The 72,089-nt window shown below is 33.1% G+C and overlaps 3 protein-coding genes and 2 long non-coding RNA genes across 6 annotated transcripts; 2 read left to right on the top strand and 3 right to left on the bottom strand.

The window, feature by feature from the left end:
- Nucleotides 1-16,121: 16,121 nt before the first annotated feature.
- LOC132715364 (large ribosomal subunit protein uL22m-like) lies at nucleotides 16,122-36,208 on the bottom strand. The gene is made up of 7 exons (XM_060698354.1): nucleotides 36,123-36,208; nucleotides 24,834-24,873; nucleotides 22,952-23,138; nucleotides 20,251-20,316; nucleotides 19,930-20,007; nucleotides 17,469-17,538; nucleotides 16,122-16,389 (listed from the first exon to the last, which is right to left on the bottom strand). Exons 1-7 carry the CDS (start codon nucleotides 36,133-36,135, stop codon nucleotides 16,169-16,171), a joined length of 675 nt encoding a protein of 224 aa, XP_060554337.1. The 5' UTR covers nucleotides 36,136-36,208; the 3' UTR covers nucleotides 16,122-16,168.
- On the top strand, nucleotides 36,159-47,276 carry LOC132715363 (N(4)-(Beta-N-acetylglucosaminyl)-L-asparaginase-like). The gene is made up of 9 exons (XM_060698353.1): nucleotides 36,159-36,317; nucleotides 37,708-37,864; nucleotides 38,547-38,659; nucleotides 40,128-40,240; nucleotides 41,267-41,396; nucleotides 41,831-41,906; nucleotides 42,400-42,507; nucleotides 43,852-43,985; nucleotides 44,697-47,276. Exons 1-9 carry the CDS (start codon nucleotides 36,161-36,163, stop codon nucleotides 44,786-44,788), a joined length of 1,080 nt encoding a protein of 359 aa, XP_060554336.1. The 5' UTR covers nucleotides 36,159-36,160; the 3' UTR covers nucleotides 44,789-47,276.
- Nucleotides 47,277-50,830: 3,554 nt separating this feature from the next.
- LOC132715361 (uncharacterized) lies at nucleotides 50,831-59,020 on the bottom strand. Its single transcript, XM_060698352.1, has 2 exons — nucleotides 58,532-59,020; nucleotides 50,831-53,219 (listed from the first exon to the last, which is right to left on the bottom strand). Exon 2 carries the CDS (start codon nucleotides 53,210-53,212, stop codon nucleotides 51,476-51,478), a length of 1,737 nt encoding a protein of 578 aa, XP_060554335.1. The 5' UTR covers nucleotides 53,213-53,219; nucleotides 58,532-59,020; the 3' UTR covers nucleotides 50,831-51,475.
- Nucleotides 59,021-61,538: 2,518 nt separating this feature from the next.
- On the top strand, nucleotides 61,539-62,669 carry LOC132715360 (uncharacterized). The gene is made up of 2 exons (XR_009623676.1): nucleotides 61,539-61,569; nucleotides 61,896-62,669. It is a non-coding gene; the product is annotated as an uncharacterized LOC132715360 (long non-coding RNA).
- Nucleotides 62,670-63,528: 859 nt separating this feature from the next.
- LOC132715359 (uncharacterized) lies at nucleotides 63,529-65,201 on the bottom strand. 2 transcript variants are annotated; one of them, XR_009623675.1, is made up of 3 exons: nucleotides 64,952-65,105; nucleotides 64,486-64,575; nucleotides 63,529-64,077 (listed from the first exon to the last, which is right to left on the bottom strand). It is a non-coding gene; the product is annotated as an uncharacterized LOC132715359 (long non-coding RNA). The 2 variants fall into 2 exon arrangements; XR_009623674.1 differs by having other exon boundaries at nucleotides 64,486-65,201.
- Nucleotides 65,202-72,089: the final 6,888 nt, after the last annotated feature.

The raw sequence follows: 72,089 nt of genomic DNA, 5'->3' as shown, positions 1-72,089 counted from the left end.
GCGCTCAAAAAAGAGTCGGTAACAGTTACCTCGCCTTAAAACATTGCAAATGACGTAAGGGTTCAAATGGAGATTACTTAATATGCGCTAAAAAGAGTCGGTTACAGTGACCTCCCCTGAATACCATGCAAATGGCGTAAGGGTTCAAAGGGAAAGTGACTGTAAGTTGCGCTAAAGAAAAGTCGATTAGAGTGACCTCCCCGAAAAAACATTACAAATCGCCTAAGGGTTCAAAAGGGAGGTGACTGTTGCGCTTAAAAAGAGACTGTAAGAGTGACCTCCCCTGAAAACATTTCAAATGGCATAATGGTTTAAAAGGGAGGTGACTGTTGCGCTAAAAAAGAGTCAGTTACAGTGACATCCCCTTAAAACATTGCAAATGACGTAAGGGTTAAAAGAGAGATAACTGTTGCGCTAAAAAGAGTCGGTTACACTGACCTCCCCTGAATATATTGCAAATGGCGTAAGGGTTCACAGGGATGTGACTGTTGCACTCAAAAGAGTTGATTAGAGTTACCACCCCTGATTACATTGCGAATGGCGTAAGAGCTCAAAGGGAGGTAGCTGTTAAAATAAATATCGTTTAGAATGACCTCCCCCTGAATACATTGCAAATAACGTATGGGTTTGAAGGGAGGTCACTGCTGCACTAAAAAAAGGGTTGATTCGAGTTACCTCTCCTGATAACATTGCAAATGGTGTAAGGGCTCAAAGGGAGGTTTTGAGTTTATAGTTTTTTCTACTATTCATTTTATTTATATCACAGAATTATATTAATTTTGCAAAACATGAACGTTTCAAAAACGTTTTATATGCATTAGATTTTGGAGACATATTTCACACGTTGTTTTCAAATATTATTTTGCCGAAGTATTGTCCCAGGACAATAACTTGAGGCTATGTTTACATAAAAAAAACAATATGAAAAAAAGGTAAAGCAGACTGAAGCCTAATAAATGAAACATAAACTAAAACGTCATATTTTAATGTGCATTGATAGCGCAGTAGACAGAGCGTCATTGCTTGTCAGTGTTGTTTCGTGCATTTATATGCTCGTATCATAGTAAGGTATCATTACATTTCAGTGTTTTAAGATTCAGTATATTTTGTCTTATTTGACCAGTTTTGTTTCAAATAGTTACAAATGCATAAGATTCACAGGTTGATATGCAGTTGTGTTAAATTTGGGGAAAACGTCAAAATCAGGAAAAAGCATTATCAGAAATGTAAGAAAAATATGTGTATGAAATGAAGTGTGTTATAAATTGATCCAAATATTCAAATTATTAATATTTCTTAATCGTGGTGTGTTTAAAATTGTTTGATTTTTAAATTGTTAAATAAAATTTGAAAAGAAATGTAGTTAGTTTCTTTATAAAGAGTGGAACAAAAACGAAATAAAAAAAGAAACATAAAAAAGAAGTAGAATTTATGAGAACCAAATACATGTACTCGTATATTCAAATGATCATACAAAAGACAGAAAAAGTGAAAAAGGGAGAAAAACAACAGCAACAATATCATAGCAACATGGCAGAGCGAAGGGTTCAAACATAAAGTGAAAATAATTAAAAAATTACTGTGACGTTGACTTACCAACTTGAGCTTCTATACGATGGTACACACTTTTTTAGAATTAAACTTTACATATTTGTTGACACTTTTAATCTCAAATAATATGCAGACTTACCCTTTATTTAACTTTCCCAAGTACCGTTTTGACCAAATTATCATTACAGGACAATATGGACAATACACATTCAATTTCTATATTCGAATTATTCTACTTGAAAAAAGAAAAGGTTATGTGATTGGCTGCAAGAAAACAAAATAGATTACTTGAGCAGCACGTCAATATGACACTGGTAAGACTACATACATGTATTTGCAAGTCTTATCTTAATCGCTACAAAAGTATAATAAAGAAGGCCGTCACCGTGTGACGTCATTTAACGATCTTTTCCAAAATTCCCTATCAAAAGAGATACCGAAAGCTACAGTCGCACTTACATTCCGGCAGAGCCCCGGCAGAGCCCCGATAGACGCTCGGGGTGATCCGGGAACGACCGGGAACAGCCGGGGTACATCCGTAACTCTTCCGTCAACGTCCGGGATGATCCGGGAACATCCGACATTCGACCCCGGATGGAATAAAATATTTAATAATACCGGGGTGGTCCGGGATGATCCGGGAAGGTATAGCTTTGCCGGATCCATCCTTAGCTCTGCCGGGAACGACCGAGGTTACACCGGGGAAGCACCGTAGCTCTGCCGATGATCCAGGGTATGATATAGCCGGTAGAGCTACGGAATGGGGCCCCGGTGAAAACTGGCAGAGCCCCGGTGAATGCCGGCAGAGCCCCGGAGGATGACGATGGAGCTACGGTTGATCCCGGTAGAGCACGGTTCATTTCAAAAGAATCACGACAATTTGCGATGATTGCACTTGTTTGTATTATAACCCTTCCAAATTCCTTCTATCCAGTCGTGCATAAGTATTTTTCAGAAAATCATCATGAATTACTATTCTGGAACAATAGATATTATATTTAATAAAAATTATGTATCAATGTAATCATTTTCACTCGTTTTCAATCCTCCGGGGTTCTACCGGGGCTCTGCCTGGATCGTCCTGGGCTCTGCCGGGGCTCTGTCTGGAAGGACCGTGGCTCTGCCTGGGTTAACCGGGGCTCTTCCGGCGTCATCCGGGAACGACCGGGGAAGCACCGGCATAAACCGTAGCTTCACCTGGGCTCTGCCTTGATAATCCGGAGCGCATCCTGGGTGGTTAGTTAGGAATTTCCGTAGTGCTGCGGGGGTTAGTGTGACTGCAACAATAATTTCACCCCGGATCATCCCGGTAACTTACGGTAACTTACCGGGATGGTCCTGGACTCTTCGTGAGTAAGTGAGACCGCAGCTGTAATTTCAGCTACATCTACCCTTCGTACCGTAATCTAACGCAACACATATATAATGCATACGTAGAGACTTTTTCTTTCTTCTTTTAAATTCGGTTGTTGTTTTTTCTTCAGAAAATAGCTGTAGAGACCCTGGTGATAAGACTTAATACAGTGATACAAGACTTTATATCAATATAGATAACTAGTAACGCTTAAAATTTGGAAGTACATATTACAAATCAATAGAATCAATCGGTATTTATCTGTATCTGTTATGACCTTGTACATGTATAAGGGGATCATCAGATCTATAGCCTTGTTGCTGTAATCAAAACTCTGAAACGAAATTGAAACAGATCTGAATACGTGGTTACAAAATATTACAAACAGAATAATATTGTGTAATCTGTAAAATATTTAATAACAATATAAATTCAGTAAAACAAAGAAAATTCATTAAATTATGCAACTTTAAAAAGTTATATTTCAAGAAACGATGCTTGTGTGTCATGTGAGGAATAACGTAAAAAATCTAAATATTCAGCAAGAATGTGTATTAAAATATTTTATTACAAAAACATGTGTGGTTAGAAGGGATGGGGTTCTTGATGCTTAACACTATATATTTATATTTATAATACTGCACGTTTGTAACGTCATTTTTCATTGGATAATCGTGACGTTTATATAGTTTTATATACACAGCTGTTGTCGATTCATGAAGAAATCTTACTTTTTTCTATAAAAATGATGCTTGCTGTATTATAAATTCGTTATAAAGATTGTTGACAGGTTATATGGCCGTATATAAACGGCTGTTTGCAATATAACCCCCGTCTAACGGCTCGGGTTATATTTACAAATAGCCGTTTATATAGGGCCATATAACCTGCCAACGATCTTTATAACTAATAATATATACCCCCACTAACTCACGAAAATACGTGCACCGTTAAAAGGAAATATTTAAGGTATCACTCCATATTTAACTTAAGGTACAGGAACCATACATAAACGCACATTCTAGCTATATCCGATACGAAAATAATTTCATTTATACATATGATATTTGATAAGGCTTTTCATTGTGTAAGCGCCATTGCCTATTGACGTAAGGAGCTAGTTTGGCAAAGTTCCAATTTTATTTTAGCATGATTTATTATTTATGTTTTAATTTTTTAATGACTAACAAAGATTAGTGCTCGCCAAGTTTTTTAAGCCAATCACCGACGAGGATTTTTCAAATTTTCAGGTTTCAAATCTTAATAGAACAGATTTTATATAAACTGGACGTTTTATATTATAAAACGCAAGTGGGCGGAGCACTAAGCCGGTTAAAGTGCATTTTGGATGTTCTTCGTAAATAAGAAAGCTATATATACAGTCGCTTCGCAAGCTCCGCTCCTTTTTAGCTTATTTACGAAGAACACCCAATATGCACTCTAACCTATACATGGACGGTTAAGAATTTGGCAGTAGCCAAAGACAGCGAAGGAAAAATCTTGATTAAAATATAAGCTCATTAAGCCTGGAATAAAATGTTTAAATCTGAATGAAAAAAGAAGGAAATACAATAAAAAGGTTATGAATAATAATAAATAGCTTGGTCGCATAAATACAAAAAAGAAAAACATTTAAGTAATTGAAGTTTATTCCAATCAAAATTTTTTAATTGAAAGTTTATAAATGACAATGTTTTGTTGATACGAAATACCCGTATCAACAAAACGTTGTCATTTATAAACTTTCAATTAAAAAATAAACTTCAATTACTTAAACGAAATACCCGTATCAACAGATTTGCAACAGCTTTGAAAATAACGAAAGAAACCTAAAATCCGAAAAATAATCAAAAGAAAGCTTTGTTATCTAACATATTTTGACAAACATTTATTATAAACAAACAATTCAATCGTTAGCGGTTAAATATATACTTCATAAATGTAAAATATATGAACATTATATACTATGTATATAACTGATAATACCAGATAAGTTCGTTTTCTTGTGTGATTTTCGCTAATTTCATGCACATGAGTAAACGGGAAAGTGGACATACTTGGTGGTTTCGTTTATGTTGACAAAAAATTTATAACTCTTTAAAACAGCGTAAAATTATCTGCAGGATGCATGGCAATATAGAACTTATAATGTGTAGGAGAAGGCATGGTTAAACAGAACTTAAGTATCTGAAATTTAACTTGATAGTAAAAGAACTAATGAAAGTAGATAGTTCGATTTCAGACTCCTTTAGATCAATTAAAATTAGACGCGTTTACCACGTCAGATAAAATCCTTTATGTCATTTTATTAATGACCAATCAGATTCCGAGATTTTAAAATGACCAATGAAATTTTTACATAAATTCAGTTCTTCCCTGTAAATTTAACAGAAAGTCAAACTAAAAACAGACCGGCCTTCGGCCGAAAAAATGAAGGAATGATGTGAAAATACAAAATCATATCGAATCGCACCAAGTTCTTGTTTCAGACCTACATCAAATGGTACAAAAATATTGGAAAAATATTCACAGTCCCGGTGTGTCAAAACACCACAGTGGAGTCCCTTTAACAGAGCATTTTGTGAGCGGGACTATGTATAAGAAACCTTATATCTGTAACTGTTCCCTCCCTTGGGCGTATCTGTGTTGTCCATGAATTCTTATTTCTTACTTTTCATAGCTGTTGGTTCGAATCCTGACAGCAATTGAAGAGGCTATCCAACTAGCTTAGAGCAGGTGGGTGGTACTTACTCATGCCTAATATTTGAAGGCACCGAGTGACGCTTAAAGGTCGCTATATGAGAGTGACAAGGTATATGTGGGTACAGATAATGTTTGTTGGTTGTTTTTTACATGAGGTTAATAAGCTTAGGGTTGACATACAATATTCGAGATAAATGCAAAAACGATTTTATAAAAAAAAATAAATAAAAGGATATCTCAATAAAACATTTGAGTCGTGTCACGACAAAACCAACATAGTGGATTTGCGACCAGCATGGATCCAGACCAGTCTGCGCATCCGCGCAGTCTGATCAGGATCCATGCTGTTCGCTATCAGTTTCTCCACTTGTAAAAGAGTTGGTAAGCGAACAGCATGGATCCTGATCAGACTGCGCGGATGCGCAGGCTGTTTTGGATCCATGCTGGTCGCAAACCCACTATGTTGGTTTTGTCGTGACCATGGTGACGCGGCTCATTTCCTGTTCTAAAAAGATTACTCGCGCAAACTTGTAGGGTCATATACATTATACATGTAGTAATTCAAATAATATAATGTTTAACAGATACTTAGACTAAGACCGGCAGATTGCTATGAAAAATCGCCACGAAGGTAGAGAACCTCCTACACTTCCGTAGTTTGCCATGACGTTGGACATTATATGTGGCAACAAAGAACAAACTTTTTAATGGCTTTTGTTTATGTTTGAAAAAAATGTACCTAATATAATAAAAGAACAATTTTCTTAATATAAGTAAACCGTTACTTTAACATAAGTTTCTAGTGTTCTTCATTCGGTTGAAACATGTTTAATCGCCGCAAGTTTGAATCAACTTCCTCTCATAACTTACTCAAATAAGTTATACAGTAGCAACGGTTTTTATGTTGATTTTAGTTACTTTGTAAATCCCCAATTCCCACTTTAAACGCCATTTAGCATCACTAATTTATCTGGAGGTGATATGGACAACGTGTGATATTTCCGTGCATTATATCCCAAGAAGAGCAACCGGCTCTCCTATACATACATAATTATGTATATACATTACGCATAGCTTCCTGGCACGAAAAAAAGTAAAAATCGAGCAAGGTTCGAGCCTACAGCGGGAGGAATTAGAATTAAACATACTTATTCCTTCCGCTGTGGGCTCGAACCTTCAAAGTCAGTAACCGTAACCATTTTGCAACGGGTATCCGAAATGGTATAATGATTATTATCAACGAAATAAAAAAAAAACTTGGAGGAAAAAAAGTAGAGTACATAATACCTTTTAAAAAATATCTTTATCTAAAACTCTGTCCGAACTAAGGACTCGAATCCCTCGTCAAGTGATTACTAGCACTTTATATTCCTCTATGTAGCCGCCTGAAATAACATAGCTTTGATCTAAGTGTACTTAAGATTTTGATTGGGTACACATAAAACGTTGAGGGGGTAAACTAACACCTGTTGAAACATTTCACTGATCTTTTTTTAGAGAACTTATTTTTTAAACATTTGACTTTTTTAAATACACAAATGCATGTTAAAATAGTCAAATGTTTAACATCTTGAATATATGGGGAAAAATGTATATGATACGACACAAACTGTCGGGAGTATACATCATACAACAAGCTGCTATCTAGCACGACACAAACTGTCGGGAGTATACATCATACAACAAGCTGCTATCTAGCACGACACAAACTGTCGGGAGTATACATCATACAACAATCTGCTATCTAGCATGACACAAACTGTCGGGAATATACATCATATAACAAGCTGCTATCTATCACGACACAAACTGTCGGGATATATACCATATTACAAGAACTGCTATCTAGCACGACACAAACTGTCGGGAATATACATCATATACACAAGCTGCTATCTATCACGACACAAACTGTCGGAGATTTACCATATAACAAGATGCTATCTAGCACGACACAAACTGTCGGGAATATACATCATACAACAAGCTGCTATCTAGCACGACACAAACTGTCGGGAATATACATCATATAACAAGATGCTATCTAGCACGACACAAAACTGTCGGGAATATACATCATACAACAAGCTGCTATCTAGCACGACACAAACTGTCGGGAATATACATCATATAACAAGATGCTATCTAGCACGACACAAACTGTCGGGAATATACATCATACAACAATCTGCTATCTAGCATGACACAAACTGTCGGGAATATACATCATATAACAAGCTGCTATCTATCACGACACAAACTGTCGGGAATATACCATATAACAAGATGCTATCTAGCACGACACAAACTGTCGGGAATATACATCTTACAACAATCTGCTATCTAGCATGACACAAACTGTCGGGAATATACATCATACAACAATCTGCTATCTAGCACGACACAAAGTGTCGGGAGTATACATCATATAACAATATGCTATCTAGCACGACACAAACTTTCGGGAATATACCATATAACAATCTGCTATCTAGCACGACACAAACTGTCGGGAATATACATCATACAACAATCTGCTATCTAGCACGACACAAAGTTTCGGGAGTATACATCATATAACAATCCGCTATCTAGCATGACACAAATTGTCGGGAATATACATCATACAACAATCTGCTATCTAGCATGACACAAACTGTCGGGAGTATACATCATATAACAATCTGCTATCTAGCATGACACAAACTGTCGGGAATATACATCATACAACAACTGCTATCTAGCACGACACAAAGTGTCGGGAGTAAACATCATATAACAATCTGCTATCTAGCACGACACAAAGTGTCGGGAGTATACATCATATAACAAACTGCTATCTAGCATGACGACACAAACTGTCGGGAATATACATCATATAGCAACAAACTATCGGGAATATACATATACAACAATATGCTATCTAGCACGACACAAGTGTCGGGAGTATACATCATATAACAATCTGCTATCTAGCATGACACAAACTGTCGGGAATATACATCATATAACAATCTGCTATCTAGCACGACACAAACTGTCGGGAATATACATCATACAACAAGCTGCTATCTAGCACGACACAAAGTGTCGGGAGTATACATCATATAACAATCTGCTATCTAGCACGACACAAAGTATCGGGAGTATACATCATATAACAATCTGCTATCTAGCACGACACAAAGTTTCGGGAGTATACATCATACAACAATCTGCTATCTAGCACGACACAAACTATCGGGAATATACATCATACAACAATCTGCTATCTAGCACGACACAAAGTATCGGGAGTATACATCATATAACAATCTGCTATCTAGCATGACACAAACTGTCGGGAATATACATCTTACAACAAGCTGCTATCTAGGACGACACAAACTGTCGGGAGTATACATCATACAACAAGCTGCTATCTAGCACGACACAAACTGTCGGGAATATACCATATAACAAGATGCTATCTAGCACGACACAAACTGTCGGGAGTATACATCATACAACAATCTGCTATCTAGCACGACACAAACTGTCGGGAGTATACATCATACAACAAGATGCTATCTAGCACGACACAAACTGTCGGAATATACCATATAACAATCTGCTATCTAGCACGACACAAACTGTCGGGAGTATACATCATACAACAAGCTGCTATCTAGCACGACACAAACTGTCGGGAGTATACATCATACAACAAGCTGCTATCTAGCACGACACAAACTGTCGGGAGTATACATCATACAACAATCTGCTATCTAGCACGACACAAAGTGTCGGGAGTATACATCATACAACAATCTGCTATCTAGAACGACACAAATTGTCGGGAGTATACATCATATAACAATCTGCTATCTAGCACGACACAAACTGTCGGGAATATACATCATACAACAAGCTGCTATCTAGCACGACACAAACTGTCGGGAGTATACATCATACAACAAGCTGCTATCTAGCACGACACAAACTGATGATAATAAACATCATATGTACAACAGCATGTTCAGCATGAAGTATGCATCATACATAGAACGACACAAACTGTTGATAATATACATCATATGTACAACAGCATGTTCAGCATGAAGTATGCATCATACGTAGCACGACACAAACTGTCGGAAATATGCATCATACTTAGAGTTGCTATCTAGCACGACATAAACTGTCGAAAATATACATCATACAACTGGTTGTTATCGAACACACTAAGAGATTGTCCATTTTATGTGTGGCACAAATCAGAATGACGTTATTGATCATTACGTATCATATTTCAGTCCCTTTAATGTAATATTCTATTGACATTTGATAATATATATTTATGTTCTTTGCAAATGCATACAATCTTTAAATACGTGTTAAATCTTTTGTGACGAGGTTTTATTGAAATCTGAAATAATACTGTATTGTCAAGATTAAAACCACGGCTTAAACTAATGCAGTATAAGAGATGGCGACCGCATAGACTTTCAATGTAGTTTCGAGTTAACCCGTATTAACCCCGAGATTTATCAATATATCGTCTGCTTTATGTAGAGATTATCGGCCGTTAAATTTCCAAAAGGAATTGGAAAACCTTCAAATTGGAATAAAAAACACTTGATAAGCATTTACCATATGTTTTAACTCAAGATTTGGACAACAGTGATATGTTGGATTGTTAAGCAATTAACAAAACATAACCTCTGTGCATGATAAAAAAATACAATCGGAAATTTGAAATAAAAGCAAATTTTAAAAAAAGAATAAATCAAGGAATTTAACCAACGGAATGTTTCCTAACAAGTGCAAATAAATGTGCATTTATTGATTGCAGTGGCAGTAAAGGATAAATAAGTGAATTACAAACAATTGAAACTGAAGTGAAAGTAATTTATTATTCTGTTTTAGCGACAATTCAAACAACGTATTGGCACGTATTGAACGCAATAATTAAATGAAACCTTCGATTTATGTCTACAGGAAAAAAGTTGTCGGCTCATAAATTATTCAAGGCATTTTCTTTAGGCAAAGAGGGTATGCTAATGAAAATTTCGTAAGAGAATATTTCGGTTTTTCATATCATTGACAGATATATTGTTGTAAAGTGATTCGGGAAAAAGATATCTAGTTATGTATTTCACACAAACAAGTAAGTGATATCAGAAAAAATATACAAGTAAAAAGATATATTCACAAATGTTGTGATATATTCGTAAAACATAACTTAGATAGATTACATACTAAAAGTATAATTAATCATAAAACAGTTACATATTTGGATTATTTAAACTTATTACAAAACGAAAAGATGCCTTCACTTTCGTCACCGTGGTTTCATCAAACCGGAAGTGCACATGACATTCACGCGCATTCTGGAATAAAATCTCCAACCCAAAGTTCTATGAGCGAAACGGAAATGGAAGAACTTAATAAGCGTCTATTGAGACCGACCACGTCATCAAACGCCAAGAAGAGTCAGTCTTGGAAACTGGACAATACCTTTCTGGACCTAGGCCGGCACTCGTGGGCAAAAATGGAATTGTTTGAAGACTGCAAGAAGTGTATGTGGACCCCAGATGGAAGCATAAAACATTCCTGCAAGACAAGGCCAACTGAAAAGAAGATGGAGGGAACCAGAAATCCCTATCTTTGATACAAACTGTGCATAGTTTGGACGCCATTTTAATGACTTATTTGTTGTTGTTGTTTTGTGACATATCAATGGGTGCTCAAGCCTTAACACTTAGTCATTGTGCAGTATTTTGCAGAATTATACTAAGATTTATATTTGTATAACAAATCTAAAATGTATTTACTTACAATTTCTCTTTTTTTCTTCCCTTTTTAACCAATATTAAAAAATAAGTGATATTTTTACAGAGATATGAAACTTTATAGTATAGTCATTGTAGATATCCGTGGTTGTTACAGTCACATCTATGAATAAAGATCATACAAAGGAGATACTTTACATAGTCTTTACGTAAAATTGATCTTAATTAGGAGGTTATTCTGTTCTATTAAAGTTTTATCGAAGAGTGATCTTTATTTATATGGTGATCTATATCCGGAGATGGCCTTTAAAACAAGTTTGACAGTAATTAGAATTCAGACGTAGCTGTTTTACAGAAAATGTTATAATCATGTATGCTCTGTTTTTTTTTCTTTCTTATCTCGCATTTAATTAAATGTACATTTGTACTTTATTCATGTGTATTGAATTTGTTAGGGCCTAACAGATTGTTAATGCTTTTATAAGGGTGATAAATACGTATATACGTAACAAATAAATTCTTTATCATAAAGTCTGAATATTTAGCATATTAAGCAATAAAAGTTAAACCCGAAAATAAAAAATATATGTTCTTTGTATTCAAAATGAGTAAAATGATTATTAAAGCTTTTTTGACAATTGTGCAAAATCAATAACGAGAAAAAAATACGAAATTTATCGATTTAATTTGAAATTATATAAATTGCCGCATTATTTACTTTATATTGTGAATTTATCAAAATTAAAAGCCATTCATTTTATCGTTGTTGAACTTTTCAATTAAACCATACTTTTTCAACTACAATTTGAGACGATTACATGTACTGAAGTAACTTTAAATGCAAACAATTACGGCATTTTGTATGCTATTTAGACACGGCAAAAAAAAAACAAACGTGAATGAATTAGAGATATTCAAAGCAACTGCTACTTAAAGTTCGTAATAAATGAGGGAACTTCAGTCCTAAAACACTTCAATGAGAGACGGTTATATTTAAGATATCAAGCTTTTTTATGTGATATGTGGCATAGTAAAAATGAATTTAAGCTAGGCGAGTATCAAGAATAGCGGCCCGGTAAGCTCAGACAGCGTTGGGCTGTGAATTGGGCGATTCGGGTTCGAGTCCCGGACAGTGCAGGTAACTTTCGTTGTGACTGATCATAAAAACCTTTCTACGGTCATTCGCACTATTCCTCTGCTCTTGTATGTACAGAAGTTATCAAATCCTTGCGAAAGTGAAGACAACTAATATTGATAAACTGCTTGACAGCTTCCCAAGAAACGATGTGGTGGCTGAACTGTGCTCTGGTAAATTCTGGTAAATTCAGTGTGGCTTACTGCCGTGATCTGGAGTGAAAACTACCAACACCATCACCGATTATCAAAAATAATAATTGTCAGCACATTTTTTTATGCCTGGCGTTAAGGAATTGAAAAATACCTTAAGATAGTTTGAAGTAAAGCATAAATTTGATCCGTGACGCCCCCACCTTGAAAACTAGTAAAATGTCAAACCCCCTCTGGAAAATGCATAACCCCTTGAAAAAAAATTGACCCCACTCCCCTCTGGTAAAAAATCCTATATTTACACCAGAGAATAATTTCTAAATTTTCATTAAATAAATAAATTAAAACTAAATAGATAAATAAATAAATAAATACAATTTAATAAATAAATAAATAAACATATATCTGGAGAAGTGTTGCTTTAAACTTAAAATATTTTAAGTTACAATTTTTTTCAATGATTAATCAGTGGGATTACCGTGAACCTTTTTGTATATCAGAAATATTTTGTTACATGTTCTTTACGTTGGTTAAACTCGATATCTTATGAATGGTAAATTAAGTGTTCTTAACTAACACACAAAAAAAAAGAATTGTACAGTATTTGAATACTGATTGATTTCACACTTAGGTAACACGATAGCGCGGCCATATCTGATAAACCCATGGTTTGGCCTTACTGTTGGATAGGAATGTTTTTTCCACTGTGTGCCCAATTTTTTTGCAAACAGTTCAAATACTTCATACAAGGTCTTTGTCCCGATATAATCAGACTATGTGCATTTGTCACGAAGCAGCGCTGTTTCTATCAATTGCGCTGATCACTTCTTTATTTTTTTTAAATATTAATCTGAAGCTGGAAGAAATTATCCTACTTCTCCTCTATAATAATAATAATGATGATGATAATAATGATGATAATTATAATGATGATGATGATGATGATGATGATGATGATGATGATGATGATGATAATAATAATAATACACATGTAATAATAATAATAATCATGATGATGATGGTGATGATGATGATGATGATGATGATGATGATAAATTTACTTTCAGAAAGGAAGCACTTGGTGATACAGATTCGCGTAAGGTAAAAAAAAACAGATATAATTTTAAATGTGGCTGACAAAAGAAATTCCTCTCGACAGTTGTGTCTAATGGTTTTTTGTCTCTTATCACTGATTCGGAAATCATGTGCAATTAGTATGAAAGACCGATGGGGACATGTCAACTTCATAAATCCCTGATTTCATCATATCAACTTCGTGAATTCACGATTTCAACTTCACAAGTTCACGATTTAATCTTCACAAATTCACGATTACAACTTCACAATTTCAACTTCACAAATTCAACTTCGCGAATTCCTTTTTGAATTTCACGAATTCACGATTTCAATTTCACTAATTCATGATTTCAACTTCATGAATTCAACTTCATGAATCCCTTCATGTTTTGAACTTCACGATTTCAACTTCACGAATTCAAGATTTCATCTTCACGAATTTAAAGTTGTGAAGTACAAAACGTGAATTCGTGAAGTTGAAATCATGAATATATGGAGTTGAAATAGTGAATTCGTGACTTCTGTATGTTGAAATCGTGAATTCGTAAAATTGAAATTGTGAATGCGTGAAGATGAAACCGAGAATTCAAGAAGTTGAAACGTCATCACCATTCTACGAAAGACCGGTAGGGCCATTTCAACTTCATGAATTCAGTATTTCATCTTCATGAATTCACAATTTAAACTTCGTGCATTCCCGTTTTCAAATTACGGAATTCACGAATTCACAATTCAGCTTCATGAATTCACGACTTCAACTTCACGATTTCAACTTCATGAATTCACGATTTCAACTTCACGAATTCACGATTTCAACTTCATGAATTCACGATTTCAACTTCACGAATTCAACTTCGTGATTTCACGATTTCAACTTCAAGAATTCACGATTTCAACTTAATGAATTCACGATTTCAATTTCATGAATTCACGATTTCAACTTCACGAATTCACGATTTCAACTTCATGAATTCACGATTTTAACTTCACGAATTCAACGTCGTGAATTCATGATTTCAACTTCACGAATTCACGACTTTAACTTCACGAATTCACGATTTCAACTTTCAGCCGGTTGGGTGGACAGTCTTTTGAGAAATACTGAATATGTGTTAAAAACGGCATGAAACGCAGACAAAAAAGATAGAATCGTATTAAAAGTGTGAATCTATAATTCGCATGTTAATGACATTATGCTCATATTTTCATGGTCAAGTTGAGCTAAGTTAACTTCATATTTAAAAAGATTCACTGTCAAAATGGTGATTGACCAACAGTTGTTATTGGAAAATGTTTAGGGTAAAATTATAAATCTGTCTAAAATTTAAAAAGACTGCCCCACTCTTTTTATAAACTAAGCGTTATAGGTAAATTCTAATGGATATTTACAGAAATTTTATTTGGATCTGTGAGTTATTCATTGTTTATGCCAACTTAATTATTAAATTAAAAGGAATTATGGCAAAATGAAAACATATTTTGACTTTCACCCGTTCACTCACTATATACCCTTGGATGGGCATAATGTCACTTTAAACATAAATCGGTATTTCAAGGGGAACAACTCGCACTGGTCTGATAATGCTATACATGGTTATCTTTCTTAGTGTCTATTAGGCACTAGCGTTATTGCACTCAATTTTGGATTCTAAATACATTAAAATACAGCTTTTCATAACCTAGAACTATAAGATTTACAAAATTCATGAAATACCATTACATCTTTTATTCATTAACAGATTTGCAAATAGTCATCGTTTCTCAGTTTTATTAACCGTGATCCAGCAGTAAAACAATGCCAGAAGAACGTTTCATATAGACAAAACTTCATGGACAAAAGAGTGTCATTGCTATGGATCCTACCAGGATACCTGTATCCTTAATACACAATGGTGGGATTTCTGGTAAGAACACACAGGAAGCAGTCATTATTTGTTTATGCTTTAAAATGTTATATGTAGGTCTAAAACAAGAGCTGTTGATAACGATTCGCACAGCAAGAGCCTCGATAATGTAGACTTTTCTTAGTTCAAAGGCAATAATTCTGTCAATATCCATGTTAAAATTATGTGCCTTTGTTTTGGGTTTTATGTCACATCGACACAGTATAGGTCATATCGCGACGTTCCAGCTTTACTGGTGGAGGAAGACCTCAGGTGCCCTTCCGACTCTGTGCATTATTTCAGACACGAACAGGCACCTGATTAGAACCACCGACGTTCCGTAAGCTATCTGGTTAGCTTCCTCACATGAAAGAATCCAAAGTCCCTGTTGAGATTCGAACCCACAGCGGTGAGGGGCACACGCCACAGTGAGTACAATAAATCTCTCTATTCAGCATTCATACGTAGTTACACAGATAAACAACATTCTGAAATCATACAAAATTTTATTAAACTCTGAACACATTAAACAATATCATTCACAAAGAATGTATAATCCTTCGCTTTCTCTGTTCCCTAATATATTCTTCTAATTTTACGTTTCCGGGGGGATCTTTGGCATAGTATTCTTTAGGTGGTTGTCCTTCCCGCAATCTCACGCAGTATGTTGAGACGGGCTGAGTAATTACAGATGGCTGACCCCTCGCCCGACGCCTCATTCCAAGCTTTTCCCGGGTTAACGTTTCCACGAATGAATCAGCTGAAAGATAATGCACCAAAGATAAGTATACAACGTGTTAAACTAGTAACAACATTTGTTTGTTTGTTTAATTGGGTTTGACATTACAATGACACATTATAGGTCATATGGAGACGTTCCAGCTTGACTGGTGGAGGAAGACCATTTCAGGCACGAACAGGTACCCTAGTAGAACCACCGACATTCTGTAAGCTAACTGGATAGCTTCCTCACATGTAAGAATCCAAAGTCCCTGTCAGTATTCCAACCCGCAGTGATGAGAGGCAAGTGGTTTGAAGTCAAGTAACAACATTAAAATTATCATAGATCAAAAGCAGCTTATAATATAAAGCCTGATGGTCTGACAAGTAAAGAATGAGCCTAGAATACAATAAAACAATGTAGATTTAGAGCATGTTAGATGTTTATCAACCGAAGGAAGTAGCCATTGACATGCAGTTATGTGTCGTAAAGGAAGCTAAATGTAAACAAAGTAGTATTTTGACTTCTATCTTTCAGCCTGAACTAAACCATTTATCATTTTTAAGTAAAAATTTCAGTATTGACAGAATTGCTAATTATAATAGGGCAAACTATATGCAGTTGGCACAGATGTGTCTCTCAGGTCACAAGGGCTGAAATAGTTGCTGTTTGCAGACAAAATGTAGCCAATGTAGCTACTTGCTGGAGAGTTCAACCTTACCACCATTTACAACATCTCAGTTCTGGTAATTTACTTCATTCCATTTTTCTATTTTTAGTAACAGTGACCTTAACCCCAGGGGGTCCAAATGCAATATCAACTGAGGTCATCTTATAAGGTTGTTATACACCAAGTTTGATTATAATATCTCATTCCAAGCTCTAGTTATTGTCCAGAAACAAATTTTCTATTTTTAGTAACAATGACCTTGACCCTAGGGGCCCAAATGCATTATCAACCAAGCTTGCTATACACCAAGTTTAATTGCAATATCTCATTTCTAACTCTAGTTATTGTCCAGAAACCATTTTTCAAGCGTTATAAGCCGTATATTGTTAGAAATTGAGCCAAAAAGGTTACTTGAATAAAAGGAACAAAATATAATAAAGGTAATAACCTATCCATAAGTTGGATTTAAATTCTACATTGAAATCAGTTACAGCCATTTCTTGAGCTTCTAAAAGTACCTGAAATATAAACATTTATTGATGAGATATAACAATTAACATACATCATTCATATAATATAACTGGCATATGTTTGATTGTGACAGTATGACTAACAAGAGGGCCATGATGGCCCTGAGGTCGCTCACCTGTATATAGGCCCCCCCCCACCCCCGGGTCAATTTTTACCCCAAGGGCTTTTATTTGTTTATTTGAACAGACTTGGTAGACACCCATAAGAAGATGTTTCATGCTAAACATCTAAGTTCTAGATCATTGGGTTTTTTAAAAGAAGATTTTTAAAGTTTTTACTATACACATATAGTATAAAACAATGACACCCCTGGGGCAGGGCCAGTTTTGACCCGAGGGCTTTTATTTGAACAAACTTTGTACATATTTACTTAAAGATGTTTCATGCTTAATATCTAAACTCTAGCTATTTGGGTTTTTTCAAAGAAGATTTTAAGTTTTTGCTATACACATATAAGGAAAAACAATGACTCCCCCCCCCCCGGGCGGGGCCAGTTTTGACCCCAGGGCTTTTATTTGAACATACTTGGTAGACACCCATTAGAACATGTTTCATGCTAAATATCTTAGCTCTAGCTCTTTGAGTTCTTTAAAAGAAGATTTTTTAAGTTTTTAATATATGCATATAAGGAAAATCAATGACCCCAGGGGGCGGGGCCAATTTTGACCCCAGGGCTTTTATTTGAACAAACTTGGTAGACACTCATTAGAAGATGTTTCATGCTAAATATCTTAGCTCTAGCTCTTTGGGTTCTGTAAAAGAAGATTTTTTAAGTTTTTACTATATGCATATAGGGAAAATCTATGACCCCCTGGGGCGGGATCAATTTTGACCCCAGGGCTTTTATTTGAACATACTTGGTAGACATTCACTAGAAGCGTTTCATGCCAAATATCTAAGCTCTAGCTCTTATGGTTCTTTAAAAGAAGATTTTTTAAGTTTTTACTATATGCATATAGGGAAAATCAATGACCCCCCGGGGCAGGGCCAATTTTGACCCCAGGGCTTTAATTTAAACAAACTTGGTAGACACTCACTAGCTCACTAGAAGGTGTTTCATGCTTAATATCTTAGCTCTAGCTCTTTGGGTTCTTTAAAAGAATTTTTTTTAAGTTTTTACTATATGCATATAGGGAAAATCAATGACCCCCTGGGGCAGGGCCAATTTTGACCCCAGGGCTTTTATTTGAACAAACTTGGTAGACATTCACTAGAAGATGTTTTATGCCAAATATCTAAGCTCTAGCTCTTACGGTTCTTTAAAAGAAGATTTTTTAAGTTTTTACTATATGCATATAGGGAAAAATTAATGACCCCCCGGGGCGGGGCCAATTTTGACCCCAGGGCTTTTATTTGAACAAACTTGGTAGACACTCACTAGAAGATGTTTCATGCCAAATATCTTAGCTCTAGCTCCTTGGGTTCTTTTAAAGAAGATATTTAAAGATTTTTCTTTCGGTTGCCATGGCAACCATAGTTCTGCATGGAATTAAATTCTTTGAACAATTTTCAAAGGTGACCACCAAAGGAACATTTCTGTGAAGTTTGGATGAAATTGGCTCAGTGGTTTATGAGGAGATGTCATTTAAAGCAAAAGTTTACGGACGGACGGACGACGGACGGACGGACGCCGGATGAAAAGCGATCACAAAAGCTCACCCTGTCACTTTGTGACAGGTGAGCTAAAAATGAAGGAACAATAAAAACTTAGTCTTTTCTTACAAGAGCATCTCCCACATTGTTTCTGACCAACAGCATAGTCCAGACTGAATCTCTCCTTTTGTCATGTGATTTCTTTTTTAAAAATGCATTGCATCAAGTTTTTCTTTTTTAAATATGCATTGCATCAAGTTTTGTTTTTCCTAACAAAGTTATTTTGTACAAGAGCAATTTGTCCCGGGATGTTCTTACAAGAGCTTTTCCCAGATTGCCAAGTTTGCTTAATTATAAGACCATTACCAAAATTACTCAAGGTGTTTTGATACAAACTGCCTAAAGTGTTGACTTACAACAGCATAGCCAAGAGTGTTTTGTTCAAGAACATCGCCATGGCCGTTTTCTTATATGGACATTATACAAACTAAAATTGCCCAAGTTGATTTCATACAACAGCTTTACCTACATTATTTTTTACCCTACAAGAGCAAAACTCAACTGTTTTCCATGACCACTACTTCAAGAGGTTTTTCTTACAAAAGAATTACCAAAAGTTCTACACCTAGGTGGCTTCATAATAAGAGCAACAGGATCAAAACCCAAAGAGTTTTTGTTCATGAACATTTATGAGAAGGTTTTGCTTAAAAGACCACTCGGCTGCAGAAGTTTCTTGCCCTATAAAACTTTTTTAACAGAAGTTTTATAACTTAAAGATACTGTACCTCCTTAACAATTTTGGAAGCAGCTTTTTTGTTGAAGTCACACTGTTTGATTGCCTCATCAATTGACAGACCTCTTACCTAAAATACAAATTTTTACAATGTCAGCTTCTTTTTTTTCTGCTACTTATACTATATCATCAACAAAGAATACATTGTCATTTTAATTTATTTATTTGTAAATTTCATTTTCTTTCAAATAATACATGCATCACACTTTCATCTGGAATTTCCAATTTTTACACATTTTCTTTGAGTTTTCAAATCTTAAATTTTAGCTCTGACAAATCAAATAGGATAACAGGCTTTGTAAAATGTACTTACCAGAACAGCAGCGTACCAGAAATTCTTTGAACTCATCATAATGCTGTCTCTCTGATGACAGATCTCCTGAAATATTGTACACCAAATATAATGACATTACCATTTCAACCATTGCCATCAAACAATAATATTTATTTCATGCTTTCCAGTGTTTTACTGTAATATATCAGATGATATAAAAATGTAACAAAATTAGAGAAATTTAACAGACCTATATTTCAAGATTGATGATGTGACGTCATGATGTCATAATGGAGAATGCGCAACATGACATGGCAAAATTTGTTGTTTTTTTATATAAGATTTAAATATATTTCATTCATGAACACTAGCTATCGTGGCTATGCAACTGTGAAAATATTGCAGCTGGTGTTCACTCAGTGAAAATATTTCAATCTTACATGCAAAACAAACAAATACCCTCTATGAATTGTGAAACAGGTGCTTATCTATGTACATTAGTTTTGTATTTGTTTCACTCTTTCAGTAACGACAAAATTCTGAAAACCTGGGAGTAATGAAACATTTCAAACACACATGTATTTTTGTGACAAACTTTAACAAACTTTTACCTGCAAATTCATTTTACTTGTGCAAAATTTAGAAAACATATCTGCACTTGATTAAACTTCCTTTCATTACCTATTTAAAAAACTGCAGTACACCTAAAATGTCTTTCAGGAGCATGGAGAAATCATCTTACGTGACCAAAGTATCAATAAACACTGTCATTCCACAATTTCTTTGTATGGTTTTAACATTGATTGTAACACATTTTTGGACATTTCTTGGTGATTGGCTTACCAAACCTGTGTTTCCTGGACAACTAACAAGTAATTACCGATTTTTTGCACAAGTGAGCAAAACTACTTATGATTATCGCATATAATTTCGGAATCAGCGGTGAGAAACAAATTGTCATGAAGAAATTAAATTTTGCCTCACCTTTGGATCAAACCAGCATTAAAAATTAATACAAAAGTCAAGCCAGTGCTATTAATAGTAATAAGAGGTTTCAAAGTTATCTGTTCCTAGATAGGTGCCTTTTATCTGCCATTATATTAACATCTTTGTCATAAACCTGATATTTGTAATCCAAGCACCCTATGCAACCACCTATCAATGGAATAGAAGAGTGTGTAATACAGTGGCCTGAAAAAAATGCATTATCTTCTTCTACACACTATGATGTCAATGAAGGGATGGGAGGGGTGGGGGTGCTTTAGCGCACTAGCACAGTAAAGCACAATTGGTGAAGGAAGACATTAGGTGTCCCTCCATGCATTTTTTAAGGTAAAAAGACTTTAAACACTTGGCCTATGATGACTCTCTGGTTAGAAAGTGGATGCTCAATTTATTTAGAGCTTACTGATATGCCTGACATTTAAAAAAAAAAAAAACAAGCAATTATCATAGTATTGCAAGCAATCCATAAGTCCCCTACCGGTTAGAACCCCATCAACATTCTGAAGGGCCATTGGCCATTCACTAATGTTTCAATTTTCTCTATTTTAAGTAAACTTGTTGGAAAAGTTCTTTAAAAGTGATCACAGGAAACAGTTTTTATGAACAGACAGACAGACGGACTGAAGGACACTCTAAAGTTAATTTTTGAAACATCCCCGTCACCAAAATATAACATTTTAAAGCAAAATTCTTAAAGAGGAGATGACTCTTGAATTAAAGATGCATTTCATAAAAATTTTCAGCTCTTTTTGACTAATCACAAATATTGTTATATTTGCCATGTTTTAAGCCTATTTGTTGCCAAGGCAACTGATATTTTTTCAAAATAGGAAGAACAGATAAGACATGCATAATCTCAAGACTGCTATCTACCCATATGTCAAGTTTTATAAAAATATTTCCAGTACTTTTTGCTTTATCACTGGATCCAGTTTATGTGTAAAATTTGCCATATTTTCAGCCTATTTGTTGCCATAGCAACCAGAATTTTCAACATAGGAAGAAAAGAAAAAGACGTGCATAATCCCAAGACTGCCATCTACCCATATGTCAAGTTTCATAAAAATATTTCCAGTACTTTTTGCTTTATCACTGGATCCATTTTATGTGTAAAATTTGCCATATTTTCAGCCTATTTGTTGCCATAGCAACCAGAATTTTCAACATAGGAAGGAAAGAAAAAGACGTGCATAATCTCAAAACTGCCATCTACCCATATGTCAAGTTTCATAAAAATATTTCCAGTACTTTTTGCTTTATCACTGGATCCAGTTTATGTGTAAAATTTGCCATATTTTCAGCCTATTTGTTGCCATAGCAACCAGAATTTTCAAAATAGGAAGAAAAGAAAAAGAAGTGCATAATCCCAAGACTGCCATCTACCCATATGTCAAGTTTCATAAAAATATTTCCAGTACTTTTTGCGTTATTACTGGATCCAGTTTATGTGTAAAATTTGCCATATTTTCAGCCTATTTGTTGCCATAGCAACCAGAATTTTCAACATAAGAAGAAAAGAAAAAGACGTGCATAATCTCCATACTGCCATCTATCCATATACCAAGTTTCATAAAAATATTTTCAGTACTTTTCAAGTTATCGCAGGATCCAGTTTTGTGGACGGACGGACTGACGGACAGACGGACGGACAGACGGACAGACGGACGGAGGTTAAACCTAAAGTCCCCTCCGGTAAACCGGTAGGGGACTAATAAAAGAAATGTAATTTTCTTACAGCTGGTCTGGGAGCTTCTCCTTCCTTTGTTGGTGGATAAACAACATCATTATAAGATAACCAGCCCTTCTTTTTGAAAACCCTACTTCCGAATGCATCCTCTGGGTCATATAACTTATCCTGCTTACATGGTGTTACATGAAAGTTACGATGCTGCACAACAATACATGTAGCCACTCTGTTGCATCTAGAATAGAGAAAATAATCACATACCAATATTGTTATAAGAAATTTAAGGGCCTAGGTCTGACAAAATTACTTATTTATTATAAGAGATTAGGCTCTCAAAAGCATTTTCAGTTAGAATATTTGTACCAGAATTTCACCAACATTTTTTCTCCTTTCTGTCAAACTTGAATGTGATTGCTTGATCAAAAATTATCTAGTAATATCTTTGGAAAATAATCACGTTTTTTTTAAAATAACATTCTGAAGTTCCAACAGGCTATGGGTATTTCATTTTCTGTTTACTACAAACTGTTATCACTTGCTAGTATAATACTAGTATAATAATTGCAGTAAAATGTTATTTCAAAAAAAACTTTCAATCTCAATCCATACTAAGATGAACATCTTAAAAAAAAACACTCATTATTTTCAGGGAAATTTCAAATATGACTGAACAGCAAACAGTGCAGACCATGATCAGATTGTGCAGACCATTATCAGATGATGCAGACCATGATCAGATGGCAGCAGACCATGATCAGATGGTGCAGACCATGATCAGATGGTGCAGACCATGATCAGATGGTGCAGACCATGAGCAGATGGTGCAGACCATGACCAGACAGTACAGACCATGATCAGACGGTGCAGACCATGACCGGACGGTGCAGACCATGATCAGATGGTGCAGACCATTATCAGATGATGCAGACCATGATCAGATGGCAGCAGACCATGATCAGATGGTGCAGACCATGATCAGACGGTGCAAACCATGATCAGACGGTGCAGACCATGACCAGACAGTACAGACCATGATCAGACGGTACAGACCATGACCGGATGGTGCAGACCATGATCAGACGGTGCAAACCATGATCAGACGGTGCAGACCATGATCAGATGGTGCAGACCATGACCAGACTGTGCAGACCATGATCAGATGGTGCAGACCCATGACCGGACGGTGCAGACCATGATCAGACAATGCAGACCATGATCAGATGGTGCAGACCATGATCAGATGGTGCAGACCATGATCAGACTGTGCAGACCATGATCAGACGGTGCAGACCATGATCAGACAGTACAGACCATGATCAGACGGTGCAGACCATGATCAGACGGTGCAGACCATGACCGGACGGTGCAGACCATGATCAGACGGTGCAAACCATGATCAGACGGTGCAGACCATGATCAGAATGTGCAGACCATGATTAGATGATGCAGACCATGATCAGACGGTGCAGACCATGATCAGACAATGCAGACCATGATCAGATGGTGCAGACCATGATCAGATGGTGCAGACCATGATTAGATGATGCAGACCATGATTAGATGATGCAGAAATGTTATAAATCTCCCCTGTTTTTTGGATAAAAGCAAAGACACTGATAGATGTGTATTAGTTCTAACATATATGTGGCCAATTCATGTGGACTAATATTACAAAAACACACATCAAGATAAAGCAAACAGGATATGTCTGGGACAAGCTTAATTATTAATGTAAATCTGTAAGAAATGGAATGATTCCATGATTTATCACATGACATTAATATTATAAAGTCATGTTATGACTTTTAACCGCAACAAATTGAGCAGACTGCAATTTTTTAAATGGTTTTAAACACAGACATTGTAAGGTTGATAACAGCATGAATTTGATGCTTTAACTTCACAAAATAAATATATACAATAGAAATACCTGATCAATGTATGTGCCAGTTGTTTCACAGCACCAATACCTTAAAAAGAAAGTATTTTTGTATAATTATGTTATATAAATAGAAATGCATCATTTAAACTATTATGACATACATAATTATTATCAAACTAGAAGAGTGCCTACTCATAAAGTGAGCTTTACGTTAAGAGGAGTACCTACTATGGTTTAAAAAAATTTGTACTGCAAAATTATGGGAAATTGACCAATCACAACTTTTCCAATTACAAGTTAACAATAAAAGCTGAGAAATTCTTATTGAAAATGGATGCATAGACTGCATGGTCTCCTTTGCAATTCTATAAATACTTGTTACATACAGTCACTCTGTACAATGTATAGGTCCAAATTAAAAACAAAGACATAGATCATTTTTACAAAAAACATCTTTCATATAATTATATGCAAAAATAATTCCTGTAAATATGCCAGGGTGATTGAAATTTGAGCAAAAATTCAAAAATGGCATGTAGCAATTAAAAAATTAATAATAAAAAAAATCTGATGGTGAAATTTTCTAATATTTGAAAAATAAATGTATTATACTATCTAGGTAAGAAAAAAAGGATTTAAGAATATGAAAAAACTTATTCTTATCTGTGACCATTAGGGTCCATAATCCTTAATTATCTATTTAAAAATAAAATTACACAATTGCTATAATTTGTTCATATTGATTTTGCTTAACTGGCAGTTTTTTTTCAATGTTCTATTTATTAATTTATTCCACTCAGATCATGCAGTTATGAAACAAGCTTCTTCGGCTGTTATGATTATTCAGGGTGTTCGTTTGACCCTTCAATTTTCCAAAAGGCCTGATTTTTAACTGGAGGGTCAAATTTTGTTAAAATCATGGTGACTTGGCCTTGTAGTCTGTAAAACTTAGTAAAAATGACCCTAAGCATTTCATGGCTAGTGAACACCCTGATTATTTATTCCTGAAATTCCATGTGCTTAATAAACAAACAAGAGGGCCACGATAGCCCTGAGGTCGCTCACCTGTATACATGTATAGCTCCCCCCTCCCCCCGTCAGGGCCAATTTTAACCCAAGGGCTTTTATTTGAACAAACTTGGTAGACAGCCATAAGAAGATGTTTCATGCTAAACATCTAAGCTCTAGCTCATTGGGTTTTTTCAAAGAAGATTTTTTAAGTTTTTACTATACACATATAGTTAAAAACAATGACACCCCTGGGGCGGGGCCAGTTTTGACCCCAGGGCTTTTATTTGAACAAACTTTGTAGACACTTACTTGAAGATGTTTCATGCTAAATATCTAAGCTCTAGCTCTTTGGGTTTTTTCAAAGAAGATTTTTAAGTTTTTGCTATACACATATAAGGAAAATCAATGACCCCCGGGCGGGGCCAATTTTGACCCCAGGGCTTTTATTTGAACAAACTTTGTAGACATTCACTAGAAGATGTTTCATGCTTACTATCTAAACTCTAGCTCTTTGAGTTCTTTAAAAGAAGATTTTTTAAGTTTTTACTATATGCATATAGGGAAAATCAATGACCCCCTGGGGCGGGGCCAATTTTCACCCAAAGGCTTTTTAGTACGGTGACAATTGGTGCTGAATCTCAGTGAAATTTTCATAACAGTAGAACAAATTGTGTTATATACCAAAATGACCGCAAATGCATCTTATATCAGGAAATGGTGGCATAATTTTTCTTTATGTGGTGCGGGCTGAGAAATCCAAGATGGCGTCCAAGATGGCCGCCACAATTTGTTTATAGAAGGAGATTTTATAAATCACATGCAGTTTTCTTATCTACAAATATATCAATTAATGATTGCATGTTTATTACTTCTATGATAAAGTCCTATTAACTAACATATTAAAGCAATCAATTCAAAGTCAAGGTTAAGGTCATTTCAAGGTCATTTGCAAAAAATCTCGCTGAAAAGTTATTTTAATTAGATATTTTCAAAAAAAAAGTTAAAATTATTAACAACTTATCATCAAAACAGATGTCAAAGTGATAACTGAAGTGTACAGCATTCAGCAATACCAAAATAATTGGCGTACAAGTGATTAAGATTCGGAAATTTAACATCAATCAAGGTCACTTCCACTATTTTTGTACATGTATGTCCTGAAATGTGAATGTCAAATGTGGAAATTTTATATATAATTCATTATCAAATTTTTATATGGACATACTTATTTAAAAATAAAACATAAAACTAATATAGCATAATGAATATTAAAAGCCAAGCCTTGTCAAGGCAAAGGTCATAAAGGTCAAGGTCATTTGATGAAAATGATAGTTCACAAAATTAATGTTACTGATAATTAAAACATGTCTAAGTAGCAAGAAAAAAAATCCCTTTGGACAGTTCAGTACATATTTTCATTTCCAAGACTGGAAACATTGTATAAAACATTATGTAATTTATGTAATTGTTTCAAATGAATGCAAATTTATGTGCAAATTGATCATAAACTGCCAACAAGCTTGTCTGTACTTCAGTACTTTGATTTGCAATTTGAACATATTTTCATTGGTTTTTGTTTAAGTTTTTTTTCAGTGTAAATTATGTTACTTATTAGGTTTCTAAATTTTAGGACCCATTAAAATGTTTTGTGCAAATTTTATTATATATTTCATTTGGTTGTCTCTTGAAATCTAATAAGTGATTAAATGAAGAAAACATTGCTGTAATACAAACGTTTTTAGCCTTGTTCATGGGTATTATACATTTTCCCACAAGTTATATATTTGGTCAATTCAAATGTATTTGTTTACAATGCTGAAAAACTACATTGTAAAAAAACATTTTCCTTGTACATTGTCTATTTTGAGCATTTCAGGTATAGCATTTACATGTATATACTTGTAGTTAAACAAGTCTGATGGGATATATATGGGAGAATATAGCCTGAATGATATAAATATTATCCATTGCACAAGCTCTGGGTTATGTTCATGTCAGCAATTTTATATTCTCCCATATATCCAGTCAGCAATTTGTACATATAATGAATTTATAATAACAAAAATTGTTAATGACACCAACCCAGCATTTATAGACTGTTTTCAAAGAAGTATGCATGAGAAAAGGGCGTACATGGTACCTTCAGACGTTCAACGGCTACGCTTATAGTAATTTAAATAAAAAGTCATCATAGTGTGTAACTTCATACTATTTCTTTAGTAATAACATTTGAATCTATAAATATAGTACCATACTAATGCAATAATCAAATTTATGCACACATGTAGGTAACTATCTATGCTGTAGAAACACATTGTTATTTGTGTAAGCTTCAGTTGTCCTGGGTACATTTATAATCAGAATTATATACAAAGTATTTTCGAAGTTTTTTTTTTGAATTTTTTCTTATTATTTTTTGATAAAGGAATGCCATTTTCATGAAATAATTCCTTTTGAATATCTGAGCATGATAATACTTTATATTTCCAAAGCAGGCCCTTTATTTTTTGAAGAAATATGATTTGTCATATGGTACTCATAATGAATGTTTTTTTATACTATTTTAGATATACAAGTTGCATGATTGTATTCCATAGACAAGAATAGTTTTTTATGAGGACCAGAAATGCATTCTTGGTAACAGAATTCTGCTTGGAGTAAGCTGTTAACAGTGCATAATTAACTGGAAATTCATTAAATCTGTATCCATGTGTCAGTCTATTGTAGAACATGATAATCTGGGTCTCACAAAATGTCCAACTAAAACAATTTGAACAATTTTCCTTTGTCTTTAAAACATGTCAAGAAGCAAGTGATTGTGAATAAAGGCAATAATTGCTGCTTTGTATATTTTGGCATAAGACTTCTTGATTATTTAAAAATGAAAACAATCACCTCTTTCTGAGATTTTTGAAGAGCTTTTTTAGGGTAGCCTTTGTTAACAAAAACTGATAAACTTTTTAAACTGAAACTTGAATTTTGTTTGGATGACTAAGTTTTTGAAGGTTACTGAAGATATTTTCGAGGCGGCATGTGATTGGGTGTGTATGGTATACTTGCTTCTCCAGCTCTTTCTAGACATCTTACAACAGAATTTCTTTTTTACATCTTTAAAGGATATAATTATGACTCCACATCATTATCCCACATGACACTAATATTCATTCCATAAACTTAGCATGCCATTACAGTGAGTTGTGGTTAACTTAAGGCACTTTTATTGACCCATTTGGAATATCTGGCATGCCAACTTAACTGGTAAATTTTGGGAATATGATGTGCAAGGACATCAGCAGATGTTCACAAGAGTTTGATGTGGTTTGACATGGGTGAATTACTTTTCAAAAATTTACATTGGAACTGTCTGATGGAGCTGATAACCTATTAAAAATGCTTCTTATACTTAGTTGAGACAATATGGCTAAATCAAATGTACATTTTAAATAATTAACTTGTCTTTGAAACTATTGAGTTTGATACTATGGCAGTTTTGCAGGCTCAACAACCACCCTCTTCTGAAAAACTCAGCGTATATGTTCTGTAGAAGTTTTTTCTTGACTATAATATTAGGTGACAGCAAACTATATAGCATATCCCAGATTATGTTGTACACTAGGCATATTTATGTCTTTATTCATGAATTGTCAGCTAGTCAGATTTGATCTTTGTAACTTGGTAACAAGGCTAAGGTGGCATGCATCTACATATATGGTAGATGGAAGGAACCGATACACACCTAATACTTTATACAAAGCTGAATGAAAGTAAGTAAAACTTGCTGTGCCTTTTTCCAGTGTCACTGTGGATTACACTTTATGACTTTTTCTCAGGCAACTGTGCTTTATTATCCCTTACTGATGGAATTTGGAGGAGGATATTGTTTTGGCTTGGTCTGCCCCGCCCCCCTTCCTTAATTTTGTCCATCTGTCCGTCCAAATTTTGTTTCTGCGCTATTTCTTTGCTACTGCTGGATGGAATTGAATGAAACTTTATGGGAACCATCAATACCAAAAGGAGATGCGCATAAAGTTGCCTTGTTCGGGTATTTAACCTTTGACACAGAGTAATGGCCCTTGATTAGTTATGCAGTATGCATAAAGAGCAATACTCATTTCCATTCTAATGCTACTTCTCTGCAAGTTCTGGTTGGAATTCAATGAAACTTTATGGGAACCTTCAATCCCAAGAAGAGATGCGCATTTCAACGCCTTGTTCCAGTCAGACAGTTCAACACAGAGTTATGGCCCTTGATTAGTTATACAGAATGCATACACAGCAAAAATCATTTCCTCGCTATTTCTCTGCAACTAATCGCTGGAATTCAATGAAACTTTATTGAAATAATCAATACCAAGAGGAGTTGCACCTATCGTTGTCTTGCTTTGAGGAGGACATCTGCACCCCTAAAAAATTGTAGGGTGAACATATGTTCCCTTTGTGTTCATAAGTTTGATGGGCATACATTTTGTTATATCATTGATTTCTTTGCAAATTGTTGCATGCTTTGATACAGAAATTTGAATTGAAATAGACAAAAACAACTATATTGTGTTTCAACTTGCTTCATTAAACTTTCGATTTTTTGGGTTTCTCCAAATTGCATATAAATGATTATTTTCCCAGTTTAAGGCCATGTTACATTGTAAAAGTTTCCAAAATAGGTTAAGTACATTTTTCCAAAATGACTTGGAATTTAGGCAAGATTGCACGGACAGAACATACACTGACATTTGTACATGGCATTGTGAATGCCTTGTCAGGCATGAAGAAAAATATTTGCTGCCAGATTATTGTTTTACTGACTGTATTCTATTGTACATTCCGTGGTATTTGAAATAATGATGACCAATACATCAAATCCACAATTGCTTTCTGAGGTAAGAAATGGTATTTCTCTTCGCAGCAAATGTTACAAGTTTGCAACAACAAAAAAAAAACAAAAAAAATAAATAAAATTTAAAGCTTATAAAAATACCAAAACATGCATAATTGAAAATACTGCAGGATTAGTTTAATTAGCCTAATCATAGATGGCAGTCATTCCTGCAATCTACCGTTCACAACCACTAGCACCGGCTTATATATGATTCCTACAGATTTTTTTCTCTTTTTTTAAAAGGCAAATAAAGAAAATCTTAACTGATGAATAGAATTTTCTTAAACTTTGCAAGTAAACAAAGATTCACTCTGAACTAAACATTATTATTTTCTTGACTTGACCTTTAAGAGGTCATGATAGTGTCCTAAATTTACCTGACATTTAGAAACTAAATAATAAACAGTCATATTAAGAAAGATTTTTTTTCCCGCAATGATCTGTTGAAAATCAGTATGAAAATATACTAAAAGCCCTGATAGATGTTTTAGAATCATCATTCAGATTCAAAAGGTAGGCAAAACTTTTATGTTTTGGGGTTGTTTTTTTTCTAGAAAAAAATGATCTTGACCATCACCCTTTAAAAATCATGATTGAGTATCATACTGATGTTAAGGTCCTAACGAACAAACAAACTAATACTAGTATTTATTGATATCAAAATGACAGAATGTCTCAACGTTTTTTTTTGGTTACTTTTGAAACAATGACCTTGAAATGACCTTTGACTTTCTCAGCTTGCACCACAAGTTTAATAACATTAGAAACTTTTAGTTATCATATAAATTCATGAAGAAGGTGGAATTTTAATGATTTTGGTTATTTTTTAAATAATGACCTTGATATGACCTTGGCCTTGACTTTAAATATCATGATAGACCATCAAAATAATATTAAGATCCAAACAAATTATGACCACACTAATAATTATTGGTATCAAAATAACAGAATGTCTCTATTGTAACTTCAGAAATTAGGAAAATATATCAGTTTTGGCGGCCATCTTGGAAGCCATCTTGGATTTCTCAGCTTGCACCACACTAATAAAAAAAAACCCCTTTTTAACATTTTTAAAAAATTTTTAAAAAAACCTTTTTTAAAAATTTTTAAAAAATTTCATAAAAATTCATGGGGAAAAATGGGGGAATTTTTAAAAATTTTTTGGGTTTTTTTTTAATAAATGCCCCTTGAAATCCCTTTGCCCTTTGACTTTTTAAACATCATAAGGGACCATTAGATTAAGGGTTCGGGCCCCCAAACAAAAAATACCCAAAACCCTTTTTAAGTTTAATAAAAATGACAAAAAGCCCTTAAATTTTGGACTGTTTTAAAATCGGGAAAAAATTTTATTTTTGGGGGCCATTTTGGGAAACCCCATCGGATTCTCAGTTTGGCACCACACAAAAGAAAAATTTTTCCCGGCAGTTTAATCCCACAGACCTTAGGAACTTTTTGGGATAACTTTGTTTTGTTCTACGAAAAAAACCAAAAATTTCCCTTTAAACAAACAATTTGGGGGCCCCCATTTAAACTCTACTATTTATTTAAAACAAACTTGGAACACTCACTAGAAATTTTTCATGCCAAAAATCAAAAAGCTTTAGCTTGGGGTTTTTTTAAATAGAAATATTCAAAAATATCCAGGGAAACCCAGATTTGCAGGGAATTTAAAAAATTTTTTTTAAAACAATTTTTTAAATGACCACCAAAAAAAATTTCCTGTGAATTTTGGGAATGAAAATTGGTTTAGGGGTTTAGGGAAAAATTTCTTTTTAAAAGTAAAATTTTTAATGAAGGGACCCGGATAAAAGCGATCAAAAAAAGGCCTTCCCCCCCTTTTTTCCACTTTTTAAAAACCTGATTTAAAAAAATGTTTAAAATAATTCACCTTCATAAAAATTTTTCTTTTTTTACATTTTTTAATTTAATTTTTTAATCAAAAATATAAATTGAAAATGGGCATATAAAAATGTCCCTTGTATAATCCCGTCATGTAACTTTGACACTTTTATCAAGATGACAACGCTTGCATTTGCTTCATATTCTGTTTTTTTTCTTGACAAAATGACGGAGCATCTTATAAAAATTATACAAGGAAGGATGCAGGTTCTTGGATAGAATCCTTGTTTAAATGACAAAAAATAACATATCATGCATTTGTGACTTTCATATAATTTTGAATTCTAAGAGCCATACGCTTAGACAATACAGAGTGTCCTGGCTAGCCTTATGTGACTCACATAAGGCTAGAACTTTTAACTGGCCACTTCCATTTTTTCATTATACGTTTTTTTATTGTTGAATATTTCTCAATGTGGTAAAAAAGTTCTTACTCATTTGGAAGGGGGGTGCAGGGGGTTTTTTTTACTAGGGGAAGACACCGACAGTCGGTGGTATAACCTGAAAAACATTGCAGGAAACGGCATGTACTTTCTCCACGTTACATGGAGGCTGCCATATTTTTTCTTGGCTATATCCTGTACTGAACAGTACTATTTCTGGATTTCAGTTGCTATCAAAATATTGTTATTTTCTAGTTTATTTTTAGTAAAGTAATATATTTTGTATTTCTTATTATGAAAATGTATGGAGCTTAAGTATGTCACAGATACATTATTAATAGACTATATTAGGCTATACCTATACTGTAGGCACTATTTGTTTGTTTGTTTGTTTAATTTTATGCCTTTTCCCAACAGTATTTCAGTCATATAGGCGGGTAGTTTCCTAACCATTGTTCCTGGAGAGTTACACCAATAATAGACTACCTTCCTCCGCGCTAAACTACCAAAGCATCTCCAGGGGATCGAACCCATGCCAGAGAGGTAACTGGATTAGAAGTCATCAACTCTAACCCCTCGACCATGGAGGCGGTCTTTAATTAAATTTCATACAAAAATGGAAGTATAAAAACCATTCACCACCATACATATCAAGATGTTATACTGCAAACAATATTTTGCATGATGATAAAGTTTTTAAGGGGAAAAAAGATATAGTTGTGACTCTCTATTATGTTATGTAGTTAAGTATATAGTATAAATAACGTAATAATTTTCCCCAAGTGGACTTTTTTCATATATTTTTCCCCCTCCCTACCAGCGGCTTCCATTTTTCCTAAAATAAAACCCTGGGGGGAATTGTCTTACTGTTTTGGTGGGGGTGAAGTTTCTACAGGGGTGGCATGTTTTTAAAATTTAAGGGTGGTTAATTTTCATGCTGGCTAAAAGGAAGTGGCTAGCCGTACGGGCCCGTACGGCTAGCCAAAAGTTCTAGCCGTACGTGAGTCACGTACGACTAGCCTGGACACACTGTATTGGCTAGCTGTACGGCACTTTTCAAAATTATATGAAAGTAGAAAATGCATTTGTTATTTTGTGTCTTTAAACAACGATTTTAATCAAATCTCCGCATTTGTCCTAGTGTGTTCACTAAATTAATAAAGATGCTCCGCAATTTTGCACAAGTTTACAAGCGTTGTATACTGTAATCTATCTTAATAAAATTGAGTGTCAAAGTTGCATGTTATAACGTCCTTAATTTTCATGCTTATGATTTGTATGAAAGATGAATTGTTAAATCTGTTAATTAAGCACATGGATCGAATAAATAATGATCGGAGGGGAGTAAATAAATAAATAAAAAGAATATTAAAAAAAAAACGGTGAAAAGGAAAAATAATTTAATAATGCAAACTTTTCTTAATGATTGACGATGGACAAACTTCTATACCGTCGGTAATTGACGCAATTATCAGAGCCCAACAGCAATTATTTTCGGTGTGTTTTTTTTTAGTTTAAAAATAAAACTTAATGAAACAAAAAAGGATTATTATCAAATTTTGTAAACTATTTCAATTGATGTTATTTAACTGCAACCAAACGCTATTTTTTCTCGACGTCTTGAGATGACAAAGTAAATTCTTTACTGTAGCCAACACGTCGATTAATCTCTAAAAAGTAAACATTCTTGACTGAAACCCTCGCTTAAAGTCATAATTAACACATGCACTTTCGCCTTCCATATTTTTTTGAAAGTGCCGTACGGCTAGCCAATACAGTGTGTCCTGGCTAGTCGTACGTGACTCACGTACGGCTAGAACTTTTGGCTAGCCGTACGGCTAGCCACTTCCTGTGTAAAAAGTGTCCGGTTTCTATCACATGTGAACGTCACGCCTGTGATTTCTATTAGTTCTGGCTTCCATAACTTAATATGTCGCTTTATTTTGACCTTGTGACAGTAAACAGGTCTAGCAGTACTATAAAACCTGTTCGCTGAAGTATACTTAGCTAGGACTAGGTTTCTATCTGACCTTAAGGTGATTCCGCTTTGTCAGCCATGTTTGTTTTCACAAAGTCTGTCCAAAGTGAAAGTAGGCCAAAATTCATATAACAACAAAGCTCACATTGTTATATGATGAGCCATTTGCAAGTACACTTCCAGTTCTACATTTTAAAGACTATTTTAAACAAAAATAAAAATGATAACAATAAGAAAATTTACCTTGAATGTGCTACATTTCTGAAGACCAAAAACATTCTGTTGCAAAGTTTTATGCACATTTCATGAATGGCAAAATCCTTTTTAAAGTCTGTTTTAGTGCCTACAAAAGCTATTTTTTGCAGAAAATACAAAAAACTTTAAAAAACATAAATCTTAGGAAAGTAGTTTATCTGACCTTGAAAAAACATGGCCACCATGACATGTGTAAAAAAGTAGTACCATGAAAATAAACATCATTTACCTATTTCTTGTGTACATGACAAACAGAGACACTTCACTGTTACACATAAAAAAGGTTAGATTTTAAAGTTTGATTGTGTTTTCATTTTAATTGTAGTTCATAAGGCTATAAATGATGATTGTTTTCTTGCACTACTTTTTTACAAAAAATAATGGAGGCCATGTGCTTAGAAGGACATGAGATACAGATTTATTTGGAGTTAAGTTTTGAAAGATTTTTGTATTTGCTGCAAAAAATAGCTTTTGTAGGCACTAAAACAGACTTTAAAAAGGATTTTGCCATTCATGAAATGTGCATAAAACTTTGCAACAGAATGTTTTTGGTCTTCAGAAATGTAGCACATTCAAGGTAAATATTCTTATTGTTATCATTTGTATTTCTGTTTTAAATAGTCTTTAAAACATAGAACTGGAAGTGTACTTTCAAGTGTTTCATCATTTTACATTGTAATCTTTGTTGTGATATGAATTTTGGCCTACTTTCACTTTGGACAGACTTGGTGAAAACAAACATGGCCGACAAAGCAGAATCACCTTAACTTTTTTATTTTTTTAGTTTCTGTCGCATGTTTTCAATATAATCTAAAATCTAAACTTGCAGACGTTTAGAAACAATATTACATATGATCTGTCACTGTTTTTTGTTAAATAAATAGAAACGGAACAAGGGGACGACAATATTGTGATTGTTGAATTATGAAAGTTACCCGCAACAGCCATTTTCCGGCGCAGTTGTAAGAAATTAATGTCCGTGAAAATCACTATAAATTTGTCACATGACTGCAAAATGGCTGATAACTACTTTCGTTTTGTGTTTGTTTTGAGCCTTTTCGCCGTGTATCTTTCTTCACCATTACCAGTTGTTGTGAATACATGGCCATTTACAAATGCTACATTAGCAGGTAATATTCTGCTTTTCTGTAAATAAATCATTTTCCTGATTTTTTTTCAAATAAAGACTTTGCAACAAATATCATTAAAACTGTTAAAGGCTTGTAAGTTGTAGATCTATTATATGTGTACCATACGAAATTTATTTGTTTGCAATAGTCTGTTTCATGTTTTTCTCCTGTTAATCAATTTAAAAAATACAACTCTAGATGGTTTAAAGAAGAAAGATTCCCATCCATGCACCCACCAATCCATGCATCCACCCACCCTCATATCGCCCATTTCATCCACACATCCACCTTGCATCCACACACCCATCCATGCATCAATTCAGGCATCCATCCATCCATTTACACTTGCAGCCACCCATCTCTCCATCCACACATCCTTCCTTCCTCCCTCCCCCTCTCAACTTTAGTGGGATTTAAATTGAACCCACACAACTACCAGATTAGGAATCTACTGCTCAGTAATAGTTCAAAACTGGTAAAGAAACAAAGGAAAAGCTAGTGCTTTAATTGATAAGTAACATAGTCATATTGGTAACTTGTTAAAATTTGCTTGTTCAGGCTTACATGTATGTCACGAGGGTAATATACCGACATGTATAATTTATTGTTTGTATGTATGTCTTATATATTGTGTCGTTATATATTCCCTGTATGTTAGTCATTTTGTTATATATCATATATGTACATGTCCTATATATTTGTCCTATTCATCCCCCATATTTTTCTCATTTTCATTCATCCTTTTCATTCATTGCAACATGTAACACTTAATGTCATTCTATATAATTCATAACAACTAATTTCTTCTGGACGGGCCTCCTAACATTTACTCACCCGGATTGGATGTCACGCATGCGCACATTGAATACACTTCCATTGGTTTGCGCCACGAAGTAGCTGTGTTTGCGTTTTCTTTCATCCTAAGTAAATTGTTTATTTGTTTCTGTGCCATTACAGGTAATTTTGGTTGTTATTTATTACTCGTAATGTATTCATTCAATTATTGAAATGACATGCGTGTTGCATTTTGTATTTTGCACATTGAATACACTTCCATTGGTTCGCGCCACGAAGTACCTGTGTTGGATTTTCTTTTCTCCTCAGTAAATTGTTTTATTTGTTTCCGTGCCATTACAGGCTGAAACAGCCCCTCCTTTATAAGGAAAGAGGAACCCTACGACATGTATATTCATTCAACCAGTGCAAACCAAGATGAGCCAGAAAAGAGCCAGCTCAGCTGGCTCTTCTTTGCTATTCAGTTTGAAGTATAATTATATTTTGAAATTGTCACTAAAAATGATGAATGGTTTTGTCTACTTTGAAAGATTGACAAGTCTATTTAAGATATTAGGGTGGTAAGGGTTAATGTTGTATTAATGTTATATTTCAGCATGGAATACTATAACATCCACCAATAAAACAGCAGTAGATGCAGTAGAGGCTGGGTGTAGTGAATGCGAGTCTCAGAGGTGTGATGGCACAGTGGGCTGGGGAGGAGACCCTGACGAGAACGGTGAAACCACCCTGGATGCGATGATTATGGATGGGTTTGTAGAAATACTATGATTGTGGACAAGTCACAGTCTCTTGGAACGTTATTGAGCTACTTTGAATGATATAAATATATATCAATTGAAATTTAACATAGCATACTGAATTTAAGCCTCAATTAAATCCTTAATTTTTTGGAACCTAAATGTCATTAGCCTTTGCCATCATTATAGAGCTAGGCGACTGGTTAGCCTGCACATCCATGCAGTCTGACAGCGCTCTGTAGTGTTAGAAGCTCAATTTTTGTATTTTAATTTAAAAATCCCTGACACTTTGAATGGATTCTTCCCAACTTAATTGGGAATAGGCCTTTAAGCCTTTTGATTTTAGGAAAAAAAATGGTTTGTAATAAAGCTGGTGAAAGTTCAGATTTTGGGGAAACTGTATGATTTGAAAGAAATTTGAATGGGATTGTTAGATAAGGGCTCTGCTGATGGTCATTTTGACCAGTATGGACTAAGTTTTGCCAATTGCAAGGCCAAATCCCCATGATTTTAACAAAATTTGACACTCCAGTAAAATCTTGAGGGTCAAATCAAGCCTTTAGAAATTGAAGGGTTAAAGAGTCATTTCAAGGGTCAAATGGACACCGTGTAATTAAAATTTAGTATGGTGAAAATCACTGATTGCATGCTTCTATTTTATAACAGTCTTATCTAAAGATAGTATATTTTACAGGATAACACATGATGTAGGCAGTGTTGGTGCAATTAGAAGAATTAAAAGTGCAATATCTGTAGCTAGAGCTGTCATGGAGAGAACAACTCATACACTGCTTGTTGGAGATCAAGGTAGATCATGTAGATAATTTATATTATGCATTTGTTTGGGTAAGGTAGATAATTTTTTTAATGCATTTGACTGGAAAACATTAAACTTTTTGTTTTTCATCTCCAGTTTTTCATGAAAAGGAATATTACAAAAGTCATTAAGAACTATTGTTTTCATTTTTTCGATTTTAGGTCACAATAAAATACAATTTACAGTTTCATTTTCAAATTATATACAACACTGTACAAATGTACATAACTTCCCAATCTGACTGAAAATTTAGGCATGAAATAATAAAGAGCTGGTTTTAATCAGATTTAGGCAAGTTCATTATACAAAGTTGGCATGGTATTAGGTTCAGACATTGTCACCTTAGTACAGTAATGGGTTCACTCCAAACCTATTAAAGGGACTCCACTGAGGTTTTGAGGCATGACGGGGTTGAAAATGTTTTTTCCGAGATTTGTCTACCAATTATTTTAGGTCTTATCCAATAAGTTTTGTGCAAAATGTTTAGCACATTCCCTCATTCTGTTTTACCAGAATAATCTGTTTCACTCTGAAAATTAGCCCAAAAAAGAAAAGCTTGGCAACACTTTTCTCTCCAATTCAGCTTAAATAACCACACATAATATTGATTTTCAGTATAATTCTGAGTATAAATTCTTTATTATCCTTCGCAGATTTTTCAATTTTAAGTGCTTCACTTAATATTTGTAAGGTTTTCAAATTTTTTTGTTTTTATGCCTTTAGACCTCAGTGAAGTTCCTTTAAATTACAAAAGAAGTTAATCTGTTTCTGCACTAATGGGACAGTATATTTTTTGTGTCGCCTCTACGGAGTAGTGGCGACATATAGGGATCACTTCTCCGTGGTCCGTCTGTCTGTTTGTCCGTCCGTCCGTCACAAAACTTGTACGGACTACTCCTCATAAACTACTGGTGCAATTTCATCCAAACTTTACAGGAATGATCAGTACCAAGTCTAGTTGTGCATATTGTCAGCATTTTCCGGTTCAATGATTTTTGTCAGAGTTATGGCCCTTTAATAATTTTTATTTTTAAAGTTTGTCCGGACTACTTCTCTTATACCACTAATGCAATTTCAATGAAACTTTACAGGATTGATCTGTAGCTCAAGTCCTTGCGCATATTGCACGGGTTTTCTGGTTGAATGATTTTTGGCTGAGTTATGGCCCTTTGATAAAAAGGTGTTTTTTTCTGTGTGTTGCCAGATACGCAAAAGCTTGTCTGGACTACTCCTCATAAACTACTGGTGCAATTTTATCCAAACTTTACAGGAATGATCAGTACCAAGTCTAGTTGTGCACTGTCTGTCTGTCTGTCCGTCTGTCACAAAATTTGTCCCAACATGAAATTGGCCATCATGAGGCGACACATGTGGTTACTGATTGCTCTTGTTTTCATAAACAATTGTGTGGCAGGCACATGCGATGCATTACAGGAGATTTATTATGTTTTGTTTCAGCAACAGCATTTGCTAAACAGCTTGGTTTTAAAGAGGAGGACCTCCACAGTGATGAAAGTATTAATTTATATAAACAATGGAAACAGAAAAACTGTCAGCCTAATTACTGGAAGGTAATGTACTTTAAAAAAAAAATTGTCATTTGCGTCATTTTTACTCTTCCCTTATAGCTGGATATATCATTTGGCCTCTTGGCAGAATTGTGTAGGTCCTGAGCAATGTAGTCTCAGGCTTGGTTTCAAGTTTTATAAGATTTCTTTGTGATGAAGCTGTCACATTATTTTGAGGAAGATTAAATAACATCTGTACTTTTGATACCTGACTCGCCATTAGTTTTTAATAAATCCTGAAAGTAGCACAAATTTTAACTTACCTTGTAGTTTCTACGAAATATTACATAATCCAGTGGAAAATGAGGCAAAAAACATCTGAAACATTCTTTTTAACCTGAAAACATGTAACTTTTTTTTTTGTACCTTAATTAACACATTCTCCCCCTCCTTATAATGCCACTAGAGGCGTTTATTAGATAAAATTTGTACCTTTTATTGGTCTAAACCTGTGCTTAGAAAGCACAGTGGTTCTACTAAGGTGCCATGCACTCCATTATTGAGGGACATCTTAAATCTCTCACAATCAGTAAAGCTGAAAAGTTGCTATTTGATGATTTGAATTTACAATGATGGATTGACATAGATTAAATTCAACATGGAAAAGGGTTTTATTTCATTTAAGGCACTCCGCTGAGGTTTTCTGACATGAGGGGACAGGAAACATCTTTAAAATTTGAGATTAATGTTCCATTAAATGGAATTATTTGATAGGTGTAAACCAATGACTTGATGGCACAATTTCAGAAATTTTGCTTGCTTTGTTATATTAACCATGAAAAAATATTCAAAATTTAAAAGCATTGAAATTCACTTAAATCAGACTAAAATAGCACAAAAAATACAATTTTCGATTTATTCTAAGCATATTTCTTGAATATCTTTTATATATCTTTCTGTTATAAGTAATCTATGTAATCTGTTGATCTATGTAAGAAATTCAAATTTAAGGTTTTTATGCTTTTCGCACCTCAGTGGAGTACCTTTAACAGTCTGTACAATTTTTTATCACTTTAATGTTATTCACAGAATGTTTTACCAGATCCAAAGACATCCTGTGGACCATACAAGCCAACTCCATTTCCACCAGAGATACAGCATGAGAAATTGTTAGATTGTAGTTATAAAGGAATAGGGGAGGATAATCATGATACGATAGGTAAATATAACCATACTTTGTTATCTCCCTTTACATCACTGTATACTAGTTAAAACTGGATAGAAAATCATGTGAATGCTGGTCATGTAAATTTTGCTAGGGACTATAATCCTAATTAAAGTTAATAGTACATCTTTTTTTAATGATCCATTCTTAAAAAAAACACCACTAACTTACTGCTTCTTACAGCACTTTTATATCACCACCACTGATAAATTTCTACATAGAAATGAGGGATGTTGCACATATTCATTATCCCTCATGAACAGACTCAATCAAACCGAGTCTGCAATTTTCATGTAATTTTGTTCGGATTAATGCTTCCGAGGGATGACTTTGTTTCCAGATTTTAATATGAAAAAATAAATGTCATAAATCTAAGTATCATTTTAAATTAATGAATTGTTTGTTTTTAAATTCCATCTCAATCACAGGTATGATTGTTGTTGACAGTAAAGGGAATGTTGCAGGAGGAACTTCAACAAATGGCCTTAATCATAAAGTTCCAGGGTTTGTGTTTTGTTGTTCTGTTTTTTGTTGAAGCTCACTTTTTAAGTTTATATTTACTAGTATATGGCGGCATTCTTGGTTGATGAGTATTTCAACAGATCATCTGTTTTAAAAGCACCTATTAGTATAACTTCTTCGCGATCGTTTGCAGAGTTCATGTAATGAACTTGTCCTTGTTTATTTAAGAGCTGTACAATATTAGTATTTGGACAATTTAAATGGACTGTTTTTTTTTCTTTTTACATGAGTTTAATTTGTCCAATATTTGTATTCCCTTAGTATTAATGTACACGTATTATATTAACACTGGACCACTGCATGTGTTGCATACATGTTCTCAATCTACAGTGACAGTAATGATGTTAAAAATTCAAAGAAAAGTATTATAATTGTAGATGCTGTAATATGATGAGCATACTTTATTTAGATTTTAAACCTCCTTTTTATTATGTTCATAAACAAATAATAACTTTTATTTAATGTTTATGTATAGACGTGTGGGTGATTCTCCTGTGGCAGGTGCTGGGAGTTACGTAGATAATGACGTAGGTGGCGCTGCAGCAACAGGTGACGGTGATGTCATGATGAGGTTTCTACCAAGGTACGAGTAACCTTCCTTAACACTTTTCCTCATTCTTTAGGGCAAGTACATGTATATTTATAATGTATGCAGATGCCTTAGTGGGCTACTTTTCATGAAAATGATTATAATATAAAATGAAATGTGTGTGTAAGAGCGGAATTGTCTATTTCTCTTTTTAAAACATGACTGCACTCAGTTTAAATTTTGTCATATATTATTCATATCAAATAGAAAATACTATCTTTTAAATGATTAAGTACCATATTGGAGCATAGCATTTGATTGTCTACTTTAGCTCTAATCACACTCAATACACTAAGTATGATATATCATTTCTCTGAGGTGGTGGGTTGTTTTTCTTTGAATATTTATCATCCAAGGTGCTTTTAAAGATATTCTGTTCAACTTATAATCTATGAGAATCAAGAGCTGAACATGTGATGCCCAATCTCTCTCTATCCTCCAATGTCATGGTCTATTTTACTTAGTCAAGGTTATATTTCTTTAAGCAAAGATAATTTGTTTGCATCTAGGGCTGGGTCAGTCAGTCTAATGTCAAAATTTAATGTGTGTCTATGTCAAGGTCTGTCCTTAAGGTTAAATATTCCTTAGGTCAAGATCAGTCCTTTAAGTATGATTAGTAACTTGGTCAAGGTAAGTCTCTACAATTAAAGATTTAATAGTAGATTTCTGACTATTCTGATTGACATAGCTTTTATGCTGTTAAAATGATTTAGTTTCCATGATGCTAAAACCATGCTGTGATGTTTTATATAATTTCTGTGCTGTTATGATTTGTCTAGTTTTCATGCAGATATGATTTATCTAGCTTTCATGATGTTTTGATTTATCTAGTGACCATGCCATTATGATTTATCAAGTTTCCATGCTGTTATAATTGATTCAATGCTGTTATGCTTGATTCAGTATTCATGCTGTTATGATTTATCTAGTTTCCATGCATTTATGGTTTGTCTAGTTTTCATACTGTTATGATTTATCTAATTTCCATGCTGATATCATTTATCTAGTTTTCATGCAGTTATGATTTGTCTAGTTTCCATGCTGTTTTGATTTGTCTAGTTTCCATGCTGTTTTGATTTATCTAATTTTCATACTGTTATGATTTATCTAGTTTTCATGCTGTTATGATTTATCTAGTTTTAATGCTGTTATGATTTACCTAGTTTTCATGCAGTTATGATTTATCTAGTTTTCATGCTGTTATGATTTATCTAGTTTTCATTCTGTTATGATTTACCTAGTTTTCATGCAGTTATAATTTGTCTAGTTTTCATGCTGTTATGATTTATCTAGTGTTCATGCTGTTATGATTTATATACTGTTATGATTCATCTATAGTTTCCATGCTGTTATGATGATGAAGACTGGTGTATCACCATGTATAGCCACCAGTGAAGCTATAAGGAGTATATTGAGGTTTTATCCAGATTTTGTGGGAGCAGTTGTAGCAGTCAATAAAAAAGGGGAGCATGGTAAGTGTTATAATATACCCATTAATGTCAAGTACCTTATTTGTGTTCAAACTTGTGCTTTAATTAAGTCACATCAGACACCCAGTCTTTACAAATAATTTCACAAGTGTGGAATGTGTAAGTTGCAATAGAATCTGGTGACTCACTGCCAGGAGGGAATCAAACAAAGAACCTCTGGGATTAGGAACATGTTTGTGCATAAACCACAGTGCTGGAGATTAATTGAGCCATTTGATAAAAGAAAATCTGTCACAAGGGTATTTACGATGCAAATAATGCAGTGACTGACAAAAATCTTGAAAAATGTTAAGATTAATATAATTAATGTTTTGTAATTTACATCTTGTATTTGTTTATTTATTCTAAGCTTGACTGTCCACAAATAGTGGGAGCTATTGTACTCTCTCCTCTGTCAGCATGACCATAACACTTTTGTTAAGTTTTGAATGCAAATCGGTATTCCCTAAACTTCTGAAGGAAATGGATTAAAACTTTAAACACTTTTTTGAAATCATAATAGGTGGTCACTGTTCATGTCCCATAACTCTTAACATCAATTTTGTCAGAATTATGGACCTTTTTGAACTTATATTTTATACATTCCATATTATTCAGTCTTTTTTTTTTGACTATCAAGCACAGAGAATTGTTAAGAACTCTGTCCTACTGACAGCTTTTGTTTTTATACTGAAGTATGTTTATGTTTTTCAGGTGCTGCTTGTCATGGAATTCCCAAGTTTCCGTATTCTATACGCAGTACAGACTATAGTGAGGTCACTGTTTTAGATGTACCATGTATGTGATTCAGTGATAAAAATGATAATCCAGATATTCAATTACTTCAGCTTGTATTATACTCAGGACAAAAGTTCAAAATATGTTCACAATGCTCTAGTCAATTTGAACCATCAACCCAGTCCTTTGGGAATTGAAGAGATTTTAACTTTTAGATTTTCAAACCACAAATAAAGGCCTTATTTCGTAAGGGCAGTAAATCACGCTGAATTGCCGATAATGCAATTTTAATCCATTGCAATTAAACCACATAGACCTGACAATTTAATTGGGTTTAAATACAAACGAAAATAACAGCTTCTCCAACTATCTGTCACAGTTCCTAGGGTAAAACACTGTTTTTACTATTCCCTGGTGCTGGTGCAAAATGAACATAATGTTAACCATAAATGTTGACTTAAAATGAAATTTTAATTGATAAAAATTTTAAGAAAAATTGCACAACTGTATTATAACACAACGCCTGCTGGTAGTGACTGAATCTGTCAGTGCAAACCAAGATAAGCCCACATGTCTGTGCTGTCTGGTTATAGTATATGTACTATATAAGTATATATAATAATTGAGGGTTGAGCACAAAACTGCAGTAATTTATAATTATGAAATGAAGAAGACTTACAACAGTTTTGCGGTCAAACCTTGATATCTAGGAATTAAGAAATTTGCTTTTAGGAGCTTATCCAGATTTTTTTATCATTAAATGAATAATTTCTGACACTTTCTATCACACGTATATATTTAATGTTTGTCCTATACAGTATATATACCACTTGTAGTGTTATATTTCTCTCAGACATTTGAAGTTTTACATCTTGAAATATGTACATTTATTTACTTGTTTTGTATTACTGATAAACTGCTTGGTAAGTGTAAGCTATTTGTTAGTATTTTTATGCAAAATTTAAGTATGAATGCATGTGCAATTTAGTTAAAATTGTTTTTGATTCTGATGTTAATGTATAATTTATTTTCGCTCTTTTTATTGTACACTTCTGTGAATTATGCAAATGTTCTTTTGTTAACATATGATGACTTTTGTTTCTTTTCTATCACTTTTGTCTATTTACCTCACTGTTATTAAAAAAAACGCCTTAAGTAAGGTAATCAACACATGATTGTGTAGATTATATAATCAATTTAGGTTTAGTCACATGTATTTCATTTGCTGTCAAACATTTCAGAGACATAGAACAGTCATAGTTTAGTCATTTCAACTATTCATAATGGACCCCTCTCCCCCCATCACCTCTACCCCCCCCCCCCCCCCCCCCGAAAAAAAAAATAAATAAATGGTCATACATCTTGTATTCCTTTAGTTCTGTACTAACTTCTAATTGTTTTACTACATGTATCAATTTCAAAAGTACCTTTATTTTTTCAAATAAGTGAAATGTAAGATATTTGCTATGTACATTAGGCATTATACGGACTTAAACCCATGACTGAGACTGAGATCATTACTGTATGTGGTCAAGGTCACCAAGACTAGAATTAGATATACTTGTGGTTATGATCCTGCCACTTGGTGGGGAGGGATGTAGATTTTACCCATTGCACTCTTATCAACCTGTAACACTGTCTGTCTTGTGTATCAATAAGCCAAGTCTCAGGGAAGTACATGTATATTACAGTAACTGTATATTTAGTTTCTGGTCTGTTCGTTGACTTACAAAATAAAGGAATGTCGTGTCATCAATTGATATCCTATGAACACATTCTCGTTCATACCAGTTTTAGCAATTATTTTAGTCAAAGCTATATCATGTTGTATTTTTCTCTGATATTTTGTGTTACATGTAGTTTGATGTAAATTATGAATCGGATATCTGCATACTTGCATTCAGTATTACTGTTGTTTTTTCCCTATCATTTATTATATCTTTGGAGTAGATTTGGAATATTATTATAATCATTATTATTATTGTCATCATTTTATTCCAGGTTTTTTTCTGAGCTCTGTCTGGTATTTCAGGTTTTTCATTGGTCAGCGTAGATTCTTTGCCGATTTCAGACCAATAAAACAACTGATCGAAATGGTCTTTGAGTAGAATTTTTTTCTATAACCTCTCACCTTGTTTTGGTGGCTTATTCAATTTTGAAGCTTCACACCTCCGGATGAGCCAAAATATTTTATGAAATTCAATCTTTAGAAAAATGTATTAAGATCTTAAGAAAAGTAAAAATATTCAATATTTAATTAATTATTTACATGTTATGTGCGATTCATGACTGATTTTTCAGTATCAATCACTATAATTCTACTGCGTTACTAACGTGGTAAGAGGTTTTTATGTATATTTTGACCTCCTTTTGGTAATTTACGTTGATTGCAAGTGCCAATGCAATGTGTACAAATAACTTTCTTTGTTCACTTCACAATATTTTACTTTTATATACATTGTCAAAATTTCATGAAAATTAGCATAAATATGGAGGCTTACTGCTTTTTTAAAAATTTTAAAAACTTAATAGTGGTAACACAGTAGAAATACAATGTATGATGAAAAATAATGCAAAATCAGTCATAAATCGCATATAACATAGAAACTATTACTTTTATCATAAAATATGTTGGTTCATTTTTAAGAGTGCCGCTTTAAACATTTAATATTTCAATAATATTTGAAATGTTATATATTTTTATAGAGATTTATGTAATTATGATAAGTGTTATTCATTTCTATGATAATTTAATTACTATATGAATGTATATGATTTATCTTTTAAAAATATTGAATGAATATTTGAACGAAAGATTATTCTAAAATTTCTTGATTGTTATTTGATGCAAAAAGATTGCAGGGCATTGTTTAAATCACAATGTCTGTATTAATTATGTAATATGTATCAAACTAAAAATACAAAACAATAACAACAGTTTATTACTTTTCTTTGTTACCATTTCTTTCGCCTTTTCTAGTTGTATTTTTTCTTTGTTACAATATTTCCCTTTTTCTTGTTGTTTTTTCCTTTCTTTATAACCAAATATATTTTCATCTTTTCTTGTTGTTCGTTGTTATCCCTAACTTATTTTCTTAAAATTCTGAGGCATTAATATAAAAATACTTTAAGAATGAAATAAAAGTCTTCTCAGAGGTTACAATGCCCAGTGCTTAAATAATTTGCATGTAATACTTTGTGGTCCTTAACAAAATTTAAATAAGTCATGTCCCTTGGGTCAAAGCGGGTGCTGCCTTTGGCATCACTTAGTTTATACTTACTTAAACAGGAAAATACTTTAATGTCATTTTGTTTGAAAAAGCATTGCCCTAGCTACTTAAGATATTTTGCATGGTTGGTGGACCTTAACAAAGGTTATATAAATCGTGCCCATGAGATTAAAAATGACCCGTCTTGCACTGAAAATTTAAATTACAATAGACTTATTTAGTAAACTTGTATTATAAATCGTCTCTTCTGAAATTGCAATGCCAGTACATAGTTTTTTGGCCGGGTTGCACAGGTGCAAACCTGGGTTATAGTATGGTGAATGTAGGGCTGCGGGCGGGGACAAAACTTTTGCAACAGTTTTCTCAGCAGCTACTTATCACAGCCTCTTGATATTTGGCATACAACATTGACATGTGGTCCCATAATGTGGGATTCGATTTCAGGTCTGTCACTCATCCACTTCCTGTTTGCCAACTTAGTTAAATTTTCAACATTAATTATGGTCAATGGTATGAAATTTTCGTAACAGTTTTCTCAGCAACTACTTATCACAGCCTTTTGATATTTGGTATACAGAATTAACACATGGTCCCATACCGTGGGATTTGATTTAAGGTCTGTCGCACATCCACTTTCTGTTTGCCAACTAAGTTAAATTTTCAACATTAATATTAATGGTCAATGGTAGGTAATTTTCGTAACAGTTTTCTCAGCAACTACTTATCACAGCTTTTTGATATTTGGTTTACATCATCAGCACATAATCCCATACCTTGGGATTTGATTTCAGGTCCGTCGCTCATCCACTTCCTGTTTGCCAACTTAGTTACATTTTCAACATTAATGGTCAATGGAAGGAAATTTTCGTAACAGTTTACTCAGCAACTACTTATCACAGCCTTTTGATATTTGGTATACAGCATTAACACATGGTCCCATACCTTGGGATTTGATTTCATGTCTGTAGCTCATCCACTTCCTGTTTGCCGACTTAGTTAAATTTTCGACATAATTAATGATCAATAGTAGGAAATTTTCGTAACCGTTTTCTCAGCAACTACTTACCACAGCCTGTTGATATGTGGTTCACAGCATTGACATGCGGTCCCATATTGAGGGATTCCATTTCAGGTCTGTTGCTCATCCACTTCCGGTTTACTGACTGAGTTAAATTTTCAACATCAATGGTCACTCAGTGGTAGAAAATTTAAGTAACAATTCACAGCCTCATGATATTTTGTATACATATGCAACCCGGCCTTTTCTGTCTTTGACCCATTTTTTAGCATAAACATGTAGCATCACCTTGTGGTCCTTTGCAAAATGTAGGTAAGTCGTGCCCTTTGGGTAAGAAATAGCCCTTTAAAGCAGTAATATTTGCTACTAGTATTGGAAACAGATTTTAAAATCTTATCTTCGGAAACTACACAATGTTCAGAGCATAAATAATTTGCATTTAGCAACACCTTGTTGCCCCTCTTCCAAAGTTATATAAATCCTGTTTCTGTTGTTACTAATCAGTAATCATGCATATACGTGTATCATTTAGCTATTAGAAATTATAATATTAATTATGTACTGCTACAAATGTTAAATGAATTATGGCCCTGGCGTAAAAAATCTGGAGAAAGAGTGATCCCTTGGAAGCATTAATCACAATAAAACTTACATGAAAGTTGCAGACTGACAAAAAACTGACCTGGTCTTACTGTGACCATTTCCACATTTCTATATCGAAAATCTATGAATTTTCATAGTAGTAGTTATCAGGTGAGCAATCTATGGCCATCCTAGTTCTCTTGTTTGAAATATATTCCGAAATAGACAAGACTCTACTCATGTAGAAATTAAGCCATTGTCTAAATGCTATTTAAATACACAATTACCAGGCTTCGTCTCCTACCATTATTCCATTAACGGTTAACCTGCTGAATTTCTTAAATGAATTTGACCACCTTTGAATTTGGACAAAACGTTCATTGTTCAAAATATGCCCTCCTGACTGAATATCGAACATTACCGATCATGATCAGAAAGAAAACTTCAATTAACAGCTCACAAATTACAAGTTTATAGTTTTCAATAATATACTTTGTTTTACTATATAAGATAAAGAAAAATACACATTGACTCGATCATTTACAAAAAATGAATAAATGGGTCTTTTAGAAGACTACCAAATAATTCCAACAAATTCCAGCATTTTACTTTAAATTTACCAATTAATGCAAAAGCACTTTGAAACATAAAACCATTGTAATACATAATTTCCTTCATTAATTTTGTTTAATTTTCATTTTCGCAGTCTCTTTAAAAAAATCCCGTTCGTCTATACACATGATTTTTACATTGAAAAAAAAACTTTAGGTCTAATTAACTTGTACTCCTTTTCAATTAAAAAACACACACAAACAAATGACAGATGGGTAATTTATATTAACAAAGTTTATTAACTAAATTTATAGTCATTATTACACACAATAACATCCAATAAATGTGCAGGCGAAGTATGTTTGTTGATGTTATTTTGTTTTCATTGGCATACATCGTCACGTGATCAATTCAACGAAGGTGTGGACTAAGTTCATTTCCATTAAAGTTATGCCTTTAATCATTTATATCGCAACTTAATTACCAAACAAAAATGATGAAACACACTCCAGAATTATAACAAGTATTTAAACCATCGAAAAATTCTCATGTCATATAAATTGTAAATTTAGGTTTCACGTTTCACCCCAAGCAAAAAATAATGAACTCAACCAAAACAAGCATCTCTATGTATTTTAGCAAACCAAATTTCAGACCAAACCTATTGTAAACATAATGCTATGTCCACAGCAGATTTCGAACAGAAAAACAACGGACGTCAACTACCGTTCTTAGCCATATACATGTATTAAACAAAGATATGATCTCCATTTTACACAGTGTACACAGTTTTATGGTACAAAATGAATATGAAAGTCAATGTAAAGATAATCTTTTAGGTTAAAGTTCTTGACAGTGATTACATGATTTCTTATGCCCCCATTTAGTGGGATGGAGACATAAATACATGTAGAATTGCCCTTGTCACACTGTCGGGATGTTATTTTCTCTATCCATAGATGGACAAAACAGTGAATGTGGGGGCATGTGTGTCCTATGAACACATTGTTTAGTTTGTAACATCTTTTATTGAATTATACCATGTATATCTCACAATTGATATTGGGAATTTTTTATTAGAGTTAATATTCAATTTATGTTTAATTCATTTTCACATAATATTCTGAGTTATATGATACTTAGATGCTTTATGCTGATCAAGTGACTTTTATCACATGACAGTGATTGGAAGAGCAATTCAGTAGATTTGCATGTTTGAAAACAAAAATCTTTTTATACATAATAATTCTTATTGTCTTTTAATGGTAAGCCTACTATAATTCTATATGAAAATAAATGTTCAAGAGTAGTTTTACTACATGTATTAAACTGTTGTGTTTTGTTTTGTTTCATTTTTGATTTTTTGTACACGTTTATGACAGTTTATAGATGTAAAGGAAGACATTATTGATACAACTGAAATACATCTTCTTTGTTTCCTCAGACAAACATACAGCATATGGATTAATCACATTCTGCAATACAACCTTTCCTGTAGAGCAGTCTTCCGATATCTCTTCTATAACATTTCTATTCAAGTCACTCATGAATACAGTACAATGATTTGAAAGTGATATTCCTCTTGGTTCACCTGTACAGCTATAACTCCCTATCACATCACCTTGCCAGTTTAACCTTGTTACTGATTTCATCCCAAAGTCAGATACATAGATAGAACTTTTATTACATGTTACATGTAATGGTACTTTGAATAAAATTTTACCATCAATTGTTGTCAGTATAGTTGCATTCTTATCAAGGATCTGGAGTTTTGCAGGATAACGGAATGTCACAACAAGTTTACCTTGGTAACAGCTTATACCATGACATTGACCATTCACTTTCATAGTGTGCTTCTTTATGAGTTTATTTGATGAGACTGATATTAACAGTATTGTATGTTTGTTAGGAAGTGTGACAGCAAGTTCGGTACTGGTTACTGTCGTGATATCCCATGGCATGTTATCTAGTTGTAGTTGATCAGACACACATTGTCTGCTGATATCCACCATCTTAACAGCTTTGTTATCACGGTCAGTGATGATAAGAAGATCAGGAGTCAGCAGAGTCATTCCTGTTATCCAGTAACTGCATTTATCTTTTGATGTCTTCACACAGATTTCTCCCTGATGTGAAAATTGTCTAGACTTTATTGGTGCAAATGGAGATTTTATATTTAATTTTTTTTGCGTCAATGTACCCAAAGAGTTCTCTGTTTTAAGAAGATCAAATATTGGCTCATTTGCTTTAAATGTGTGTTCTTTGATATCATATGAGGAAAGTTGTAGTTTCTTTCCCTCCTCATTTTGCATTGTTTTCTCAGCAAGTTTCAGTTCCATGAAGAGTTTATCAGCTTGTTTTGATGAGTTGAGATGTTTGATGGTGTCTGATGAGGACTTCAGAGATTGGGTTATATCTGCACATGTTGTTTCTACTGCTTTCAGATGTTTGTTATTTTCTTGTTCTATGACTTTAGCTGCATCTTCAATCTGTCTCTCAAGTTCATCTAGTCTTTGGTTGATTTCTTGCCGAAACTTTTTAATGTCTGCTAATGCATCTTCGAGAGAGCTGTTGGACTTATTTGTCATCTTTTTGACATCTTCCACAAACTTTTGATATTTGTCAGAAGTGTTATTTACTGCTTTCAAGATATCTTGGCATTCATTGCTGTCTATTATATCACCAGAAATATCGGGTATATAGTTGACTTTACATGATGTAGCATGGTGTTCTAGGGTAACACAAACACTGCAGAGTAATGCTTCATGGTCATGGCAGTAGAACTTGATCATTTCTTTCGGATGTTTGCAACAGGGTGTGGTAAGTTTATCAGACTGGTCTGTGTAGGTGGATGTTGGGGGTTGATGCAAAACTTTAGGCATTCTTGTTGCATCCAGAAGTGTATGCTGTTTTGAAAGTTTATGCTTTTTATGGACTATGAAGCAATTCTTGCATAAATGTTCCTTGCAGTCTGTGCAGTAACCATGGGCAGGAAGTCTGGTTCCTTCCTCATCACAAGGTTGACAGTAAACTTGAAGATCTTCATCTGATGCTATGGAATGTGTTGAAGATGAAAATTGTTTTGATGCTTTTTTTCCTGAGACAGCCATGTTTTATCTGAAATGTATTATAAATGTGTCTATTTTATGTTTGTCTGAGTTTCCTTTTGTGAATTAATAGAAATTAAAGATACTCTCCCACGCAACACGGGTCTTATTAAACATGAACATATTTGTTTACAGTTATTAGATATGCATTTCTATTTATTTTTTGCTCATCTGTCACAAAATCATGGTGAACATTTGTTATCGCTTTCCGCCCAGCGTCCAGCCGTCCAAAGTCTGTTCGTAAAATTTTATTTTAAACGATATTAACTCATAAACCGCTAAGCCAATTTCATTCAACTTTCACAGATATGTTTCTTTGTTGGTCACTTAAAAACGTTGTTCCAGGAATTTAATTTCATGCAGAACTCTGGTTGCAATGACAACCAAAAGAAAAAACTTTCTAGATGTAAGATCTTAAGCATGAAAAATCTTCTTATAGGTGTCTACTCAATTTGTTCAAATTAAAGCCCGTGGGTCAAAATTGGCCCCGCCCAGGGGGTCATTTATTTTTCTTATATGTACAAGATTACTTGTTTCTTGTCATGGAGAGTTTTATATTTAGGCGAGCGATATTAGGGCCATCATGGCCTCTTGTTTGTCTCTATTTTCTATGATATATTGTGCAGCAATCCTTAATACCAACAAATCTACTTGCAACCGGTTAAGAGGTGTGTGTATTTAAGTCAATATTTACAAAATAAAACTATAAAACGTTTTTTTATAAATAAAGGCATCATAAACATAGCAAAAATTTTACCTTTATGTTTTATCTTCGGACACAACATCTATTCATCAACTATAGTTCAATATAAATGCATGAGCCTGTGGTGAAATTTTATCTTTTGATAACATTTTATTTCAAAAACGCCCAAACTACATTTGTGTAGGGATAGTTGTTATAAGCAGATAAATTGAAACATGGACAATAATTAACTTCCTTACATTATAATATATCTTTTGTGAAAAAAATCAGGGAATATCTACAGTACTGATTTAACCATGTAGACGTGCATCATGGGAAATCGTAATACATTGACAATCATGATCACCTTTAGGCTGACGATGTTGTGCAAGGTCCAAACATTCAAAGTTAAGGTCGTACTTTAAGGTCAAGGTCAAATGCAGTCCAGCTTATAAATTGGTCAAATTTGATGGATGTTGAAATGTTAGTCAGACTATGTCCCATGCAAAACCCACTACGGCAATTTTAAGGACAAGGTCTACATGGAGGTCATAGGTCAAATCGTGTCTAGCTTAAAATATTATCATTTCATGATGTCCAAACATTGGAAGTTGAATGGGGGTATCTGTATGATATGGACACATTTCTAGTCTATTGATATACAGTTGAGTTCACACTAAAGGTTACACAAAGTGCACTAGGAGTGCACTAGATGTGCACTACTAGTGCACTACAAAGTGCACTACTAGTGCACTTCATAAGTGCACTTTGTAGTGCACCAGACCTATTATTATATTAAGCAGTTACCTTTTATTTCACTGAATAGCAATTTGACTTTTACAAAAAGATAGAAAATATAGATATCTGTTTAATAGTTTTTCAATAAAAATTTGAAATTGTGATTATTGGATTTTCTGTGAAATATGGCGTAAAATATTCGAACAAATGAATTTCAAAGTCATTAATTTTACTGATTTTGTACTTTAAAATTTAATTGTTAGAATAAGTAATTTAAATATATAAATAATTATAACTTTAATGTTGATAAGTGCATAAATAAACAAACTTAATTGATATTTAATATGATTCTATTTTTGTTTATAATCTGGAAATGAAATTGCTAATCAAACAAAAGTAAGTCAGTTCTTTTTTGGGGGGGAGGGGGAATTATACCGTAGTATTAGTTATTTTTGATCTTAACTTATGGTTTTTTAGTTAAAGGTAATGATTTTAAGCATTAATAGCCTTTAATACATTAAAGAATTAATATGTTTATAATTGGCCTAAATTTTGTCAATTTTATTTCATTTATAATCTCTCTTACCTTCTCAAACTGAGATTTACCTAAGATTAATATAAATGATATATATTATTCTGAAAATAAATATTTATATAATTATAATGGTGGTATGTATTGATATGTGTGGATTAAGTATTGATATGTACATGTGGGATACTAGTATACTTAAACTGACATGGATATTAACAAAAAGATTAGAAAATCTGTCAATTCCATTTTTTGAGACGACACCAATCTTTTTTCCTTTTTTTTTCATGCATTGTAACATTATTATGCAATATGATTAATTTTATGAGTTTATTATAAATTGCAAAAAATTCATTTTTCTTTTGTACTATTTGTAATGAAATTTATTTGCACCAACATCCAGAGAATACAGAATTTACATCGCCTAATCTGGCTTATGTTATTTACCCTGAGGGACTCTCTTATCAGCAGGGTACTATATCAAAACACCTATACACAGCATGACTTTTGACACTTTAATCTCCTGTAACTGTTTTCTGCTCATGTATGATATTAAATTAAAAAAAAAAAAAAAAAAAAAAAAAAAAAAGAGAAAAAAAAACAAAAAAACAGATCTGCATTAAAGTGAAAAGGAAGTTGCAAAAGTTTTATAATCATGTATTTAAATATTTTCTTTAAAATATATTATCTTCTAAACAAGGTAAATTTGTCAAATCTATATTAAAAAAAATAACATTTCCCAGTTCAAAAACTAAAAGATGCTGCAAATTTTAATGCAGAATTGCAAGAAATGTGAAAAAATATTGATACACAGTCTTTGTAGAATAGTCAACACTGATATTGGTTTTAAACCAGTTTTTTATAATAAGATTAGAAAATTCCACTTCAAAGACAATAAATGACAATAATATCTAACGTGCGTTTATGACAAGATTATTTTTTATATTTGATTATACAAAAAGTATAGTCATTTATCGATGACTTACATGTATTTTGGGGGAAAAAAGGAAATTTTCAATAAATATTGCATACATTTGCATTTTTGTTATTTACCCTGAGGCCCTCTTATCAGCAGGAGACCAGTGTAATGAAAACAGTCGCTCTAAAAAAATACCAATACACAGCATGACTCGAGACTTTCCTCTTGTATAAAAACATTCCCTTTATACATTACATTTTTAATGTAGAAATCTTTAATAAAGTTATCAATTTTATTTATTTTATGGAAAAATTTTGATTATGTATATCTTTAAAAAGTATGCAAGCATTTTATGGTTGAAAAACATAATATCACAGTGTATAAAATGTTTTAAAATCAATAAATTAATATTCTCTTTCAATCTTGAACATGAGGAATTGCCTCTTAAGTTATATATTATCACTGATTTATATTAATAGTATATAGTAATATAAATCTGTGATATTATTATGCAGAATGGCAAGAAATGTGGATAAATGGATACATATAGAAAATTCCGCTTTAGAGACAATAATATCAGAGACATAGATAACATCTATCTATGTCTCTGATAATATCTATTATGCATTTATGCCTTTATGTTTTTTTTGTATATTTGATTATACAAAAATTATGGTCATTTACTGAGTGCCAACGCCTGATGAATCCCAGGCTTATGTCTAACATGCATTTTGAGAAAACCAGGGAATTTCAATGCATTCTTATAAATCTGCAAAATTGACTGTTCTTTGTTATTTACCCTGAGGCCCTCTTATCAGCAGGAGAGTGGTATATTGAAAACAGTCCCTCTCAGAAAATACCAATACACAGCATGACTTGAGATTTTCCTCTTCAATAAAAGTATTCCCTTTATACATTAAATTTTTAATATTGAAATAATGAATAAAGATATCAAATTTATTTATTTTATGGATAATATTTAAATTATTTGCATAAACATATGCAAGCATTACACAGTTGAATACTAAATTATCACAGTATATTGTTTTAAAATCAATGTATTAATATTCTCTTTCAATATTGAACATGATGAATTGTCTCTAAGTTATATATTATAGAAATAATATTTTAGCTTAAATATAACCTTTCCTTTATTTGTTTAAGCTTATGAAAACAAGTTTATGATGTAACAAACTAAATTAATTGGGCCAGAATTATCACATTGATTTATACCATTTGTACACTAGAAAAATTGAAATATATGGCCATTTAAAAAAGCTTTAAAAACACTTATTTAATTATCCATTACGGAGCATATTTAAATTTAACCTTATTAATTCTATAAATTTGATTTTAAGGGGTATTATTTTTCACTTACAGTTAAATACTGGTTAATAAAAATATGATTACAATAAATGAAAAAAAAAAACATTTTAATTTTAAGCTTCAACATGATAATCACCTAAAATGTTAAAATTGCTGATTATATATTCATGAATAGGCCATATATATATTTTCCCAATTTTTTTTCATACAGCAGCGTAACAATTGATGCCCCCCCCCACTTGATATTACAATTATCCAATAAACCATTTAGGTGTCACCTTCCCTGGCCAGCCTGGTCATATGGTCTAGTGCACTACAAGTGCACTTCTAGTTCAGCTCTAGTGCACTAGAAGTGCACAAGGGTGGGAAGTTTAGTGTGAACTCAACTGTATGGTACTTAATATAAAGACATGTATATACATGTACAATAAGTTCCTTGACAAATAAGGCTAGATTTATCATAGTGATATATATATTTAACATAAAGTTTTCTTTAATTTTTGAGTTTATGTCTTTTTCAATAAAACATGTTTTTGAAGCCTGTTGTAAATTTAGCTATTGAAAACACTGTCATGTAGTCAGAGAAAATGGTATAATAATCTTAAAAATTAAGTCATTATAAAAAGAAAAGTGTACTTTTGTAAAATGTAGATTTTTTGTTTGCTCAGATCAACCTTATTATGTAGGTTAATTAATTCCTCAAAGACTAGCATATTCATTTTAAACTTGAAGTATTTGGTCACTATTAAACTTTAATTTATAAGGGAGAAATAACCCTAAAGGTCATTTAAATTATCTCCCTTTAAATTTTTCAATATTTACATAATGATCCCAAAAACCATCACAGGATTGTTTATCATAATTATGCCCGTTTTTCTACTTTAATGCATTTGTCATCCATTCTCTCAAGTACTGTGAAAAGTGAAACATGCTGCTCACTCATATTACAGCTCTTCTTACTGTTAAGAAATGCCTTTTATATTCAATTGACATATAAGCAAGATTAAACTTGTTTAGATATCTTTAAATTAAATTACACCACAACCGTAAAACTAAAAACATTATGTCATTAAAATACATTTTTAACGCATGATTATATTATTTAGGGATAATTTAAAGATATTGTACCTTTATGTAATCCTCAAAATCTTTTCTAAAGTTTTAAATCGTTCACAGTATTTTCCGCAGGTGAAATGTTGATTGTAAATATTTTGCTGTCGTTATTGGATTTATGGAATTTGATACCGAAATTTACTTCCTTGTCGGAAACATTGATTTTTACAGTGTTTACACTTCAAAAGTTTAAATCTTACAGATAGCACTTGTGTTGTAAACACAATAAGTAAAATATATACATGTATTGAATGTATTAAATTTTAGCTTTAATTTTAGCCTTTAATATTAAACAACTCTTATCTCTTATTCCTTTCTTTTACGGTGATCATGGCAAAATTATTCATCCTATAAATCACCAATCTCCTACGCAGTGATCTCCCCTTACAGGCCGTAGCGGTGTTTGATAAATCACAGCTAGTTTATCCAGTGGCGTAGCTACTATTAGGCCATGTTGACCAGGGTCTACAAGTTGATCAAGAAATTGACATTTTCAAAGTCCCAAAAATACTGTTAACACAGGTGTGGATGGGGTTGGTAGTGGTTTCAAGCTGTACGGTCAAATAAGTGTGTTTTAGGCTTATAATTGCATGATTTACTGTCCTCAGTAAACTGTACATCTAATCAAATTCTTAGTTTAAAATAATTGTATTGATAAGTTTCCTTGAAAATACTTTGGAATGCGCATTTAGCTCTTTTTAATATGAACTTGATTTGGGCTTCGGGGGCTGAGCCCCCAGACCCTCTTTTACTGGCCTACAAGTTGAAAAAAGCTGGCTACGCCCCTGTTATCAGTGTGTACATGTTAACCTATATATGAATCATATACTGTGTTGTATGTTGATTGTTGACAATTACCCAACAACTACATTAGAAACTAAATGTACAGTACTCACACAAAATGTCCAACAATTCTTTGTAACAAACATTATTAAAGATAAGATGTGACTTCAATAGTCCTAAACATTTTAACAGTGACTGTTATACATGTATAACCGGTATCTAAATTGATATCTCAGGGAAAGTGTATTACAAATGTTAAAACTATGACTTGCACCTTCACATGCAATTATAAACTTAGTAAGTTTTATATCTAACTTTTGAGCATAAAAGCACTTATTTTTTAAAAGTTTTGTTGTTGTTTTTTTCTTCAGAATATGTAAAAATATTTACATGAATATTTCAAATGGAATACCAAAGATATTCAGAGTCAAGGGAGGTTATCTTTAGAAAGTCCAGGTCACAAAGATCACAGTATATCGGCTTGTGTTGGAGGCTCGCACCTTGACAGCCGAGGTGTTGTGATAGGTGGTAAAGTTGATCTACAAGGCATCTCCACTTACTGTGAGTACTCCTGACTTAGCCCGAAACTGCCTAAACATAGAAACCTTTACTTTAGAAAAGTGTCTAAATTGCCATCTTAATGACTTGATGATCTGCCAACAAAGATAATTTTTTCTTTAATTTATGCAATTATAAACTTAATTAGTTTTATATCTAAACTTTAAGCATAAAAGCACTTTCTTTTTATAAGTTTTGTTGTTGTTTTTTCTATTCTTTTCAGAATATGTAAAAAAATATGAATATGAATATATCAGATGGAATACCAAAGATATTCAGAGTCAATGGAGATTATCTATAGATAGTACAGGTTACAAAGATCTCAGTATATCAGCTGGTCTCGGAGGGTCGCACCTTGACAGCCGAGGTGGTGTAATAGGTGGTAAAATTGATCTACAAGGCATCTCCACTTATTATGAGTACTCCTGACTTAGGCCGAAATAGGGCCCGTAAGTCTCGTTTACTTTCACTTTCGATTTACCACTTCCGGGTACATCGGCAGACTTATTTACCGTTACGCATATAGGTAACCCGAAGAACTCGAGGGATATAGAAGTTAAATTTGTTTCGGTCCTCTTCAGATTTGAAGGAATGGATAGCACGGGTCAAAAAATGCAGGTAGGTCAATTATCTGACGGAAAAACGAGGGATTTATAGAGTTTAATAAAACTAGTTTATTTTCGGATAGTGACAATTGTTTCGGATGTTTTGTCAAGGTAGTGAATTCTAGTTGTTTAGCTTTTAGTATTGTTTTAAAACTACTGATGTGAGAAATTAATTCAAGCCATTTTAACTTATTGAAATAAACAATGGAGAAACACTTTAATTCTAGTGTATATTAAAGTTATACAAAATTCAGACATTGCACAGTAATTCGGATATTTTTTCCCTTCCATTTTATTCTTGTTCCTTTTTCAATTATATATACATGTTAATATGGTACCTATCAAATTATGATTGAATTAAAAATATAATATTTGATTAAACCATTTCAGATGTATAGACAAGGAGGTATATATGACAAGTATAGAATATACAGTTGTTCAATATGGACCATTAATCAACTGTTTGCACTGCCTATACTGTGCTCCTCTTAGTTCACAGTACTTAACACTTTAAAACAGTAAAGAACACAAACAATAAACTTACACTACAAAAACTGTTATAAACTGAATCATTTAGTCATTTTTTCTGCTATATTACACAAGGAAACAACAACATATTCAATCAAAATTAGTTTTAATTTGTCAGATGTGAACCGTGTGTCGGCCATTTTGAAAACAGTATGTCATCATTTACCTCGCGGTAATGGTGTTTTATTTCAGTTTTTTCACGTTTCAGTTAAAATTGCTCTAAGTTATTTTGCATAAATTTAAATATTAAAAGTATCTTTACATTGTAACTCAAAATTTATTTTTTCAACTAACAAGAACATTTAGAAAATGATGATTGTTTCAGACGTATGCACAAATTTAATGGACTATTGTTATTTTTTGCAGAAGTTTGTAAAATGTTGTTCAGTTTTACGTAAAAATCTATAGATTTAAATTATTTTGCACAAAAACTTTGTTGTTAAGGTGTTTGAATAACATATGTCAATTCTGACCAATTATGTCAATGGTCACATGAAAATATGCCATTACCGTGAGATAAGTGATGACGCGGTATTAGTGATGTTGAGTATATGATCCTGAAATATCTATACATCAAAGGTAAATACATGTAAAATAATTGATATATTTTTAGTTGAGATCAGAAAGATAAACAATTATCAAAATATATTAATTACTTTTGGATTTCACTGCATGATAATTGATAAGTAAATAAAACATTAAAAATAATCATGTTTCACATTCAAGAAGATCAATATTTTTTACTGTTATATATTACGTGTTGTTGTTTATCTTTAATGTTTATTTACTTCAAATATGAATTTTTTCTGTCAATCATGACCAGCTTATTAAATGTAATGTAAATATCATTTCTAGTGTCTTACACTAGCTTGTAACAACATATTTATTGATTTTTCATTCTGCAGATAAAAAGGGAAAAGATGAAGGAGGATTTGTCCATGAAGACCTTTATTGCAACTACCATCTTCCAGTTCCTTAATTTGAGAATGATATCAGAGAACACAAAGTTACAGTAAAATATTAGTTTAATATAAGCCACTGAGAATAGTCAAATGTACTTTCCTGAAGAAGATGAATGACATCCAGCACAAAAATATTAATGTATAAAGAGTATGATTTTATGGTGTTTGACACTATGATCTTGTTAACATGTTAATGTCACAATGATAGAAACAGAGTAAAATATCCACATTTCATTGCAGTTTTAAGTATTAAAACTAGATACTCTATATATACCAAAGCTTATACACACCAGAGATAAGGTTTTTCATGGAATCACCGTATAGTCATATGACATTATGGACATTAAATGACTATGAAGTAAAGATTAGCAAAAATATTATATATCATCTACTACTAATATTGTGAGGTAATCATTGATAAGCTCACAAATTTGCATTCAAAGCTTTGATATCAAGCTGAACATTTTTCAATTAGAATATGATTTATAACTCTATGATAATTTGTTCATGTTAATTTTCAAAGTCTTTACATTTGTAAAAGGAAATATTCTTATTCTTGTATCAGTAGACATTCACAGTGTAAAGTTACATTGTCCAAATAACTAATAATAATTCCAAGTGCTTTCCTGAAGTTTTTCTTCCACTGGAAAATCAGTGTGATATATATGCTAAGCAGTGCACTATAAATTGTGTAAAAATAAAAGTTTATTAAACTTATGAACTGTTTTTTGTTTCTACTATTTGGCATATATTTATAGCAGTGCTTAATCATAAAAGTTCATCTGCAAAATAAGTGTCACTGTGTACTTTAATTTTCTAACAGCAATGGCTAGATTGCTTGAATATGCAAACATATTGACTATATTAAATACTATGCATGTCATTTGAATTTGTCTGTCCTGAACTCGAAAAAGACACTATCTAAATAATATTGATGAAAAGTTCTTGACAGCTCTTCAATGACTACATTTACACATATGTACATGGACAGAAGTTAAAAGCATTGTGAGGTGTTTTTTGGGGTTTTTTTTTGAAACATTGACAATTTTGAAACAGTTCCAATGGGTATATTAATGTATCAGTGATGTAATTGTTTTGTATCAAGTGCAAACCCTAAGTTTTGCATGTGTTGTATAGATAATTCACTTTTGGTCAAATGTCAACAGGTTCAATACATTATAAAACAGGTAATTTGAAACCCAAAGAAGTATATGGTATGTAATAACTACCCCTCTGATACTAAAATCTTCAAGGAATGCAGAATTGCAAGTCTTCTCCAATTAAGAGAGAGACTTGGGCTTACAAGGGCTAGCAAGCTAGTGTTTTGCTACAGAATACTCAACACAGATGAATTGCATTAATATTGTTTACTCTGGTATTACTACCTGCCATGTACAATGCAAATCATGGCTTTTCTAAGAGCAGTGAAAGGCTATAACTGGAAGAAATTTTACACATCTTGCCTCAGAAACAAGTTTTTCTTTGAGATGATTTTTATGATATTTAAATAATGGTTAAAGATTACATTACTTTTACAATTGCAGTGATCATGGTGATAATATGAAATGAAACTCAATCAAGATAGAAACATTTTAATGCTGAACATTAATCTTTTTACCATTCCTGTTACTTTACAAGTCTATTTATAACAAATTTATCTTAACTGTTTTGAAACTACATGATGCCTGGTTGAAACTGTTTTGGGCAGCCATTTGCAGAAGATAAATTATCTTTGAATAATTAAGTTAATACAAAGTTACAAATGACAGGTTATTTATTTCTAACAAAGACAGGTTATTTATTTCTTACAAAGACAGATATTTTGTTTAACATTTTTACACTGACATATATCTTTGAAGTGTCTTCAACCTTAGTTTTTATCAGAATACAAACATTCAGTCAGACAGTTTACACAAGACATGGAGCTTTAAGAAGCTTTAATTCAGTCAAAATCTGTAATGGACTGCCATGTCTCTACCACTATGTACTCCAAGACTGTGTATGGACATTTCCTTTCAACTATGCCTGGTGGTATCACTATTTGATTTCTAATCTGATGGTGAACACTCCAAAATAAATCAAGAGCCATGACAAGTACTCAAGATCCAACCATGAAATCACATACCTGTATATAAAGAAAATTTATCATGAGTTGAAAGCAATAATAATTGGTCAGCTATAGATTTCAATCATTTTCATATTGTCATGAATAGAAAATAATGTTGAAAAGGAAGAAACACTTCTTGGTGTCCTAGTTTTTGTAGATTTGCTTTGACAACTGATCTTTAAAAAATGTGATAGTGACTAAGTTCTTTTAACCATTTACTGAACATGATTTAACTGAAAAATATGACCCACTTACTTGAGAAAAATACTTTAAACAGTATTTAACATGAATTAACTACATATGCCATACTGTTTGTTTATTTATCTACACTGTAATTATTTACAAAAATGAGAACATTATATGTTATACAATAATATTTATTTTTCATTAATGTAGTTTAAGTAGCTTTCAGTATATATTTCTTACCAAAACGATTTTACAGCAGAACATGCATGTGTATTTACATCGGATACCAGTTGACGTCTTTTATCTCACCACTTTCCTCAGTCTAAATATCTACAGGAGCAAAATATTTCACTGAATTTTATGACAATTTAAATTGGTTATATACAGCTTGACTGTTTGTGCTTTATAAAGATAATAATTATAAATAAATAATATTTTCAGTTGGAAGAAAATATATTTAACTAAAACACACTGATAATCATATTGAAACGTTTATCCGAAATATGCGCTGTCCGAAATTTCTAAACATTATATACTTCTGAGAGATAATCAGGTAGCGCTATAGAAAATTGATAAAATCAAATTCACCAGTCTGGTGTCAGATGCGAATGATGTTGTATCAAAAAACAAATCTATTAGATTTACATGGAAATGAAAATATTACAACATTTATTTGGATAAACTAAATTTGAAATGACACACCCACCTGAAGATTATACGAAGTTGTCTTTCATTGATACTTGTGCACAAGATGAGACCATTTGCATTTCGTTACAAAACAAAAAACTCTGCCAATTTCCACATATCATTTGCTTTTCCATGTAAGTTTTACTTTCCCACCGGCATACAAGTATTACCCAATATAGATAAGCAATGCTGGATTGTTGATATTTGTTTGTACCCGGAAGTGCAAAATATCGTGAAATCTCGCAAGTCACATGACGAGACTTACATACCCTATTGCCTCAACATAGAAACCTGTACTTGGGAAAAGTTTCTGAATTGCCATCTTAATGACTTGATAATCTGGCAGAAAGATCAGTTTTTCTTTTATTTAAAAGCATTATTTGCATTACTTTGAACTTGAAACAAAGTTTTAATCAAATCATTTAAGTTGTACTTTCATACGCATAGAGCTTGGTAAACTGGTCAGATAGCCCGATTTGCAGGCTAGCCGGACTATATTGATGGCAAAAGGCTAAACACTTTCCGAACCTGTTAAAGGTTGAAAAAGGATTACTTATGTATTTTTGATTTCTACTGATTAACATTACTGACTTGACCAAATTGTTAACATGATTGACTTGGCATTGTACAAGTGGAAAACATTGCTGACTTGGCCAGATGGTTAACAATGCTGACACAGCCAAGTGGTTAACATTGTTGACTTTGCCAAGTGATAGTTTAAACATATTTTATTCCTTTCAATTTTTTACAATATGTACAATGCAAATATATAGAAAGAAAAATATATAAATACATTTTGAAAGAAAAAGGGTTGGACCACAAGTTCAAATAACATTAGTAAATCGGTCCGTCCCTAGTACGAATATAAAAAAAGTATTGATACAATATAGATTACATTGAAATGGCATTGAGAAATATAACAAAGTACATGTATTTTAGGAACAAGAAATGTTAGATCATTTGCTGAGAGAGAGAGAGAGAGAGAGAGAGAGAGAGAGAGAGGATGTAATTTTGACAGTCGCAATTTATTTTTTTAAAGAGTAAAAAACTTCAGCATTAAGCAGATTTTATCGGAAGCGTTCCGTATGCTTAATATATCTTTGAACTTCTAAAAATATTAATGAATTGTCTTCTTCGGAATAGGTAATCTTACCAAAAAGAAGAGTACACGTATTTAATGGATGAAAAATGCGAGTAGCATTAAAAAGTTGAATACGTTGTGATGTATACCGTCTGCAATTGAAAACGAAATGTTCAGCATCTTCGAAAGCATAACCGCATTCACAAGATGCATTTTCTCTTAAATGATTTATAAATAAATCAGCATTTAAATTGCTACATTTGTTACGAATTTGAGCATGTAGAACCGAATGTAGACGATCCCCGATACAGAAAAAATTAGGAACTGTCGGAGGTTTGTATTTCTGTTTAAGTTTGCATTTAAATATATTAAGGGAGGATGAATTTCTTATGTCGGTATCCAAGTTATTCCATAATTACGTTGCTGATGGAATAAATTAGTTTGTAAAAATTTGAGTACGACGTGCTACAGTTGTATAATTATCTCTGTTTCTTAAGACATAAGGTACATTATTAGAAACGGTATCTGGAAAAACGTTTAATAAATAATCCGGTAAGGTGCCCTGTTTAGCTTTATACACTGTAACGAGTTTTTGAATAGTTCGTCTGTCAGACAATGATACCCAACCGATTTCATTAAGCAAACGCTCAATAGAAACAGACCTTGTTAGGCCGGTGACGATACGTGCCGCTTCATATTGAAGTTTCTCAAGAGAGTGTTTCTCGTAATCCGCGCATCCATCCCAGACAATTGACAATTCTAAGATTGGTCTCATGTAGGAAATGTATATTTGATTTAAAGTTTTCCGTTTAAGTTTGTATTTTAATGCTCTCATAGATCCTAGAACTTTGGAAGCAGACATTAATATATTGTTTATGTGGTCATGCCATTTACCATCAGTACTAAAAGTGACACCTAAGTGTTTGTGACTGTTAACATAATCAAGAGAAACATTATCAAAGTAGAGAGATGGCTATCGTCAGATCCAAGTGTGAAAAATAACACTTCTGTTTTGTTAGGATTAAAGTTAACTAGCCAACGTTTCGACCATTCCGTAATTTTATTTAAGTCTTCATTAAGGGTACGTTCCATAAAAGCAATATCAGAACTGGAAACTGCGAGAGAGCTATCATCTGCAAAAAGTCTTGTTACACTGATTAGATTATCGGCAATGTCATTGACATAAATTAAAAATAATAAGGGGCCAAGGACAGAGCCTTGGGGGACCCCAGCAGTGATATGTTTACTTTCAGAATAGGAGGAACCAACAAAGACCTTTTGATTTCGATTACTTAGATAATTATTAACCCATTTTAGAATCTGATCATTAATTCCGTATTGTTTTAATTTGAATATAAGTCCTTCGTGCCATACTCTATCGAAGGCTTTTGAAATGTCACAAAAAACCATACATGTTGGGATTTTATTATCAAAAGAATAACAAATTTGATGGTAGATGTCAAGTAATTGATACACAGTCGAATGCCCTGGCAAAAATCCAGACTGATTTTCGTAAATTAATTTATTTGCGTGTAAATGGTTATAAATGTGTTTAAACATAACTCTTTCCATAATTTTTCCAGTACAACTAATTAATGAAATCGGTCTATAGTTCGAAGGGATATTTTTATTACCCTTTTTAAAAAGCGGCATGACAACAGCTGATTTCCAAGGGGCCGGATATATACTTTCAGATAGTGAACGGTTAAATAGAATACAAAGAGGCTTACAAATAGAGGCCTTACATTCTTTTAGCATACGATGACTTACTTCATCTGGGCCTGATGACTTATTAATTACAAGGGACGATAATATATCAATAATTTCCATTTCAAGAATAGATAACATCATTTCCATTAATTTCAATATTTAAGTGATAGACATCGCTGACTTGGCCAGATGGTAAACATTGCTGCCTTGGCCAAGTGCACGTGGTAGGCATAGTTGTCTTTGCCAAGTGGTAAACATAGCTGTCTTGACAAAGTGGTAAACATAGCTGTCTACAAAGTGGTAAACATAGTGGTAAACATGGTTGACTTAACCAAGTGCAAAAGGTAAACAAATCTGACTTGGCCAAGTGGTAAATATCTAGATTACTGTTTATTCTTTCATGGTAAAATCTAAAATTGAACACAGTTATGACAAAACGTCAAGTTATTTTGATTTTCATCTGTTCACCGACCATTTTTCAATAGATTGGCATAATGTCACATTTAGCTTTTGTCTAAATGCTGTATAAATACACAATTACCAGGCTTCGTTTTCTATCATTCTTCCATACAAAGTTTTAATCTGCTGAATTTCTTAAATGAATTTGTCCACAAACCGATCAGAAAGTAAATTTCAATTAAGAGTTCACAAATTATAAAGTTTTCAATGATAAACTTTGTTTTACTAAATCACATAAAAATAAATATTGACTCAATCATGTATAATAATATGAATAAATGATATTTTAGAAGACTACCAAACAATTCCAACAAATTTCCAGCATTTTACTTTAAATTTACCAATAAATGCAAAAGCACATTGAAACATAAAATCATTGTAATTATATAATATATAAATTCCTGCATTAATTTTGTTTATTATTCATTTTGTCAATTTCGCAAAGTCCCTTAAAAAGTTCCCGTTCGTCCATACACATGTTTCTGTAGTGTTGAAAAACCTTTGATAGGTTGTAATTAACTTGTACACCTATTCAAACTTTCTAAAAACAAACACAAAAAAACACAACAAATGACAGGTCAGTTATTTATATTAACAAAGTTTATTAACTAAATGTATAGTCATTATTAAACACAATAACATCCAATTAATGTACAGACGAAATATGTAAACATTTTATTAAAGCAAAAAAAAAAAATAATGCATATGAACACAATGAATGTAACATTTAACACTGCATTTCATTATTGCCTTTTGAAATTATTTGTCAGGGTGAAACGACCGTTTTTATATGTTCGTGAAACTTTGGCATATCTCGCCATTTTCCATGTCTTATCCATGGGTACGTAAACGTGGCGAGCATCGGTTTTACATTTGAAGAATTTGGGACGGCGGAGAAGAAAATCGAGACTTGTATCATGCGGACCACCTGGCGATGTTCTGAATGAAGCCGAGGGGAATGGTTTCTTACTTTTGGTTTACTCAATCTGACTAAAGTTTAGATCAACTTTTTTCTTTTATGTAGATGACGGCCTTCTTTATAATTTGGATTTCCCGACAAAGCTATTTTAGCCGTGCAAACAAACCGGTTTTTACAAAGGCATTAGACATGTTAGAAGAAGAATACCGATATCCGTGGAAGTTAAACAAATTGTTGATTTTTGTTAGAAAAAAATATTTGAACTAATGTCTAACAAATTAACTAGTCAATTTTTAATGGGCAAGATTGTTTTGCCAGTTTACCTGTCAGCTATATGGACAACGCCATTTTTGTTCTGTTCCCGAAATCGTGCATGAAACTTACATACTCAGTATTGCTTTTCCCATGTTTAAAATTAGAAATCGCATCGTTTTCAAAATTATGAAAGCTCGCCGATGATTGGTTGTATGAAATGTCATCAGAAATGACTTCGTATTTGGTCACGGCCAGATGTAAAAGCAGAGCGTTATCTAATTAGAGCTGATTTTAATCAGATTGTGTTATACAAATCTAGGATCCGGAAATTGACGAACTATGCCGAATGCTTTCACGAGTCTACGCGTACGATGGTCGTATTACGTGCCCGAACAAAGCTAACATGTTTTAAATAACTGTATAATTAAATGAGATGCAAACAATAATAATTTAAGCGATTGCAGTACTTTGTTGCAATGAACCCTAGGGCTTGTAAGCATTTTTGTATGGAATTGCAGCTTAATTAAACAATATTGCCTTCACAACCGTCTTTTCATGTTTGATTTGAAACAATTATACATGCTAGGAAAGAACAAAAAATACCATTTCTATATCATATATATAAAACAAAATATGTGACAGCCAACAATATGTGAAAATTATAGTATTGTCTTGAAATGAAACTTGCAAGCAAAGATAGGGTGATCATGATGTCCATTTTTCCGTGACAAGACTATAACACTTATGACGGAAAATGTCGAATCCTGACAAATTCAATTGTTATTGCTTCTGAAAATGAATATGGTAATTTGGTAAGGTTTTGAAATGGTTAGATACACACCAATAGACTGAGTAATGTAGATTTCTGACATAATGTTCTAATAGTTTCCATGATGCCGGCGTGTGGTGAATGCGTATAATAGAGTTGTCGTTCTTTGCATATTAAACTGTTAATTTCATTATTCAGGGTTTATATGAAATGTTTCAGTAGAAAAAAAAAACATGAACTGCATACAGTATACATATATCAGTGTAGCAAAATTGCGCGGGTCTTTCCCAGATTTTCAACTCTTGCACCGAATGAGAAGAATTTAAATGGCAAGATTCCAGGTTAAAAAGAAAATTTATGACATAAGATTTGATCAGACACTCGCACAGCATGGTCACTAACCAATGAAAATTCCGACATTCAAGATAAGATTTATGACAATATCCAAGACGAAGCTATGAAACCAGCTATAATAGACCAGTACTGTAATACACTCTTTTAAAAATATATCATAAAATAATTTGTCAAAATAAGGTAACATTTCATTAACAAAATAACTGTGAAATCCGTGAATACAAAGTTAATGTCCTAGTTATTATAGTAGTATTTTGCATGGCACATCTTAAATGTACATAATAATGTCATTATTTTAATGATATTTTTAACGTAACAAAGTAATTTATACACGTTCTCAGTTTGATAAAGTGATACCCTTTTTTACTTACAATTATGCATTTATGCAAACAGCTTCCTCAATTATCTTTTTAAGTACGTAGTTGAGAAGTAAACTTGTAAATGTATATTGGACTCGTCTTGCTGGACGGAACAATCCAATACTGTTTGTCCCTCATGATACTCGTCCAATAAAACACTTTAGTAAGCTAATACATTAAATTCGGTTATATACTAGGAAGAAAAAACCTAATGGAAATTTGATGATTAATTTGATTTCAAATGCTAACACATTCCTGTAGCTGCAATGTATCAGTCACTTTTTCATGTTTCAAAGAGTAAAGTATTTACTTTTCAAGACTGTTAGAAAAAGACCTTTAATTAGACGAAAATGTACACCTTTACGGAACAAGAGCTGTCGGTAGGTCAGCATGCTCGACTATTCTCAGTGCTTGATAGTAAAACAAGAGCCTGAATAATGTATATGTTTTAAATAAAAAAGGGCCTTTATTCCGTCACACTTCGTGAGTTATGGGCCTTTGATATTGACCTCCTCTCAAATAATGTGTATTCCCTTTAGTAGTTTTGGAGAAACCAACTTTCACTCAAAACCTTTACCAAAGTTTGACGCCAACACCGAGGTTAAAAGCACGTTGAGAGCAATAGATCTCTCTATTCTTCAAATAGTCGAGTTTGGAATATGCTTAAACATAGTATAATGTTTCCAAAGCCAACACGACTTCTTCCGTATGAGGGTGTATTGTGTATATATATAGACCCCACTATTGTCAAATAAACAAAACGGACAGTATCATAAGTAATAGAAAGAGCACCGAAACACGAGGCTATCTGATTTGTACGAGGGGGCGTAGCCCCCGAGTATAAATCAGATTGCCGAGTGTTTTGGTGTTCTTTCTCTTTTGTATCATAGTCAAACATAAAAACACGTTCCCTCTTGTCACAATTTTAAACCCCGGGAAAAAGCAACCAATGATCGAGCATCTGAATATGATATTTCTGCCGTTTTCCCTTTCTCTGCCGTCACAATATGTAAACCCCAGCAAAAATGAGCCAATCAACGGGCATGATCTGGAGTGCGGGTAACTGATACCTGCACTCCAGTTACCGCACTGTGCATGTATATGTATACGATTTAACTTTGACACTTTTTCAACAGAAAGGTCCCCAAACTATGATACAATATATGATGATGTATTTTAAACGAAACTTAATTTTCGAAATGAAATGTAATAATTAAAAGACATGACTGAACTCTTGTGGTAAAGCAATTA

The sequence above is a fragment of the Ruditapes philippinarum genome, unplaced genomic scaffold, assembly GCF_026571515.1.
Source record: "Ruditapes philippinarum isolate M1 unplaced genomic scaffold, ASM2657151v2 ctg365_1_1_1_1, whole genome shotgun sequence".
Classification (NCBI taxonomy): Eukaryota; Metazoa; Mollusca; class Bivalvia; order Venerida; family Veneridae; genus Ruditapes; species Ruditapes philippinarum.
Note: the sequence above shows the minus strand (reverse complement) of the source record. Positions and strands in the feature narration are given on the sequence as shown.

What these genes read in the sequence shown, in the direction of transcription:
- LOC132715364 (XM_060698354.1), bottom strand. An exon ending in TCTGGTACGCTGCTGTTCTG is followed by an intron (nt 20,008 to 20,250) that starts GTAAGTACATTT and finishes TTTGTATTTTAG; the next exon opens with GTAAGAGGTCTGTCAATTGA. An exon ending in CTTCCAAAATTGTTAAGGAG is followed by an intron (nt 17,539 to 19,929) that starts GTACAGTATCTT and finishes TTTATATTTCAG; the next exon opens with GTACTTTTAGAAGCTCAAGA.
- LOC132715363 (XM_060698353.1), top strand. Translation starts at nt 36,161, where the DNA reads ATGTCCGTGAAAATCACTATAAATTTGTCACATGACTGCAAAATGGCT. An exon ending in ACTGCTTGTTGGAGATCAAG is followed by an intron (nt 38,660 to 40,127) that starts GTAGATCATGTA and finishes GTTTTGTTTCAG; the next exon opens with CAACAGCATTTGCTAAACAG. An exon ending in GGATAATCATGATACGATAG is followed by an intron (nt 41,397 to 41,830) that starts GTAAATATAACC and finishes TCTCAATCACAG; the next exon opens with GTATGATTGTTGTTGACAGT.
- LOC132715361 (XM_060698352.1), bottom strand. Translation starts at nt 53,212, where the DNA reads ATGGCTGTCTCAGGAAAAAAAGCATCAAAACAATTTTCATCTTCAACA.